The 60,948-nt window shown below is 39.0% G+C and overlaps 1 protein-coding gene across 1 annotated transcript; it reads left to right on the top strand.

Annotated features, from left to right (window-relative positions):
* Positions 1 to 13,892: 13,892 nt before the first annotated feature.
* On the top strand, positions 13,893 to 46,881 carry Glyatl2 (glycine-N-acyltransferase-like 2). Its single transcript, NM_134330.2, has 6 exons — positions 13,893 to 13,923; positions 34,791 to 34,880; positions 36,148 to 36,255; positions 41,484 to 41,610; positions 42,898 to 43,069; positions 45,800 to 46,881. Exons 2-6 carry the CDS (start codon positions 34,803 to 34,805, stop codon positions 46,200 to 46,202), a joined length of 888 nt encoding a protein of 295 aa, NP_599157.2. The 5' UTR covers positions 13,893 to 13,923; positions 34,791 to 34,802; the 3' UTR covers positions 46,203 to 46,881.
* Positions 46,882 to 60,948: the final 14,067 nt, after the last annotated feature.

The following is a 60,948-nucleotide window of genomic DNA, read 5'->3' on the forward strand; positions in this document are numbered from 1 at the left end:
GCATCTGCTGTCACCTGAGTTTTTGATCTTAGCCATTCTCACTGGTGTGAGGTGAAATCTCAGGGTTGTTTTGATTTGCATTTCCCTTATGACTAAAGATGTTGAATATTTCTTTAGGTGTTTCTCAGCCATTCGGCATTCCTCAGCTGTGAATTCTTTGTTTAGCTCTGAACACCATTTTTTAATAGGGTTATTTGTCTCCCTGGTGTCTAACTTCTTGAGTTCTTTGTATATTTTGGATATAAGGCCTCTATCTGTTGTAGGATTGGTAAAGATCTTTTCCCAATCTGTTGGTTGCCATTTTGTCCTAACCACAGTGTCCTTTGCCTTACAGAACCTTTGCAGTTTTATGAGATCCCATTTGTCGATTCTTGATCTTAGAGCATAAGCCATTGGTGTTTTGTTCAGGAAATTTTTTCCAGTGCCCATGTGTTCCAGATGCTTCCCTAGTTTTTCTTCTATTAGTTTGAGTATATCTGGTTTGATGTGGAGGTCCTTGATCCACTTGGACTTAAGCTTTGTACAGGGTGATAAGCATGGATTGATCTGCATTCTTCTACATGCTGACCTCCAGTTGAACCAGCACCATTTGTTGAAAATGCTATCTTTTTCCATTGGATGGTTTTGGCTCCTTTGTCAAAAATCAAGTGCCCATAGGTGTGTGGGTTCATTTCTGGGTCTTCAATTCTGTTCTATTGGTCTATCTGTCTGTCTCTGTACCAATACCATGCAGTTTTTATCACAATTGCTGTGTAATACTGCTTGAGTTCAGGGATAGTGATTCCCCCTGAAGTCCTTTTATTGTTGAGAATAATTTTAGCTATCCTGGGTTTTTTGTTATTCCAGATGAATTTGCAAATTGTTCTGTCTAACTCTTTGAAGAATTGGATTGGTATTTTGATGGGGATTGCATTGAATCTTTAGATCGCTTTTGGTAGAATGGCCATTTTTACTATATTAATCCTGCCAATCCATGAGCATGGGAGATCTTTCCATCTCCTGAGGTCTTCTTCAATATCTTTCTTCAGAGTCTTGAAGTTCTTATTGTACAGATCTTTTACTTGCTTGGTTAAAGTCACACCGAGGTACTTTATATTATTTGGATCTATAATGAAGGGTGTCGTTTCCCTAATTTCCGTCTCGGCTTGTTTCTCTTTTGTGTAGAGGAAGGCTACTGATTTATTTGAGTTAATTTTATACCCACTTTGCTGAAGTTGTTTATCAGCTTTAATAGTTCTCTGGTGGAACTTGTGGGATCACTTAAATATACTATCATATCATCTGCAAAAAGTGATATTTTGACTTCTTCTTTTCCGATCTGTATCCGCTTGACCTCCTTTTGTTGTCTGATTGCTCTGGCTAGAACTTCAAGAACTATATTGAATAAATAGGGAGAGAGTGGGCAGCCTTGTCTAGTCTCTGATTTTAGTGGGATTGCTTCAAGTTTCTCTCCATTTATTTTAATGTTAGCAACTGGTTTGCTGTATATGGCTTTTACTATGTTTAGGTATGGGCCTTGAATTCCTATTCTTTCCAGGACTTTTATCATGAAGGGGTATTGAATTTTGTCAAATGCTTTCTCAGCATCTAATGAAATGATCATGTGGTTTTGTTCTCTCAGTTTGCTTATATAATGGATCACGTTGATGGTTTTCTGTATATAAAACCATCCCTGCATGCCTGGGATGAAGCCTACTTGATCATGGTGGATGATTGTTTTGATGTGCTCTTGAATTCGGTTTGCCAGAATTTTATTGAGTATTTTGGCGTCGATATTCATAAGGGAAATTGGTCTGAAGTTCTCTTTCTTTGTTGGGTCTTTGTGTGGTTTAGGTATAAGAGTAATCGTGGCTTCATAGAAGGAATTCGGTAGTGCTCCATCTGTTTCAATTTTGTGGAATAGTTTGGATAATATTGGTATGAGGTCTTCTATGAAGGTCTGATAGAATTCTGCACTACACCCGTCTGGACCTGGACTCTTTTTGGTTGGGAGACCTTTAATGACTGCTTCTATTTCCTTAGGAGTTATGGGGTTGTTTAACTGGTTTATCTGTTCCTGATTTAACTTCGGTACCTGGTATCTGTCTAGAAAATTGTCAATTTCCTGCAGATTTTCAAGTTTTGTTGAATATAGGCTTTTATAGTAAGATCTGATGATTTTTTGAATTTCCTCTGAATCTGTAGTTACGTCTCCCTTTTCTTTTCTGATTTTGTTAATTTGGACACACTCTCTGTGTCCTCTCATTAGTCTGGCTAAGGGTTTATCTATCTTGTTGATTTTCTCAAGGAACCAACTTTAGGTTCTGTTGATTCTTTCTATGGTCCTTTTTGTTTCTACTTGGTTGAATTCAGCTCTGAGTTTGATTATTTCCTGCCTTCTACTCCTCCTGGGTGTATTTGCTTCTTTATGTTCTAGAGCTTTTAGGTGTGTTGTCAAGCAGGTGACATATGCTCTTTCCTGTTTCTTTCTGCAGGCACTCAGACCTATGAGTTTTCCTCTTAGCACAGCTTTCACTGTGTCCCATAAGTTTGGGTATGTTGTACCTTCATTTTCATTAAATTCTAAAAAGTCTTTAATTTCTTTCTTTATTCCTTCCTTGACCAGGTTATCATTGAGTAGAGCATTGCTCAATTTCCACGTATATGTGGGCATTCTTCCCTTATTGTTATTGAAGACCAGCTTTAGGCTGTGGTGGTCTGATAGCACGCATGGGATTATTTCTATCTTTCTGTACCTGTTGAGGCCTGTTTTTTGACCAATTATATGGTCAATTTTGGAGAAAGTACCATGAGGAGCTGAGAAGAAGGTATATCCTTTTGCTTTAGGATAGAATGTTCAATAAATATCTGTTAAGTCCATTTGGCTCATGACCTCTCTTAGTCTGTCTACGTCTCTGTTTAATTTCTGTTTCCATGATCTGTCCATTGATGAGAGTGGGGTGTTGAAATCTCCTACTATTATTGTGTGAGGTGCAATGTGTGTTTTGAGCTTTAGTAAGCTTTCTTTTACGTATGTAGGTGCCCTTGTATTTGGGGCATAGATATTTAGGATTGAGAGTTCATCTTGGTGGATTTTTCCTTTGATGAATATGAAGTGTCCTTCCTTATCTTTTTTGATGACTTTTAGTTGAAAATTGATTTTATTTGATATTAGAATGGCTACTCCAGCTTGCTTCTTCCAACCATTTGCTTGGAAAGTTGTTTTCCAGCCTTTCACTCTGAGGTAGTGTCTGTCTTTCTCTCTGAGGTGTGTTTCCTGTAGGCAGCAGAATGCAGGGTCCTCTTTGCATATCAGTTTGTTAATCTGTGTCTTTTTATTGCGGAATTGAGGCCATTGATGTTGAGAGATATTAAGGAATAGTGATTATTGCTTCCTGTTATATTCAGATTTGGATATGAGGTTATGTTTGTGTGCTTTTCTTCTCTTTGTTTTGTTGCCAAGACGATTAGTTTCTTGCTTCTTCTAGGGTATAGCTTGCCTCCTTATGTTGGGCTTTACCATTTATTATCCTTTGTAGTGCTGGATTTGTAGAAAGATATTGTGTAAATTTGGTTTTTGTCATGGAATATCTTGGTTTCTCTATCTATGTTAATTGAGTTTTTTGCAGGATACAGTAACCTGGGCTGGCATTTGTGTTCTCTTAGGGTCTGTCTGACATCTGTCCAGGATCTTCTGGCTTTCATAGTTTCCGGCGAAAAGTCTGGTGTGATTCTGATAGAAGACCATACTTTTAAAGAAAACTGCAGTCATTCATAGAGCTGTCCTAGGAGAGAGTCCACATATACTGCTGGTAACAAAACAGGAAATGGGAGGCTACATAAAGATGCTGGAGCCCAGGCAATTCTATCATGAGTCAATCTCAGATGCTTACTATGGATCAGAAGGATGTAGTATCTTCATTATCACTCTCAACTTAAATTTTGAGACAGTTGTGCCCATATTCCTCTAACTAAATAAATATCTATCTACTATAAGATTATTAGTTAATACATTTAAAGGCAGAATGGATGCATCCCAACTCTAGTAGCGTATTTCTCTTCTTGTTTATTTGTTAGAGTTGGTCTGGTGCTGATAAAGATTCAAATGATAATTTCAGTACTCTTAGATCTGGTTGCCCTAAGAGGAAATTCCCATGTACTCCAGCTTTTGTTGTGGAAACCTTGCTCCCCAAAGTAATTGCTCAGTTAAAGACTAAAGCCTGTGATTGGGAAATAGAGAGATAAGTAGGACTTCCTAGGAGGGAGAAAGGAACTCTGGAAGGTATAGTTAGCCATGTGGATGGATGAAGCTAGGTGGTCAGGTTAACTTATATGGGCTAGTTGAGAGTGTACCCAGCTAAGACCTAAGCTTTGAAATATTAAATGTGTCTGTGTGATTATTTGGGGAACTAGCTAGGTAAAGATAGACCGCAGGGAAACAAATAACCTATTAAAAATGGGGTTCACAGCTAAACAAAGAATTCACAGCTGAGGAATGCCGAATGGCTGAGAAACACCTAAAGAAATGTTCAACATCTTTAGTCATAAGGGAAATGCAAATCAAAACAACCCTGAGATTTCACCTCACACCAGTGAGAATGGCTAAGATCAAAAACTCAGGTGACAGCAGATGCTGGCGAGGATGTGGAGAAAGAGGAACACTCCTCCATTGTTGGTGGGATTGAAGACTGGTACAACCATTCTGGAAATCAGTCTGGAGGTTCCTCAGAAAATTGGACATTGAACTGCCTGAGGATCCAGCTATACCTCTCTTGGGCATATACCCAAAAGATGCCTCAACATATAAAAGAGACACGTGCTCCACTATGTTCATCGCAGCCTTATTTATAATAGCCAGAAACTGGAAAGAACCCAGATGCCCTTCAACAGAGGAATGGATACAGAAAATGTGGTACATCTACATAATGGAATATTACTCAGCTATCAAAAACAACGAGTTTATGAAATTCGTAGGCAAATGGTTGGAAGTGGAAAATATCATCCTGAGTGAGCTAACCCAATCACAGAAAGACATACATGGTATGCACTCATTGATAAGTGGCTATTAGCCCAAATGCTTGAATTACCCTAGATCCCTAGAACAAACGAAACTCAAGACGGATGATCAAAATGTGAATGCTTCACTCCTTCTTTAAATGAGGAAAAAGAATACCCTTGGCAGGGAAGGGAGAGGCAAAGATTAAAACAGAGACTGAAGGAACACCCATTCAGAGCCTGCCCCACATGTGGCCCATACATATACAGCCACCCAATTAGACAAGATGGATGAAGCAAAGAAGTGCAGACCGACAGGAGCCGGATGTAGATCGCTCCTAAGAGACACAGCCAGAATACAGCAAATACAGAGGTGAATGCCAGCAGCAAACCACTGAACTGAGAATAGGTCCCCCGTTGAAGGAATCAGAGAAAGAACTGGAAGAACTTGAAGGGGCTCGAGACCCCAAAAGTACAACAATGCCAAGCAACCAGAGCTTCCAGGGACTAAGCCCCTACCCAAATACTATACATGGACTGACCCTGGACTCTGACCTCATAGGTAGCAATGCATATCCTAGTAAGAGCACCAGTGGAAGGGGAAGCCCTGGGTCCTGCTAAGACTGAACCCCCAGTGAACTAGACTATGGGGGGAGGGCGGCAATGGGGGGAGGGTTGGGAGGGGAACACCCATAAGGAAGGGGAGGGGGGAGGGGGATGTTTGCCCGGATACCGGGAAAGGGAATAACACTTGAAATGTAGATAAGAAATACTCAAGTTAATGAAAAAAAAAGAATAACAGCCATCATGTTAATTCCTAGCATTAATTAATATGTAAAGAAGACAATCATTTCTTTTTACACTTATTTCACACAAAACATTAGGAAAGTACATACTCTTTTCTGATTTATCCGTTCGAGGTAGAACAAGTCTGAGAACTGGGGTAGGGGTTCCCCAGATGGCAGGCCCTGCAATGAAATTTTATCTTCCTATCTCATAGTTTATGCAATCAGCATGGAGATATTCATCTCTCAGTGCTAAAATTTCCTTTGCTATCAAGAGTGTGACGGGGGGGGGGGGATTGGGGATTTAGCTCAGTGGTAGAGCACTTGCCTAACAAGCGCAAGGCCCTGGGTTCAGTCCCCAGCCCCGAAAAAAAGAAAAAAGAGAAAAAAAAGAAAAAGAAAAAAGAGAAAAAAAAGAGTGTTGGGGCTACAAGGATGTCTCAGTGGTTAGGAGTACTTTCTGCTTTTCCAGAAGACCCAAATTTCAGTTCCCAGCACCCACAAAATCTTTCACAACCATCTGTAACTTAAGGTGGAGAGATCCAATACCTCCTGCGGCTTTCTCAGGTGCCAGACACTCACATGGTTCACAAAAAAATACATGAGGCACTCATGTATTTCAAATAAATTAATGCAGTCAAAATACACGTGCACATAAAACAAGTAAGTATTGGTCAAAAGAATGTTACTGATGCCTGCTTATTGAGCATCACTATGAGATGACTGAGGACACAGAGGCAGGAGACAGAAATTTGGAGGAAATGTTCAGCTGCTGTATACATGAGGATGCCTGCCCTGTATGTGGATAGATAAGGAACTAATTTTTTTTTTCAATTTGCAGAAGGCAGTCCCTTTAATTGAGGTTGTTTCATCCCGCCCGTGTTAGGTTGACAAAAACATCAGCACCTGGCCAAGAGCTGGCCTTGGATTGTGGGAAGTTCTCATAGTTGGTGCCATTCCAGGAGGTTCTAGGAACCTTGGTGATGCCCGACACTCTCTTTGCCTCTATATTTCTGGGTGTGGGTTGTAGGCATTCACAACATTTGTTACATAGTGGAATTCCAGAAACATCCCTGAGCTGGATCTGGATGATTTGAATGTATGCAGTCTTGGGAAGGCACATCTGAGATGTGGTTGTAACTGAGAAAGTTTCAGTCTAAATCCACTTGGCATGGGGGAAAAACCATGTGGGAGAATTATATCAGCTCTCATCAAAAATCTGATGTCCAGACATGAAGCTAACAGTGCTTCCTGGGCTAGGTCCCAATTTGGGAACCACTGAATTATGTACACAGGCTGGTGTGTGTCTTGAGAGGCTATTCTTTTTTTTTAATATTTTTTTATTAACTTGAGTATTTCTTATCTACATTTCAAGTGTTATTCCCTTTCCCGGTATCCGGGCAAACATCACCCTCCCCCCTCCCCTTCCTTATGGGTGTTCCCCTCCCAACCCTCCCCCCATTGCCGCCCTCCCCCCACCAGTCTAGTTCACTGGGGGTTCAGTCTTAGCAGGACCCAGGGCTTCCCCTTCCACTGGTGCTCTTACTAGGATATGCATTGCTACCTATGAGGTCAGAGTCCAGGGTCAGTCCATGTATAGTCTTTGGGTAGGGGCTTAGTCCCTGGAAGCTCTGGTTGCTTGGCATTGTTGTACATATGGAGTCTCGAGCCCCTTCAAGTTCTTCCAGTTCTTTCTCTGATTCCTTCAACGGGGGTCCTATTCTCAGTTCAGTGGTTTGCTGCAGGCATTCGCCTCTGTATTTGCTGTATTCTGGCTGTGTCTCTCAGGAGCGATCTACATCCGGCTCCTGTCGGTCTGCACTTCTTTGCTTCATCCATCTTGTCTAATTGGGTGGCTATATATGTATGGGCCACATGTGGGGCAGACTCTGAATGGGTGTTCCTTCAGTCTCTGTTTTAATCTTTGCCTCTCTCTTCCCTGCCAAGGATATTCTTGTTCCCCTTTTAAAGAAGGAGTGAAGCATTCACATTTTGATCATCCGTCTTGAGTTTCATTTGCTCTAGGCATCTAGGGTAATTCAAGCATTTGGGCTCATAGCCACTTATCAATGAGTGCATACCATGTATGTCTTTCTGTGATTGGGTTAGCTCACTCAGGATGATGTTTTCCAGTTCCAACAATTTGCCTACGAATTTCATAAACTCGTTGTTTTTGACAGCTAAGTAATATTCCATTGTGTAGATGTACCACATTTTCTGTATCCATTCCTCTGTTGAAGGGCATCTGGGTTCTTTCCAGCTTCTGGCTATTATAAATAAGGCTGCAATGAACATAGTGGAGCACGTGTCTTTTTTATATGTTGGGGCATCTTTTCGGTATATGCCCGAGAGAGGTATAGCTGGATCCTCAGGCAGTTCAATGTCCAATTTTCTGAGGATTCTCCAGACTGATTTCCAGAATGGTTGTACCAGTTTGCAATCCCACCAACAATGGAGGAGTGTTCCTCTTCCTCCACATCCTCGCCAGCATCTGTTGTCCCCTGAGTTTTTGATCTTAGCCATTCTCACTGGTGTGAGGTGAAATCTCAGGGTTGTTTTGATTTGCATTTCCCTTATGACTAAAGATGTTGAACATTTCTTTAGGTGTTTCTCAGCCATTCGGCATTCCTCAGCTGTGAATTCTTTGTTTAGCTCTGAACCCCATTTTTTAATAGGGTTATTTGTTTCCCTGCGGTCTAACTTCTTGAGTTCTTTGTATATTTTGGATATAAGGCCTCTATCTGTTGTAGGATTGGTAAAGATCTTTTCCCAATCTGTTGGTTGCCGTTTTGTCCTAACCACAGTGTCCTTTGCCTTACAGAAGCTTTGCAGTTTTATGAGATCCCATTTGTCGATTCTTGATCTTAGAGCATAAGCCATTGGTGTTTTGTTCAGGAAATTTTTTCCAGTGCCCATGTGTTCCAGATGCTTCCCTAGTTTTTCTTCTATTAGTTTGAGTGTGTCTGGTTTGATGTGGAGGTCCTTGATCCACTTGGACTTAAGCTTTGTACAGGGTGATAGGCATGGATCGATCTGCATTCTTCTACATGTTGCCCTCCAGTTGAACCAGCACCATTTGCTGAAAATGCTATCTTTTTTCCATTGGATGGTTTTGGCTCCTTTGTCAAAAATCAAGTGACCATAGGTGTGTGGGTTCATTTCTGGGTCTTCAATTCTATTCCATTGGTCTATCTGTCTGTCTCTGTACCAATACCATGCAGTTTTTATCACTATTGCTCTGTAATACTGCTTGAGTTCAGGGATAGTGATTCCCCCTGAAGTCCTTTTATTGTTGAGGATAGCTTTAGCTATCCTGGGTTTTTTGTTATTCCAGATGAATTTGCAAATTGTTCTGTCTAACTCTTTGAAGAATTGGATTGGTATTTTGATGGGGATTGCATTGAATCTGTAGATTGCTTTTGGTAAAATGGCCATTTTTACTATATTAATCCTGCCAATCCATGAGCATGGGAGATCTTTCCATTTTCTGAGGTCTTCTTCAATTTCCTTCTTCAGTGTCTTGTAGTTCTTATTGTACGGATCTTTTACTTGCTTGGTTAAAGTCACACCGAGGTATTTTATATTATTTGGGTCTATTATGAAGGGTGTCGTTTCCCTAATTTCTTTCTCGGCTTGTTTCTCTTTTGTGTAAAGGAAGGCTACTGATTTATTTGAGTTAATTTTATACCCAGCCACTTTGCTGAAGTTGTTTATCAGCTTTAGTAGTTCTCTGGTGGAACTTTTGGGATCACTTAAATATACTGTCATGTCATCTGCAAATAGTGATATTTTGACCTCTTCTGTTCCGATCTGTATCCCCTTGATCTCCTTTTGTTTTCTGATTGCTCTGGCTAGAACTTCAAGAACTATATTGAATAAGTAGGGAGAGAGTGGGCAGCCTTGTCTAGTCCCTGATTTTAGTGGGATTGCTTCAAGTTTCTCTCCATTTAGTTTAATGTTAGCAACTGGTTTGCTGTATATGGCTTTTACTATGTTCAGGTATGGGCCTTGAATTCCTATTCTCTCCAGGACTTTTATCATGAAAGGGTGTTGAATTTTGTCAAATGCTTTCTCAGCGTCTAATGAAATGATCATGTGGTTTTGTTCTTTCAGTTTGTTTATATAATGGATCACGTTGATGGTTTTCCGTATATTAAACCATCCCTGCATGCCTGGGATGAAGCCTACTTGGTCATGGTGGATGATTGTTTTGATGTGCTCTTGGATTCGGTTTGCCAGAATTTTGTTGAGTATTTTTGCATCGATATTCATAAGGGAAATTGGTCTGAAGTTCTCTTTCTTTGTTGTGTCTTTGTGTGGTTTAGGTATAAGCGTAATTGTGGCTTCGTAGAAGGTATTTGGTAGTGATCCATCTGTTTCAATTTTGTGGAATAGTTTGGATAATATTGGTATGAGGTCTTCTATGAAGGTTTGGTAGAATTCTGCACTAAACCCGTCTGGACCTGGGCTCTTTTTGGTTGGGAGACCTTTAATGACTGCTTCTATTTCCTTAGGAGTTATGGGGTTGTTTAACTGGTTTATCTGTTCCTGATTTAACTTCGGTACCTGGTATCTGTCTAGGAAATTATCCATTTCCTGAAGATTTTCAAGTTTTGTTGAATATAGGTTTTTATAGTAAGATCTGATGATTTTTTGAATTTCCTCTGAATCTGTTGTTATGTCTCCCTTTTCATTTCTGATTTTGTTAATTTGGACACACTCTCTGTGTCCTCTCGTTAGTCTGGCTAGGGGTTTATCTATCTTGTTGATTTTCTCAAAGAACCAACTTTTGGTTCTGTTGATTCTTTCTATGGTCCTTTTTGTTTCTAGTTGGTTGATTTCCGCTCTGAGTTTGATTATTTCCTGCCTTCTACTCCTCCTGGGTGTATGTGCTTCTTTTTGTTCTAGAGCTTTTAGGTGTGCTGTCAAGCTGCTGACATATGCTCTTGCCTGTTTCTTTCTGCAGGCACTCAGAGCTATGAGTTTTCCTCTTAGCACAGCTTTCATTGTTTCCCATAAGTTTGGGTATGTTGTACCTTCATTTTCATTAAATTCTAAAAAGTTTTTAATTTCTTTCTTTATTTCTTCCTTGACCAGGTTATCATTGAGTAGAGCATTGTTCAATTTCCAAGTATATGTGGGCATTCTTCCTTGATTGTTATTGAAGACCAGTTTTAGGCCGTGGTGGTCCGATAGCACGCATGAGATTATTTCTATCTTTCTGTACCTGTTGAGGCCCGTTTTTTGACCAATTATATGGTCAATTTTGGAGAAAGTACCATGAGGAGCTGAGAAGAAGGTATATCCTTTTGCTTTAGGATAGAATGTTCTATAAATATCCGTTAAGTCCATTTGGCTCATGACCTCTCTTAGTCTGTCTACATCTCTGTTCAATTTCTGTTTCCATGATCTGTCCATTGATGAGAGTGGGGTGTTGAAATCTCCCACTATTATTGTGTGAGGTGCAATGTGTGTTTTGAGCTTTACTAAGGTTTCTTTTATGTATGTAGGTGCCCTTGTATTTGGGGCATAGATATTTAGGATTGAGAGTTCATCTTGGTGGATTTTTCCTTTGATGAATATGAAGTGTCCTTCCTTATCTTTTTTGATGACTTTTAATTGAAAATTGATTTTATTTGATATTAGAATGGCTACTCCAGCTTGCTTCTTCTGACCATTTGCTTGGAAAATTGTTTTCCAGCCTTTCACTCTGAGGTAATGTCTGTCTTTGTCTCTGAGGTGTGTTTCCTGTAGGCAGCAGAATGCAGGGTCCTCGTTGCGTATCCAGTTTGTTAATCTATGTCTTTTTATTGGGGAGTTGAGGCCATTGATGTTGAGAGATATTAAGGAATAGTGATTATTGCTTCCCGTTATATTCATATTTGGATGTGAGGTTATGTTTGTGTGCTTTCATTCTCTTTGTTTTGTTGCCAAGACGATTAGTTTCTTGCTTCTTCTAGGTTATAGCTTGCCTCCTTATGTTGGGCTTTACCATTTATTATCCTTTTTAGTGCTGGATTTGTAGAAAGATATTGTGTAAATTTGGTTTTGTCATGGAATATCTTGGTTTCTCTATCTATGTTAATTGAGTTTTTTGCAGGATACAGTAACCTGGGCTGGCATTTGTGTTCTCTTAGGGTCTGTATGACATCAGTCCAGGATCTTCTGGCCTTCATAGTTTCTGGCGAGAAGTCTGGTGTGATTCTGATAGGTCTGCCTTTATATGTTACTTGACCTTTTTCCCTTACTGCTTTTAATATTCTTTCTTTATTTTGTGCGTTTGGTGTTTTTACTATTATGTGACGGGAGGTGTTTCTTTTCTGGTCCAATCTATTTGGAGTTCTGTAGGCTTCTTGTATGCCTATGGGCATCTCTTTTTTTAGGTTAGGGAAGTTTTCTTCTATGATTTTGTTGAAGATATTTACTGGTCCTTTGAGCTGGGAGTCTTCACTCTCTTCTATACCTATTATCCTTAGGTTTGATCTTCTCATTGAGTCCTGGATTTCCTGTATGTTTTGGACCAGTAGCTTTTTCCGCTTTACATTATCTTTGACAGTTGAGTCAATGATTTCTATGGAATCTTCTGCTCCTGAGATTCTCTCTTCCATCTCTTGTATTCTGTTGGTGAAGCTTGTATCTACAGCTCCTTGTCTCTTCTTTTGGTTTTCTATATCCAGGGTTGTTTCCATGTGTTCTTTCTTGATTGCTTCTATTTCCATTTTTAATTCCTTCAACTGTTTGATTGTGTTTTCCTGGAATTCTTTCAGGGATTTTTGCGATTCCTCTCTGTAGGCTTCTACTTGTTTATTAATGTTTTCCTGTGTTTCCCTAAGGGAGTTCTTCACATCTTTCTTGAAGTCCTCCAGCATCATGATCAAATATGATTTTGAAACTAGATCTTGCTTTTCTGGTGTGTTTGGATATTCCATGTTTGTTTTGGTGGGAGAATTGGGCTCCGATGATGCCAAGTAATCTTGGTTTCTGTTGCTTGGGTTCCTGCGCTTGCCTCTCGCCATCAGATTATCTCTAGTGTTACTTTGTTCTGCTATTTCTGACAGTGGCTAGACTGTCCTATAAGCCTGTGTGTCAGGAGTGCTGTAGACCTGTTTTCCTGTTTTCTTTCAGCCAGTTATGGGAACAGAGTGTTCTGCTTTCGGGCGTGTAGTTTTTCCTCTCTACAGGTCTTCAGCTGTTCCTGTGGGCCTGTGTCTTGAGTTCACCAGGCAGCTTTCTTGCAGCAGAAAAGTTGGTCTTACCTGTGGTCCCGAGGCTCAAGTTCACTCGTGGGGTGCTGCCCAAGGGCTCTCTGCAGCGGCAGCAACCAGGAAGACCTGTGCCGCCTCTTCCGGGAGCTTCAGTGCACCTGGGTTTCAGATGGCCTTTGGTGTTTTCCTCTGGCGTCTGAGATGTATGTACAGAGATCAGTCTCTTCTGGTTTCCCAGGCTTGTCTGCCTCTCTGAAGGTTTAGCTCTCCCTCCCACGGGATTTGGGTGCAGAGAACTGTTTATCCGGTCTGTTTCCTTCAGGGTCCGGCGGTGTCTCTGGCAGGGGTCCTGCCGCTCCTGGGCCCTCCCCCACGGGAGCCCAGAGGCCTTATACGGTTTCCTCTTTGGCCAGGGATGTGGGCAGGGGTGAGCAGTGTTGGTGGTCTCTTCCGCTCTGCAGCCTCAGGAGTGCCCACCTGACCAGGCGGTTGGGTCTCTCTCTCACAGGGTCTGGAACTAATTTTTACAGAGCTAATTGCATCCAATATCTCTGGCTTCTGTCTTGGTAGTGCAGCAGACAATTAGAAAGGGAGGAATGAGCAAATCTACATTTTCTAAACAATCACATATCTTTCTAGACCTTGTCTGTTGTTTTCCTGTGGGCCTAAAAAATAATGTAAGCAGAGCTGAGAGGGCACACACAATCTGACTCTCAAATGTGCACTGTCATCTTTCTGGGCAACACATACATGGGAAGTACCTGGATACTTCTGACTCTCAAGGTAGTCAACATTTTGTTTTCCTATTTTCTAGTAAAAGAGCAAGGTTCAGAGTGCATCCCAAGTCTAGAGATTTCTGTAAAACATTTACCAAAACACTGCACTTACTGCTGTTCAAGGAAGATACACTGCTTATTATTTGTTCTGAGGAAGCTCTCTGTGTGGATACAGATTTATAGGTAAGCATTGATCACAGAAGAATGCTGATTCCCTGTTCTTACCCTCATATGAGGTGGGAAAAATCAAACAGTGTTGGTCTTAGATAGGAAGCAGTGATCTTTTTTTGTGGGTGCCTGTACCACACAAAAGGGAGTTAATTCAACTTGAGAAGCTTGCACGCCTACGAATGTGTACCATGGGGAAATTTTTTTTCATTTGGAGATTATAGTTTATTTACAGTATTTCTCACTTTCCTTTCCTCCCTCTGAAGCTTACGTATACTCCTCCATGCTTTTTCAAATTCATAGCCTCTTCTTAAACTAATTGATAATATATATATATGTATGTATGTATGTATGTATGTATGTATGTATGTATAAAACCTGTTCCATCTGTAAAATGCTACCTATGTTTATGTTTTTAGGGCTGACGATTTGACACAGAGCAACCAACTGGTGTGCTCCTCCCAGGAAAAAGCAAACTCTTTCCTTCCTTCATTGCCTATAATTCTTGATGCAATTTTGAGGCCACGTGGGCTTTTCTTCATCCAGTCTTGTGTGTTGATTGGTGTAAAATTTTTTGAAAGAACTATGGCAAGTTTCCATTTCAAACAAAGACGCACTATGGAGAGATTGTGAAAGATGGCTAGTATGTTTGGTTAGCAATATTTGCAAAGAAACATGCTGTTCTAGCCAACATTTATTTATTTAGCAACTATGGTTCAGGGATGCTGGGCAGATGATAATTTCTTTAGCAGGCAGCTCTTTCATTAGATAAATACTTAACAGGAGAGTGAAAAGTTTAATACATATCTGAGATGGAATATGCCGAAAAATATGAAGATGAATATAAAGTGGTTTCAGTGTTAGCTGAAATGTTCTTTAAGAAAGGTAACTTAGGGATTTGTCTTTAAGAAAGGTAACTTAGGGATTTGATCTAACATATTGATTCCATTTTAATTCATCTTTTTATATTCTTCCATATTCTAATGCATACTTCATATTAGATGTGCATAAAATCATAATTATCAATTTCAATCAAAGTCCTCATACTACTTTTTAATTTCATGCTTTATCATTTTAATTTAGTAATTTTTCACTCCTACATATGCATCATGGTTTTTGTGTAATAGTTCCATAGATCACTGACAGATTGTGAGCTTATACTAACATAATATCATCACAGTTTGGATACAATCATTGCATATTTTTTCTTTTATTCCTTGATATTATTTCTATGACAACTATTTTTTAGATTTGCTTTCTCTCGATTATTTTAACTGGATATATTTTCAATAATGTGAAAAGTCAGTCTGAAAATCCTAAAAGCCATAGCAGATTGATCTAGGACAATGCTAAGACTTAGTCATTTAACCTTTCTGGGTTTCAATCTGCACCACTAACTGGACATCGTGCTTTTATGGCTGCTGCCATTGCATTTGCTCATTTGTTTGTTTGTATTAGTAATTGTTTTTTCCTTTAATTGGATATTTTTATTTACATTTCAAAGATTATTCCCTTTCCCAGGTTCCCTGACATATGTCCCCTAAACCATTCCCCTCCCATTCTTCTATAAGGGTGTTCCCCTCCCTGTCTACCCCCACTTACCACCACCACCCCCCAGACAATTCCCTACACTGGAGATCCAACCTTGGGAGAACCAAGGACTTCTCCTTCCATTGGTGCCCATCAAGGCCATACATATGCAGCTGGAGCCATGTGTCACTCCATGTATACATTTTGGGTAGTGCGTTAATCCCTAAGAGCTCTGGTTGGTTGGTATTGTGGCTCTTATGGGGTTGCAAGCCCCATCAGCTCTTTCAATCCTTTCTCTAATTCCTCCAACTAGGGTCTAATTCAGTTCAGTAGTTTGCTGCTAGCATATGCCTCTGTATTTGACATGGTCTGGCCATGGTATCTAGACACACTGAAGCAGTAGTAGCCATTGACTCTATCCGGGCACACATTGTATTAGGGGCTAGAAACACACTCGTTGTGATCTGTCTCACAGATTGGTTCTCTATTTGTAGGTGAATATTCTGAATCCGTGTTCAGAATAGATTTGAATCCCAGAGCATTTATAGCCCAGAGCAAGTATACTTTTTCCTAAATGTTTTGCTTTTAATTTGTTATTTTGACTCTTCTACATGAATTTTATAATACTCTGGTTTCTCTTGATTTGGGGGTAATGCTATTTTTTTGAAATTTTATTTTTTATTATATTTCTTTATTTACATTTCAAATGTTATTCCCTTTCCCAATTTCCTGTCTATAAGCCCCCGTCCCCTCCCCTTCCCCAATACGGGTGCTTCCCCCCCATCCACCCCACTTACCGTCCCCCTCCAACATTCCCCTGCACTGGGGGTCCAACCATGGCAGGACCAAGGACTTCCCCTTCCACAGGTGCCCAAACAGGGCTATTCTCTGTTATATATGCTTTTGAAGCCCTGGGTCAGTCCATGTATAGTCTTTGGGTAGTGGTTTAGTCCCTGGAAGCTCTGGTTGGTTGGCATTGTTGCTCTTATGGGGTTGCAAGTCCCTTCAGCTCTTTTAGTCCTTCCTCTAATTTCCCCCAAAGGGAGCCCTGTTCTTAGCTCAGTGGTTTGCATTGACCTCTAGATTTGACAAGCTTTGGATGTGTCTCTCAGGAGACATCTATATCAGGTTCCTTTTAGCATGCACTTCTTAGCTTCATCAATCTTAACTAGTTTTGGTGCCTGTATATATATGAGTCACATGTAGGGCAGGGTCTGAATGGCCATTCCTTCAGTCCCTTCTCCAAACTTTGCTTCCATATCTCCTCCTATGTATATTTTCATTCCCCCTTTTAAGAAGGACTGAAGGATCTGCACTTTGGTCATCCTTCTTGAGCTTCAAGTGGTCTGTGGATTGTGTCTTGGGTAATTTGAGCTTTTGGGCTAATATCCACTTATCAGTGAGAGAATAATTTGTGTGTTTTTCTGTGATTGAGTTACCTCACTCTGGATGACATTTTCTAGTTCAAACATTTTGCCTATGAATTTCATGAAGTCATTGTTTTTGATAGCTGAGAAGTACTCCACTGTGTAAATGTACTACATTTCTGTACCCTTTCCTCTGTTGAAGGACATCTGGGTTCTTTCCAGCTTCTGGCTATTATAAATAATGTGGCAATGAACATAGTGGAGCATATGTCTTTGGTGTATGTTGGAGCATCATTTGGGTATATGCTGGGTCCTCAGGTAGTCCAATGTCCAATTTTCTGAGGAACCTTCAGACTGATTTCCAGAGAGGTTGTACCAGTTAGCAATCCCACGAACAATGGAGGAGTGTTCCTCTTTCTCCACATCCACGCCAGCATCTGTTGTTACTTGAGTTTTTGAACTTAGCCATTATGACTGATGTGAGGTAGAATCTCAGAATTGTTTTTATTTGCATTTCCCTGAGGACTAAGGAGGTTGAGCGTTTCTTTAGATACTTCTCGGTCATTCAATATTACTCAGCTGAGAATTCTTTGGTTAGCTCTCTACTCTATTTTTAATAGGGATATTAAGCTATCTGGAGTCTAACTTCTTGAGTTCTTTGTATATTTTGCATATTAGCCTTGTATCAGATATGGGATTTGTAAAGATCTTCCAGTCTGTTGGTTGCTGTTTTGTCCTAATGACAGTGTCCATTGCCTTACAGAAGCTTTGCAGTTTTATGAGGTGGATTTGTCAATTCTTGATCTTAAAGCTTAAGTCAATGGTGTTTTATTCAGGAAAATTTCCCCAGTGCCCATGTGTTCAAGGCTCTTCTCCACTTTTTCTTCTATTAGTTTGAGTGTATATGGTTTTATGTGGAAGTTCTTGATCTGCTTGGACTTAACCTTTGTACAGGGCAATAAGAATGAATGAATTTGCATTCTTCTACATGCTCATCTCCAGTTGAACCAGCACTATTTGTTGAAAATGCTATCTTTTTTCCATTGGATGGTTTTAGCTTTTCTGTCAAAGATCAAGTGACTATAGGTGTGTGGCTTCATTTCTGGATCGTCAATTCTATTCAACTGACCTACCTGCCTGTATCTGTACCAATACCATACAGTTTTTTGCATGATATTGCTCTGTAATACTGTGTGAAGTCAGGGATGGTGGTTCTCCCAGAAGTTCTGTAATTGTTGAGGATAGTTTTCACTATCCTGGGTATTTTGTTATTCCAAATGAATTTGCTAATTACTTTTTCTAACTCTACGAAGAACTGAGTTGGAATTTTGATGGAAATTTCGCTGAACCTGTAGTCTGCTTTTAGCAAGATGGTCATTTTTACTACATTAATCATGCCAATCCATAAGCATGGGAGGCCTTTCCATCTTCTGGCATTTTCTTCAACTTCTTTCTTCAGAGAATTGAAGTTCTTGTCATACAGATCTTTCACTTGCCTGATTAGAGTCACACCAAGGCATATTATATTATATTATTTGGGACTATTGTGAAGGCGTCATTCCCCTAATTTCTTTCTCAGCCTGTTTATCCTTTGAATAGAGGATGTCTATGGATTTGTTTGAGTTAATTTTATACCCAGCCATTTTCCTGAAGTTTTTTTATCGGGCTTAGTAGTTCTCTGGTGCAACTTTTAGATCACTTAAGTATACTGTCATATATCTGCAAATAGTGATGTTTTGACTTTGTTCCTTTACAATTTGTATCCCTTTGACCTCCTTTTGTAGTCTGATTGCTCTGGCTAGGACTTCAAGTACTATATTGAATACGTAGGGAGAGAGTGTGCAGCCTTGTCTAGTCCATGATTTCATTGGAATTGCTTCAAGTTTCTCTCCATTTAGTTTAATGTTAGCTACTGGTTTGCTGTATATTGCTTTTAATATGTTTAGGAATAGGCCTTGAATTCCTGCTCTTTCCAGGACTTTTATCATGAAAGGGTGTTGAATTTTTTTCAAATGCTTCCTCAGAATGTAATGAAATGATCATGTGGTTTTTTTTCTTTGAGTTTGTTTATATAGTGAATTACTTTGATGGATTTCTGTATATTGAACCATCCATGCATTCCTGGGATGAAACCTACTTGATCATGGTGGATGATCATTTTGGTGTGTTCTTGGATTCAGTTTGCAAGAATTTTATTGCATATTTCTGTGTCAGTATTCATAATGGAAATTAGTCTGAAGTTCTCTTTCTTTGTTGGGTCTTTGTGTGGTTTAGGTATAAGCATAATTGTGGCTTTGTAGAAGGAATTAGGTAATTCTCTGTTTTTATTTTGTGGAGTAGTTTGGACAGTATTGGTATGAGGTCTTCTATGAAGGTTTGATAGAATTCTGAACTAAACCCATCTGGTTCTGGGCACTTTTGGGTTGGGAGACTTTCGATAATGGCTTCTGTATCTTTAGGAACTTTGGGTTTATTTAGATGGTTTATCTGCTCCTGATTTAACTTTGTTACCTGGTATCTGTCTAGGAAATTGTCCATTTCCTCCATATTTTCCAGTTTTGTTGAATATAGGCTTTTGTAGTAGGATCTAGTGATCTTTTTTAATTTCCTCAGATTCTTTTGTTATGTCTCCATTTTCATTTCTGATTTTGTTAATTTGGATATACTCTATGTCAGCTCTGGTTAGTCTAGCTAAGGGTTTATCTAGGCTGTTGATTTTTTCAAACAACCAGTTCCTGGTTTTGTTGATTCTTTTATAGCCCTTTTTGTTTCTTGGTTGATTTCAGCCTTGAATTTGATTATTTTCTGCCTTCTACTCCTCATGGGTTTATTTATTTCTTTTTGTTCTAGAGCTTTTAGGTGTGTTGTCAAGCAGGTGACATATGCTCTTTCCTGTTTCTTTCTGCAGGCACTCAGACCTATGAGTTTTCCTCTTAGCACAGCTTTCACTGTGTCCCATAACTTTGGGGATGTTGTACCTTCATTTTCATTAAATTCTAAGAAGTCTTTAATTTCTTTCTTTATTTCTTCCTTGACCAAGTTGTCATTGAGGAGAGTGTTGTTCAACTTCCATGTATATGTGGGCTTTCTATCATTATTGTTATTGAAGACCAGCCTTAGTCTGAAAGTAGGCATGGAATGATTTCAATCTTCTTGCATGTGTTGAGGCCTATTTTGTGACTGATTATATGGTCAATTGTGGAGAAGGTAACATGAGGTCCTGAGAAGAAGGTATATCCTTTTATTTCAGGATAAAATGTTCTATAAATATCTGTTAAGTCCATTTGGTTCATAACTTCTGTTAATTTCTCTGTGTCTCTGTTTAGTTTCTGTGTCCATGATCTGCTCACTCATGAGAGTGGGGTGTTGAAATCTCCCACTATTATTCTGTGAGGTACCATATGTACTTTGAGCTTTAGTAAGGTTTGTTTTATGAATGTAGGTATCCTTGCATTTTGAGCATAGATATTTAGGATTGAGAGTTCATCTTGGTGGATTTTTCCTTTGATGAATATGAAGTGTCCTTCACTATCTTTTTTATGACTTTTGGCTGAAAGTCTATTTTATATGGTATTAGAATGGCTAGTCCAGCTTGTTTCTTTGGACCATTTGCTTGGAAAACTGTTTTCCAGCCTTTTACTCTGAGGTAGTGTCTGTCTTTGTCTCTGAGGTGTGTGTCCTCTATGCAGCAAAAATGCTGAGTCTTTTTTATGTATCCAGTCTCTTATTCTATGTCTTTGTATTAGAGTTCACTGATGTTAAGAGATATTAACTAATAATGACTGTTGCTTCCTGTTATTTTCATTGATAGAGGTGGAATTATGTTTGTGTGTCCCTCTTCTTTTGGTTCCATTGCAAGGAGATTACTTTTCTTGCTTTTTCTAGGGTGTTAGTTTCCTTCTTATGTTGGAGTTTTCCATCTATTATCCTTTCTAGGGCTAGATTTGTAGAACGATATTGTGTAAGTTTAGTTTTGTCATGGAATGTCTTGGTTTCTCCGTTTATGTTAATTGAGTTTTACTGGACATCGTAGCCTGGGCTGGCATTTGTGTTCTCTCAGGGTCTGTATGACATCTGTCCAGGATCTTTTGGCTTTTATAGTCTTTGGTGAGAAGTCTGCTGTAATTCTGATAGGTCTGCCTTTATATGTTACTTGACATTTTTCCCTTACTACTTTTAATATTCTTTCTGTGCTTTTTGCATTTGGTGTTTTTACTATTATGTGACAGGAGGAATTTCTTTTCTTGCCCAATCTATTTGTACTTCTGTAAGCTTCTTTTATGTTTATGGGCATCTCTTTCTTTAGATTAAGGAAGTTTTCTTCTATAATTTTATTGAAGGTATTTCCTGGCCCTTTAAGTTGGGAGTCTCACTCTCTTCTATACATCTTATTTTTCTATACCTCTTTGATCTTATTGTGTCCTTATTTTTCTGGATTTTCTGGGCTGGGAGCTTTTTGCATTTTACATTTTCTTTGATGGTTTTGTCAATGTTTTCTATAGTATCTTCTGCCCCTGAGAGTCCCTCTTCTATCTCTTTTATTCTGTTGGTGATGCTTGCATCTATGACTCCTGATCTCCTCCCTAGATTTTCTATCTCCAGGGTTGTCTCCCTTAGTGCTTTCTTTCTTGTTTATATTTCCATTTTAAAAATCTGGGTGGTTTCAGAGCCTGCCCCACATGTGGCCCATACATATACAGCCACCAAACTAGATAAGATGGATGAAGCAAAGAAGTGCAAGCTGACATGAACCGGATGTAGATCTCTCATGAGAGACATACCCAGAATACAGCAAATACATAGGTGAATGCCAGCAGCAATCCACTGAACTGAGAATGGGACCCCTGTTGAAGGAATCAGAGAAAGGACTGGAAGAGCTTCAAGGGGCTCGAGACCCATATGAACAACAATGCCAACCAACCAGAGCCTCCAGAGACTAAGCCACTACCCAAAGACTATACATGGACTGACCCTGGGCTCCAACCTCATAAGTAACAATGAATAGTCTAGTAAGAGCACCAGTGGAAGGGGAAGCCCTTGGTCCTGCCAAGACTGAACCCCCAGTGAATGTGATTGTTGGGGGGAGGGTGGTAATGGGGGGAGGATGGGGAGGGGAAGCCCATATTGAAGGGGAGGGGGAGGAGTTAAGGGGATGTTGGCCCGGAAACTGGGAAGGGGAATAACAATAAAAATTTAAATAAGAAATACTCAATTTAATAAAGATAAAAAAATCTGGATGGTTTTGTTCAAATCCTTCACCTGTTTCATTATGTTTTCCTGTAATTCTTTCAGAGATTTTTGTGTTTCCTCTTTAAGGGCTTCTACTTGTTTACTTGTATTGTCCTGTATTTCTTTAAGGGAGTTATTTATGTCCTTCTTAAAGTCCTCCATCATAATCATGAAATGTTGTTTTAATTCTAAATCTTGTTTTTCTGGTGTGTTTGGATATCCAGTATTTGCTTTGGTGTGTGAACTGGGCTCTGATGATGCCAAGTAGTCTTTGTTTCTGTTTCTTAGGTTCCTGTGCTTGCCTCTTGCCATTAGTTTGGCTCTGGTTTTAGCTTGTCTTGCTGTCTGTGACAGTGGCTTGACCCTCCTGAAGTCCTGTGTGTCAGCAGTCCTGTTTACCTGTTTTTTCTTTCATCGGTATCTGGGAACAGAGAGCTCTGCTATCAGGTGTGTCTGCACTCCTGGCGACTCAGCTCTAGGTGTAGGCAGAAACCCCAAGGGTCCTGCCCTGAATGCTCCTAGGTCCCTGTACCTAGTGGGCACAGATGGCACTAAGTGATTTATTCTTTGATCAGGAATGTGTAGAGAAATGTTTGTCTCCTCTGAGTTCTTAAGAATGTCTGCACTTTACCCCACAGGATTTGGGTGCAACGAACTGTGTGACTAGTTCAGTTCAGTTCAGGGAGCAGGCAGAAACCAGCAGGTTTGTGTCGTTGATTGTTTTTATATTCCTGTATCCAGAGGCACTACGCAGTTTGCTCTTGAGCCAAGGAGGTGGGCAGAAGTGGCAGTCCATCTTGGGTTCTCAGGATTGTCTGCTCTTCTGGGAATTCAGCTCTCTCCCCCATGGGATTTAGGCACACAGAGCTGTATGACAGGTTCAGTTCAGTTCTGGGTACACACTTTTGCTCATTTATTATGTGTGTGTCTCTGTGTGTGTGTGTGTGTGTGTGTGTTCACATTTGTGAAACACTCATGATATTCAGTTTGCAGGCATTACAACAGTGTGTATGATTTTGTGCAAAAACAAAATGCTTTTTGTGCTTGTGACAAACTAAAAAACACTTTTAAAGAAAAAGTCAGAATGCCTATAGAGATATTAGATTACTACTATTTTTGATATTCTCCAGGATATTAGAGTAAAAAAGTATTGCTACTATCATCTATTAGAGAACACAGATTCTGCTATATGGTCAACAGTATACATGAATGCCTCCAAAAACCAAATAATCATCTTGGACAAAATGTAAAAGAACTCAATTTATGTATCTCTGCTTTAAACTTACCAAGAAGTAAAATGAAAAGGCACACATTAACAATACCAGGAATGAAGTAGGGAATACTACACAGAGAATACAGACAACAAGAGAATGATAAGAAAATAGCTTTAACAATTTGTGCCATAAATTCAAGAACCTGGATAATGCTATGCATTCTTCTTGATACTCAGTAAGTACAATTTATTAAGTAAGAGAACAATCAGTTAACTTCAAAAGTTATGATTTAAAATTACCTCTTCAGTGAACACAAAGAAAACGGAGCAGAGAGATATAACAATGATTGCAAGTCAGCATGTCGTGATACACCCCTTTCTTCAGTTTCACATGCACACAAGAACAGTTTACAAAGGGAGTTTTGAATCCCATAATAAATTCCTCAGTACAGCAGAGAAAACATCACTTAAGTGACTATACCATCTACTTAATGAGGAAAAAATTTCCCACCTACACATCAAGTATGGGTTGATATCAAGTATAAAGTATTGCAAAAACTAAACACCCAAAATTCAAATCATCCAATCAGTAGGGAGCTAATGAGCCACTAGACAGATCTGAAAGGTTGGTGTCTAAGCAAAGGCAAATTAAAACTTCTTTGAGAGTCTATTTTACCCACTCAGAATGGGTCACCATCAAGAAAATAAATGGTAACAAATGTTGCAGAGTCTGTGGGGAAAGCAGGAACCCCTGCACTGCTGTTGGTGATGTAAACTGTAGAAGGTAGGGTGAAGTTACCTCAAAAATCATAAAAAGAAAACTGTTGTATAACACAGTTACACCATTCCTGCTTAGGTAAAAAAGGGAATTTACATCAACACCCCACAGAGATACTTGCACATTCATGTTTACTCATACATTATTTATAATAGAATACAAATACAAGGAATAGAGTCTTTACCTTCCTTAAGACGTCTTCCTCCCTTATTGTAGTTCTCCTTCCTTGGCCGTGTTAACACACATGCACACACACATGCACACTGTGTGTGTGTAGGTCATTACTCTAAAAGAGGACTATAAAAGAGAGACAAAGGCCATAAAGGAAATGATGGAACAGTGATAATGGCATGTCTATGCTGTAAAATCAGACATGGGAACATTGATAGAGGACAGGGATAAATATGAACAAAGTCTAATTATACACACACACACACACACACACACACACACACACACACACGTATGTGCAGATGATTTTATGGTATTCTGCCATTTCTCTGATGTTTCTCTCTATCTGCAATCTGATATTTAGTCTTTAATTTTCCTTGTTATGTACTTAATGAAATCATATATATGTATATATATGAAATATATATATTTTCATATATATGAAAGACTGTGGTAGTAAAACCCATTACTTGAATAGTAACAGTAATGAACATTATATTGAAAAATCGCCATGTGATCCTTTTTTCTTTCCATAATTTTTCATCATTTTACATCTTAATCGAAGCTCCTCTTACCTCTCCTCCCAGGCCCACTCTTACAAATCCCCCCATTACACCCTCCCCTTCTTAGAAAAGTAGAAGCCCTCCTTGGGTACCAACCCATCCTAGGACTTGCAGTCCCAGTAGGACTAAGCACATCCTCTCTCACTGAAGGCCAGCCAGGCAGTCCAGGTAGAGGAAGGGGATCCAATAGCAGGCAACAGAGGCAGAAACAGCCCCTGTTCCACTTGTTAGGGGAACCACATGAAGACCAAGCTGCACATCTACTACAAATATACAGGAGTCTAGGTCCAGCCCCTGCATGCTCTTTGGTTGGTGATTAAGTCTCTGTGAACTACCGTAGACCCAAGTTGGTTTACTCTATAGGTCTTCTTGTTGTATCCTTGACACCTTCAGCTTACTCAATTCTATTCCTTATTCTTCCACAAGACTTCCCAAGCCTGATGCTTGGCTATGGATCTCTGCAGCTATTTCCATCTGCTGCTGGATCAAGCCTCTCAGGAGGCAGTTATGATAGGTTCGTGTCTGCAAGCATAGCATAATGTGATTAATAGTGTCGGGGTTGGCTTTCTCATGCATGGGTCTCAAGCTAGACCAGTCATTGATTAGCTATTCCCTCAGTCTCTCCATCTTAATCCCTGCACAACTTGTGAGTCGGTTGATGTATCCTTTCATTCACTGGAAGCCCTGCCTGACTACAGGAGGTGGCCACTTCAGTCTCTATATCCCCCACTGGTAGGATTCTCAACTAGGATCAGCCCCATAGTGTCATCATAGCCAACCTCATCCCAGGTCTCCAGCTAGTTCCAAAGATGTCCCCCACACCAACTTGCATTCTCACTCCGGGCCCTCGGCCCCTGACACACACCTGATTGCCATCGTCATACCTGTCCTTTATCCCCCTCTGCCACTCAATCCCCCTACTCCATCTACATCCAATGACACTTGCTCATCTATGTTTATAGTAACTTTAATCGTAACAGCCAGAAACTAGAAACAACCTAGGTGTCCCTCACTGAAGAGTGGATAAAGAAAATGTGTTCCATCTATATAGTGGAATACTAGTCAGCTAATAAAAACAAAGACATCATTAAATTTGTCTGCAAATGCATGGAACTTGAAAATATCATCCTGACTGAGGTAACCCAGACCGAAAAGGAAAAGCATGGTGCATACTCCCTTGTAAGTAGACATCAGCCCTGAAGTATAGGAAACCATGCTACAGTCCACAGACACAGAGGAATGGGGAATGAGGGGGTCTCAAGGGAAGATGTGTGAACCTCACTCAGAAAAGGAAACAAAATAGCATGTGCTTTTGAGCTTACTGAGAGATGGCTATGAAATCAGACTTGGTATCCTCTCTTCAGATTCATGCATGTCTGCCTTTAATTGTTTTCCAAGACTCTTTATTCAGGGATGGAATGGGATGGCCTCCCTAACTCTGTGATGGGGAAGGAGCCAAACAATAAAAGAGCCCTGGAGTGAAAACACTGTGTTCTTGAGAACAGATGAACAGACAGAACATTATTTCCAACAGAGGTTATTATTTGTTTTTCCTATAACACAAATTTGCCTACAATGGTAAGGGAAAACCAGAAGTGGGGTTGGACCTTTTCCGTCGGACTCTTATAGCTGGGAACTCCCAGCTGACTGCCCTAGCTTTCCTAGTTGATTTCTGCTGGATGATGTGACCATATGATTTGATGGTATTCTGCCATTTCGCTGATGTTTCTCTCTATCTGCAATCTGATATTTAGTCTTTAATTTTCCTTGTTATGTACTTAATGAAATCATTGATTTCTTTCATTGAGTCTGTATGTTCCTCACTGGTAAGATATATTATGGATGTTATCAGTAATTTAGATTGTACAAAACAATACCTTAAAACTTAATTGAAAAAAGTAAGAGAGAAACACACACAAAGAGAAAGAGAAAACAGAGGGGAAAGAAGGGGACACACACACACACAGAGATAGAGAGAGAGAGAGAGAGAGAGAGAGAGAGAGAGAGAGAGGCTCCAAGCTTGTAAAAGGAAGAAATAGAACAAAATTAATAAAATAAACAGCAGAAAAGAAATTGAAACTGTTCTTAAAACCTTAATAATCTCAAAATTGAAAACCATACACTAAATATATATTAACCTCTGTACAGTCATACATCCTCAGCATTTATTTTAGTTTATGCATGTGAATGTTTTCCCTGGTTTTATATATATATATATATATATATATATATATATATATATATATATATATATATGTGTGTGTGTTTGTGTGTGAAGCACATGTGTACAACAATCACAGAAGCCATTGTGTACCTAAAAGTTCTAGAAAACAGGAGGAAAACACTAAAAAGTATAGACAAGAAGAAATAAACTCAGCTGTAAAATCAATGACATGTAAACAGCAACAAAATACAAAGAATCAATGAAATAAAGACCTGCTTCCTTGAGAACACCAACAATATTGACAAACCCTTAATCAAATTAACTAAAATGTTGAGATATAAGATCAAAATTGATAAAATTGGAAATGAAAGAGAGGATATTACAAGACCCTGAAGAAATTCTGAGAATCAAAGACTTTAAATATCTGTATTCTATTAAACTGGAAAATCAAAAAGAAATGGAGGAATTTCTTGATATATATGGACTAACAAAGTTAAATCTAGATTAAATAAGCAAATTACACAAACCCTTGACCTCTGATGAAATAGAATCATTAATTTAAAATATGTTCCCAGGTAGAAAGCCTAGGGCAAGATAGATTCAACACAGAATTCTACCAGAACTACAAAGAATAAGTAATGCCAATATTCCTTTAATTTATTTGAAAATTAGAAACAAGAAATATTTACTAATTATTTTGTATGAAAACTATGCCCAGATACTAAAACTCCACAAAGTTTCAACACAAAATGAAATTATGGACCAATATCACTTAGGAACTTACATACAAAAATTCTCAATGAAATATTTGCAAACTGAATCCAAGAACACAACAAAAAAAGATTACCCACAATGATGAGGTAGGCTTCATCCAAGAGATATAGGGATGGTTCAACATATATAAACTGATAAATCAATCCTCCATATAAACAAACTGAAAGACATGAATCACATGATCATCTCATTACATGCAGAAAGTCATTTGACAAAATCCAACATATCTTCATGATAAAAGTCCTGGATATATCAGGCTTACAAGGGACATACTACAGCATAAAAAAGAATATTTATGGGCTGAAGAGATGGCTCAGCGGTTAAGAGCACCCGACTACTCTTTCAGAGGTTCTGAGTTCAATTCCCAGCAACCACATGGTGGCTCACAACCATCTGTAAAGAGATCCGATGCCCTCTTCTGGTGTCTGAAGACAGCTACAGTGTACTTATATATAATAAATGAATAAATCTTAAAAAAAGAATATTTACAGTGAACCCAGAGTCAATATCAACCTAAACAGAGAAATACTCAAAGCATTCAACTAAAATCAGGAACAAACAAGGCTGCCTTCTCTCTCCATATCTATTTATTATAGTACTTGAAATTTTAGCTAGAGCAACAAGACAAGTGAAGGAGATGAAGAAGGTACATGCTAGAAAGATGTATAAAAGATCCTTAAAATTCCACCAGAGAATTTTTACAGCTGATAAACACATTCAACAAAATAGTAGGATACAAAGTTATCACATAAAACCCAGCATCCCTCCTATATACAAACTAAAAATGTACTGAGAAAGAAGTCATGGAAGCAATTCAAAAATATCTTGGGTTAACTCTAATCAAGCAAATGAAATATCTATATAATAAAGTCTTTAAGACATTGAAGAAAGAAATTGAAGAAGACACTGAAGAAAAGGTACATAAAAAAAATCTCCCATGCTCATGGATCAATAGAATTAATACTGTAAAAACTGCCATCCTAACAAAAGCAATTTACAGACTCAAAGCAATCCCCATCAAATTCTCAACACAGTTCTTTGCAGAAATAGAGAGACAAGTTTCAGCTTCATATGAAAACAGAAAAGAAACAGCATGACTAAAACAATACTGAAAAATGGAACAACTTCTGGAGGTATCATCATCCCTGATCTCAAATTGTACTATAAAAGTATAGTAAACAAAAACAAGCAAACAAAACCCCAAAGCATTGGCATAAAAGCAGACATAAACAATGGAATTGAATTGAAAACCTGGAAATAAGTACACAGAGATAGATAGATAGATAGATAGATAGATAGATAGATAGATAGATAGATAGATAGATAGATAGAGATATAGAGATATAGAGATATAGAGATATAGAGATATAGAGATATAGAGATATAGAGATATAGAGATATAGAGATATAGAGATATAGAGATATAGAGATAGATAAAGATATATAGATATATATTCTTCTCTCATACAATACATCCCAAACACAGTTTCCTCTCTCTTCACTCCTCCCAACTATACCACCTTCCTTCTCCCCCAGATCCACTCCTTTTCTGTTTCCCTTCAGAAAAGACTTGAACATGGCATAACAAGATACAAAAAGACGAGGTGCAAACCCTCATATCACAACTGCATGAGACAACTTAGGAGGAGGAAAAGGATCCCAAGAGCAGTTAAAAGAACCAGGGACACCAACACATGAACATGCATACTCACTGTTAGGAGTCCCACAAGAGCATAAAGCTAGATAATAATAAGATATATGCAGAGGCCATAGCACAGACCCAGGCTGTTTCTGTGGTTGCCACTTTAGCCTTTGTATGTCCCTATGATCCCTGCTTAATTATTCTGTGGGCATGTTCTTTTTATGGACACCTGATCCTTGACAAAAAAGCCAGAAATGCATACTATAGAAAAGAAAGCATCTTCAGCAAATGGTACTGGTCAGCCTAGATGGCTGCTTGTAAAAATGCAAATAGAACCATATTTATTACCCTGTGAAACACAAATTAAAAGACGTCAATGACTTCAGGATAAAACCAAAGACCCTGAGTCAGATAAAAGAGAAAGTAGGGACTAGTTTTTAATTCATTGGCATGGGAAAAGACTTTCTGAAAAGAATGATGACAGCACAGGCACTAAGAGCAATAATTAACAAATGAGACCTCATGAAACTGAAAATCTTTTGATGGGGAAGGACACCACTATCCATACGAGGTCACATGTTCCAGAATGATAAAAGACATTTACCAACTATAAATCTGATTTAAGTCAGTATCTAAAGTATATAAAGAACTAAGTTAATAGCACTATATAAAGACCTAAATGACAGACAGCACATGCTATTGAGGATATTGAAGAAGGAGAACATACAGTCATTGCTGGCATTCCTACACACTGGCACAGCCAGTATGGTAATCAATGTGGTAGGTAGTTCCTTAGAAACCTGGGAGTAGATCTACCATAAGATCCAGCTATACTTTCTTGATCATATACATAAAGCATTCTACATTCTACTACAGAGCCCTCTCTCATCCATGTTCAATGCTGTACTATTCATAATAGTCAGAAATTGGAACCAATCTAGATGTCCCTCAACAAAAGAATGGATAATGGAAATTTGACTCAGGTACACAATAGGTTATTATTAACCTATTAATTACCTTCAATTACATAATTATGGCTTGAATTATGTAATTTGAAGGTAAATAGATGAAGCTATAAAATATTATTGTGACTGAGGTAATTCAGAACCAAAAATATAAATACTGTGTTTTTGCATATGTGGGTTTTAGGCTTTTGAATGTCTACTACAATTTGAATAACCATAGAAATTAGGTAACTAGTAAGTGACAAGGGGAGAGGAAAGGATCACCCATAGAAGGGGAAATAAAATATAGTATTATGAAGAGCTACAGGGGAAGCTAGAATAGAAAGATTAAAGATGAAGATGATAGGAGAGAAGGGTAAAGGAAGGAGTATGAGAAGGCACTGCTACTACGAAGTGCTACTTGAAACACATGGAAAATTACTACTGTGGAAGCTTCCTAATATATATGTGAAATGATTCTAAATGGGGTGTCCAAATTATATGGGAGACAGGGCCCCAACTAGACATCATTAGATACCCAGTAAAACCTCCAGGTTCAGGAATGGATAACATCTTGAGTTATTGGCCAAAGGGGACCTATGTAACCCCCAAACATCACAGGCTGATGCTAAGGCCCTATTGCTGAGGCCAACACTTATGTCATTGGACAGAAAAATTTAGCTGGTGCCTAACTAGAAATTCCCTCTTTCCTGAATAGTGTCCATGATACCGAAAGATACTTTACACACTCTGGAAGAAAGAGATAATTACCAATAGCATCCAGCTATGAACACTGTGGCCTAAAACAGTGATGCACCTGAAAGATATACTTGTACAGTACTGGCCCAAGTACTATGGGAGTAACCAACCCCCTTTTAAAATTAAACTTAAGGCCCAATCCATGAGATGTAACCCATACCTGACACTCCTGTTGTGGCCATGAACCCAAGACGAGATATATCATGGTCTTAGGGAAAAACACAAAAGTATTATTCTGCTAAAAAAAAAAACAACAATAAAATGACTCCTAATAGCATACTGCTATACCCAGAGATCAGTACTTTCTTCAATCCACCTCAAAGGAAGTTCTTCTTGTAATAGATGGGAATTAACAGAGAAACTCACAGTTAGACAATGTTCTGAGATGAGAGATTTTGGACTTCTTAGTCACAAAAGGAATGTCTTCGCCAAATGCCTCCCTTCAACACTGAGGAAACCATGCAGAAGAGAAAGCAGGAAGATCATTTGAGCCAGAGGAAATGGATGACTCCCAGGAACAGGTATTGTTCAGACACAACAGGACTGAGGCATATGTGGACTTACAGAGATTAAGGCAGTACACCACGACTTGCAAAGATTCAAGCCAGGTGGGGTCTCAACACCAAGACAGAGAAGTGCAGTGAACATGAGGTCCAATCTCTAACCAAGGAACTATCTCTGTCTTAAAATGACACCCTCTGCCAAAGATAAAATCAGTCTTCTCTTAGGGAGCGGGTATATTAATCACACACCAAGTAAGTACCAGCCCAGGAGTAGCTGGCCAACACACCAAACTCAATTTTTTGTTTGTTTGCTTTGTAAACCTTTTGTTTCTTTTTGCTTTCTTTTGGCATTTTTTCCTTACTTGTCTTTTGCTCATTTTTTATTTATTCCTATTTTTGGTCCTTGTTTTATTTCATATTTGTTTCTTGGTTTTATTTTTGAGAGAAAGAGATAATATAAAGTTGTGTGAGGAGGGAATTGGGGAGAATCTTGGAGGATTTGTGGTAGGGGAAAAACAACAAATTACAATGGAAAAAATAATTTTTAATTAAAATAAGGAAGTGGACATTACTGGACCTGGAGTAACAGAAGATCAAGAGTTATCCTGCAGGTGCACTGAATTAACCCCATATTATATGCAGGAGCAACAAGTACTCATAATTGTCGAGAGTCATCTCTCTAACCCTACTAACTTAGCATTTTTTTCCTTTACAGGGGTTTCTCTGGGTAACCCTGTCCTGAAACTCACTCTGTAGACCAGGTTAGCCTTGAACTCAGAGGTCTGCCTGCCTTTGCCTCCCAAATGCTAAGATTAAAGCTATGTGCCATCTGGATGACCTTAGTATTTGAAAGGATACCTCTTCCTGACCTATTACTATTATTAGCAGCTATTATTTAGGTGCATTTCCATAGTGAGAAATCTATCTTTATCTCAAGAAGCACTTACCATTTTTAAAAATATTTTCACTTATTCTTTGAAATTTTGATACATATATACAATGATAGATATATACAATGTCTCCATTCCCTCCTACCTTCCTCAAATTCTCTGGGGACTAATACACCTGTGTCCCTTCTGACTTCATGTCCTCCTTTTAAATTATTATTACTAGACTCTTGAGTCCAATTAGCGCTGACCATGGGGGGCCATCCACTCTGGCATAGGCAGTGTCCACATATCCCAACAGAAATTACCATTTTGTCCCAGCCGCCATCAGCTGCCAATAGCTCCTTAACCAAAAAAGAGACCCAGGAGACTCTCTTATCTGTGCTGAAGTTTTCAAAGATTTAAAACTTCTCGAATTCATAGATGTGCTTCCCAAGGAAAAGATAGTGTGCACTAAGTAAACAAAACAAAATAAAAGCCTATAAGCATAACACCTACTAGAATTTCTATGCAGTTCCAAGGGACAGCAAAAAGAAATAGGCAGAAAAGGATAAAGAGAAATAATTTTCTTCACAAAAAATCCATGGCTGATTATACAGAAGGCAAATTTAAAATAACCTTCAAATGAATAGTAGTAGCAAGAAGCTACTGGGGTTAATATGTTAAGTACTAGTTTATAACATGTAGGGCTAATTATTTAAGAATGAATTGTATTTCAATAGATATAATAGAAAATTTTTAAATCTTGTAACTTATCCACAACATCACCCACAGAATGAAGTAAGTTTATATTAAAAGTTTATGTAACAAAACATTAATTTTAAAGTCCCAACTTAAAATATGTCAGAAAATTTTAATGATGATCTGAGAAACATGCAGAGATACGTCACAATATATCATGTGTTGGAATATCCGATATTTTTCTGATATTACTTCTTACCTAAATGGGCTATTGACTGACTGATAGCTTAATATAAACTTCAGAAGCATTTTAGCAAACATTCACAGACTTATTCCAAAATAAGTTTATATAAATATTCTAAATAACCATAACACCTAAAATTTTGTTAGACTCATCATATCTGTGAAGGTTAGTGTTAATTATCAGAATTGACAGAATCTCAAGACATTTGAGACCTGGGTATCTAAACTTTGGAACTATGTTTATTGATACATAACCCATCTTAATTATGTGCAGGGATAAGAACCAGGGTTTCTCACTGTGGTTAGTGTGAATGAGTCAGGCCAGGCTGAAGGGATCTCAGCAAGACTGAGACTGAGAAAAGTTTATTTTAAGCAATCGAACATTTTATATCCTCCTCATTTTTATATACAACAGGCTATATGGGGGTTTGCAAGCCAGACCAGGGATACAAGATTAATGTCTAATATTAAATGTCCAGCCAAGGTCTACATGCTCTACTGGCTTCTAAGAAACTCAGAGACAAATGTATGGCCTGAATGTTTCACTGCCTTAGGGAGTACCTTGGGTTCTCAGGAACTGAAAAGCACAGAAACCATAGGCTCAAACATCAAAAACTACACAATCATTTGTCTCTCAAGGCAGCTAAAACAGGCCAATTCCAGGGTTCACTGCAGGCAGAACATTCCCTGGGCAAGCTTCTGAATTGTATACAAACTGATATGAGCCCTAGCACACATGTCCCCATTGATAGCTTCTCACAGTAGAGATAATCTGGCCAGTTGCTTCATGTTCCTGATACATTGACTTTTCCACCACGATGGGCTGAAACCTAGAACTCTTAGCCAAAATAAACCCTTTCTCCCTTAAGACACAGCAATCAAAAGGCATTAACATAAGAACAACAAACATGAATGAAACCAAAGAGAAAATTGAGAACTATATTCACACATATGTCCAACTGTTTTTCAATGACTACAGAGAATGTTTAATAAAACAGGAGGAACATTTTCAATAACTGTCGATTGAGCTTAACGTTGCTATAGTCTGAATGTTTGTGTCTCTGTAAGAGTCATGTATTGGGACGCATTGCCAATATGATAATAATAGGTCTGGGCCCTTGCAGGGTTATTGGATCAGTCACCTTTTTGGATGTTGTGAATGCCTTTGTAGATTAAGCTCCAGAAAGCAAGCTTAGTCCTTTCATCCTGAGAAGGCAGAGCAAGAAAGTGTACCCAACAGACAGAAAGCAGAGTGCCACAAAACAAGACACAGACCAATCCCTTGATCATGGACTTCCTCAAGCTGAGAGAAATAAATTCTAGATGTTTATAAGCCTACGGATCATTAGAGGCTTTAGAGGTGGTCTAGACACGCTATGTAAGTCTCTCCCCACTCCTAACATGCTATCATTGTTTTTTGTTTTTTCATCTAAGGTATTAGAAGAGATGTTCTATATACAGAGTTCTGAGGCACTGCAGATTCTGAAGAATTCCCTAAGGAAGCACCTCCCTGAGTCCTTAAAGGTAAAATTAATACATTCTCAGAGCAACTAAGGACTGCACCTTGCTATGGCAGGGGAAGGAAGAGGTCAAGACTCACTGAAAACTTATTGAGATCACAGCGGGTCTCTAACCTGTGCTTATTTTCCCAGAGAAGAAAGAAGTCTCATTTTATAGGAGCAAAGAGCTGCTCGCCACTGTCTAAAACATGTCACTGTTCACTTCCAAAGGATATTTCACGATTTTGTGAGAATTTATCACAAAATAAACACTCAAAAGAAAGTTGGAACTATTATAGTTCGGTGATAGAGTGTTTGCCTAGCAGGTGCAAAGTCTTAGATTTAAATGCCAGTAGGGAAAAGATTTTTTCCTGATTCTTAACACATCATTTAGTTGAAGTCATGTTAGATATCAGGTGATAAGGGTTCTGATCTTACTTCAATTTTGCTTTCCTAGAGCCCTAAAAGGGCTCTAGCAGGGGAAGATTTTAAATTAAAATGAGAATCATCAGATGCTTTTTCATAGCACATATTATTTCAATGAAAGAAAGATTAAATGTACAAGAATTTCCAGGTGTCATATGTACCACACAACTTGTTGTGGAATTTACTGTGAACCAGAATTTGACCTATCACATCTTCCCAGAAGAGATGAGGTAAAATTTTCTGTTATAAAATATGCACATGGTGCTGAAGCCACTTTTTTATAAGTTGGCCTGTGGCTCGCTCTATACCTCAGGTGTCCCTTACATTTTCAATCTAATTGCCCCAGCATCCCTACTAGCTGAGATACTAAGCCTGGCTAAATCTTAGCTTAGATGAGGAACAAAAATTTTAAGTTAGATGATAAACAGATATCAACAGCTACATGATACAAGTATAAAAATTACATGATATGGATATTAAAGCAGCAATCATAAAAATGCTTCAAGGAGTAATGAGAGAAAACACTGGTAATGAATGGAATTCATTTCTGAAAAGGCTCAGCTTCATAAAATTCACTTGACACATGAAAGAAATCTGAAATCCATGTAAAATATCTATTAGATTCTACAACGGGGGTGCCCATTGGTTTATTTATAGATCTTATCATTCCTTATATTTTATCTTACTAATGTTTAAAATATATTTTTGTTAGAACAAGCAGCTAGTCACTAGGAACCATTTGAAAGATTACATCTTTTCAACAATTTTCATAATTTCATGGGAATGATCCTTGTTCAGGTCAAATATGCTACATTTTACCATCATTTTGTAATGTGCTGACATTCCTACAATGTTAAAATATTTAGGTTTATGGGACTGTCTTCCACATGAACCAGGGAAACCCATTCAAGCTCAAGGCTGTGGTGGACAAGTGGCCTGATTTTAATACTGTTGTTATTCGACCACAGGAACAGGTAAGTTGCAATATACAATAAATATGCCTGTACCCCTACATTTGTTGAATTCCTAGAATGTGTGTGTGACAATGTGGTAATATGGTACTATGGTAGATGCCTACTCCCATCCTGAGAAACGAAATAAATTATAATGATGTCAACCAATACTCTGTCTGAAAGAATGCAAAAATGTCTACAGAAAAATTACAGAATAGTATGACATGTAGGGAAATACACAATGGTTATAGTAATGACACATGGAGAAAGTTAACTACAGGTACAGGTTGTACAATTTTATCTCCACTCATGATTTTGTTTGTTTGCTAGAACGGTTCCTCCATCAGCACTGGCTTATTTGAACTGCAGGCAAATTTTATCCCTCTATCCATCCATCCTTCCTTCCTTTCTTTCTTTCTTTCTTTCTTTCTTTCTTTCTTTCTTTCTTTCCTTCCTTCCTTCCTTCCTTCTTTCTTTCTTTTCTTAGTTCTTTTTACTGGATATTTTATGAATTTACACTTCAAATGTTTTTCCCTTTCCTTGTCTCCCCCTCTCCCATGCCTGCTCCCTCTGCTTCTGTGAGGGTGCTCCCCCTACCACTCAACTCCTCCCACCTCACTGCCCTGGCATTCCCCTACACTGGGGAATCGAGCCTTCACAGGACCAAGGGTTCCCCTCCTATTGATGCCAGACAATGCCATTCTCTGCTACATATGCGACTGGAGCCACGGGTCTCCCCATGTGTACTCTTTGGTTGGTGGCTTAGACCCTGGGAGCTCTGGGGAGTCTGATTAGTTGGAATTGTTGTTCTTCCTATGGGGTTGTGAAACCCTTCTGCTTCTTCAGTCCTTTCTGTAACTCCTCTGTTGGGATGCTCAGTCCCAATGGTTAGATGCAACCATCCTCATCTGTATCCTTAAGACTCCGGCAGAGCCTCTCAGGAGACATCCACATCAGGTTTCTGTCAGCAAGCACTTTTTGGCATCAGCAATAGTGGCTGGGTTTGGTGGCTGCATGTGGGATGGATTCCCAAGTGAGGGAGTCTCTGGATGGCCTTTCCTTCAATCTCTGCTCCATTCTTTGTCCCTGTATTTCCTTTAGACAGGAGCAGTTCTGGGTTACAATTTTGAGTTCAACAAAGAGTGGGTGGCCCCATTCCCCAACCAGGTGCCTTGCCTAAACTCTGGATATAGGTTCTGCCTCCCCTTTGTTGAACACTTCAGCTAATCTCACCCCTGTTGGATCCTGGGAGCCTCTTGCTTTTCTGGCATCTGAGACTTGCTGGTGGCTAGGAAATTGATAGGTCATACTAAGTTAAGATCATGTTGAGACTCAAAGAATGGCTTGATCTTTTATTATAAATATTAAAATATTTCCTGAGGGTTAGAGAAATAGCTCAGTGGTTAAGAACACTTGTTGCCTTTGTGGAGGACCAGGGATTGGTTCCTAACCCTATGTGGTGGCTCACAACTGTCAGTAACTCCAGTTATCTGGAATCTGATGCCCTCTTGGCCTCTGAAGGCATTCAACACATGTCGTATGCACACATACATGCAAGAAAGGCTTTCATACCCACAAAATAAAAGTAAGTAAATATTTGGAGATAAGAACATTTACTAAATTAGATTTGTATATTGTAACAAGTGAGTTCTTAGTTCCATTTCAACTATTATCCTAGACTGCAATATGGTTCCTGTCTTTTAAAATCACCGGATATCAAATAATACAACTGATTCTCACTCTATGACAACTTTCCATTGTAGTATTGGTTTCCTACCGAGGTGTTGCACTGCCTTTACATCAATCACCTACAGCAAAATCACTAAAACAAAGTAGAAGAAAAGAGCTACAGGTGGTTAATGTTACAGGGAGTGAATCAGAGTTTATTCTCGATTCCAAATGGAAAACTTTGCCAACATGAATTTTGAAGATGACTTAAATATTTTATAAGGCAGAACAGGAAAATCAATAGTTTGATCTAAAGCATTATTATAAATATACATATTTTATTTAATATTTCATTAAAATTAGAGAAATAAAAGCATTCAGATTATATGTTAATGTAAGTAATATTTCTGTGGTATGCTTCTTCATATTTAAGTAGTGCTATTATGGGTTTATAAACTTGTTCCACATATATATGTATACATGTACATGCATATATGTTGATCTATTTGTTTTATGTGGTTGTCATTTTCTCAATAATAATAAGTTACTCTGAGGAGTATCTATCTTATTAGCTTTATCTTTGGCTCCCTATTTGTTTTTTCATTAATTTATTTGTTCACTTTATATCCTGACGACAGACTCCACCTCTCTTCCCTCACATGGCCACTCTTCTCACTACCACTCCCCTTCATCTCTGAAATGCAGAGGTTCCCTCACCCCAGGGTACCAACCCATCCTGATACTTCATGTCACTGCAAGACTGGGCACATCCTCTCCCACTGAGGCCAGACAGAGCAAGTCAGTTAGGGGAACAAGATCCACAGGCAGGCAACAGAGTCAGGGTAAGTCCCAGCTCCAGTTGTTGGGGGACCTGCATGAAGACCGAGCTGCGCATCTGATACATGTGTGTGAGGAGGGCAGGGCCAGGGCCAGGGCCAGCCCTGATATGCTCCTTGCTTGGTGGTTCAGTCTCTGGGAGCACCTAAGGGTCCAGATTAGTTGACTCTACTGATCTTGTTTGTGGAGTCCCCATGTCTCCCAGTTCCTCCATCCTTCCCCCAACTCTTCAAAGAGACTTTCCAAACTCATTCTAATGTTTGGCTATAGGTCTCTGCATCTGCTATGGTCAGCTGTTCAGTATAGCCTCGCAGAGGACAGTTCTGGTAGACTCCCCTCTAAGAACCCAGGTTGACAAATTCAAATGGAGCCTGAGGCTCCAAGTTGAAAGAAGACAGCAGGCCTGCCATGTGTCCCCATTTGTCCTCTGAGAACAGCTGAGCATGTTCCCCACCAAATTGGCAGGAATTGCTACTGCATTCATTTATGTCTCTCTCACAGAGGGCACTTGAGTATCCAGGGCAACAGTTATAAATATAACTGTCAACAGTGTCTTCACATGATGTGTCATTGTGACAAGGCTTTGACCAACAATGGGGCATCAAAGACTCACAGTGTGTCCCTGTCAATCTAGTATCTGTTTAGTCACAGTAGTAGTTGTCTCCTCTATCCACACGAAGACCTCCATGGAGACATGACTGACTGGCATATTCATCAGTGGCCTCCAAGAAATCAGGTGCATAGTCAGAGAAGTAAGCCCTAAGAATATCGTGTGACACATAGCACAATGTCGCATGGTTGGGATCCACACTCATTAACTTCCAACTCACAGTTCACACCAGAATACTCTTGAGGACAGACATGTGTATCTCTTCCTATCTCATTGATGCATAAAGACTCATTCATGCAGGGATCAGAAACAATCATCTACTTCCAAGTCAGAATGCCTGCCTTGGTATCTAGACACACTGAAGCAGTAGGAGCCATTGACTCTATCCAGGCACACATTGTATTAGGGGCTAGAAACACACTCATTGTGATCTGTCTCACAGATTGGTTCTCTATTTGTAGGTGAATATTCTGAATCTGTGTTCAGAATAAATTTGAATCCCAGAGCATTTATAGCCCAGAGGAAGTATACTTTTTCCTAAATGTTTTGCTTTTAATTTGTTATTTTGACTCTTCTACATGAATTTTATAAGACTCTGGTTTCTCTTGACTTGGGGTAATGCTCTTTTTTGAAATTTTATTTTTTATTAGATATATTTCTTTATTTACATTTCAAATGTTATTCCCTTTCCCAATTTCCTGTCTATAAGCCCCCTTCCCCTCCCCTTCCCCGATACGGGTGGTCCCCCCCATCCACCCCACTTACTGTCCCCCTCCAACATTCCCCTGCACTGGGGTCCAACCATGGCAGGACCAAGGACTTCCCCTTCCATTGGTGCCCAAACATGGCTATTCTCTGTTATATATGCTTTTGGAGCCCTGGGTCAGTCCATGTATAGTCTTTGGGTAGTGGTTTAGTCCCTGGAAGCTCTGGCTGGTTGGCATTGTTGCTCTTATGGGGTTGCAAGCCCCTTCAGCTCTTTTAGTCCTTCCTCTAATTCCCCCAAAGGGGTTCCTGTTCTTAGTTCAGTTTGCATTGACCTCTAGATTTGACAAGCTTTGGATGTGTCTCTCAGGAGACATCTATATCCAGTCCCTTTCAGCATGCACTTTTTAGCTTCATCAATCTTATCTAGTTTGGGTGGCTGTATATATATGAGCCACATGTGGAGCAGGCTCAGACTGGATGTTCCTTCAGTCTCTGCTCTAAACTTTGCCTCCATATCCCTTCCTATGGATATTTTTGTTCTTCTTTTTAAGAAGGGGTGGGAGCATCCGCATTTTGGTCATCCTTTCCCTTGAGCTTCAAGTGGTCTGTGGATTGTATCTTGGGTAATTTGAGCTTTTGGGCTAATATCCACTTATCAGTGAGAGAATGCTTTGTGTGTTTTTCTGTGATTGAGTTACCTCACTCAGGATAATATTTTCTAGTTCAATCCATTTTCCTATGAATTTCATGAAGTCATTGTTTTTTGATAGCTGAGTAGTACTCCATTGTATAAATGTACCATATTTCTGTACCCATTCCTCCATTGAAGGGCATTTGGGTTCTTTCCAGCTTCTGGCTAATATAAATAATGTGGCAATGAACATAGTGGAGCATGTGTCTTCATTGTATGTTGGAGCATCATTTGGGTATATGCTCAGGAGAGGTATAGCTAGGTCCTCAGGTAGTGCAATGTCCAATTTTGTGAGGAACCTCCAGACTGATTTCCAGAGTAGTACCAGTTTGCAATCCTACCAACAATGGAGGAGTGTTCCTCTTTCTCCACATCCTCGCCAGCATCTGCTGTCACCTGGGTTTTTGATCTTAGCCATTCTGACTGGTATGAGGTGGAATCTCAGGGTTGTTTTGATTTGCATTACCCTGATGATTAAGGATGTTGAACATTTCTTTACGTGCTTTTCAGCCATTCGATATTCCTCAGCTGAGGATGTTTTGTTTAGCTCTGTACCCTTACTTTGAATTGAAAGAGGATATTTTGTCTTGACTTTGAATTGTAAATAATTACAACATAAATCTACAGGAACTACTATTTTTATTATTTTTAAATACCACCATGAAACTGAATACTGATATAACAAACACTATACCACCTCTAAACATTTCGATTGATTCTTCTTTTCTAAAACAGGACATGACAGATGACCTTGACCACTACAACAACACTTACCTAATTTATTCCAAGGATCCCAAGCACTGTCAGGAATTCCTTGGCTCATCAGACGTCATTAACTGGAAACAACATTTGCAGATCCAAAGTAAGAAATTGGGTGCATGTGGGATGTTGTGACCTTCTTTGTACACACGATGGAAATAACTTCTTGAACAAGCATCGCAACACCCCACACAAATTTTTTGCAAGCCATGGACACTGAACAGGCTGCTGTCTGTTCCTTGGCTTAGCATCTACCCCCTCCAAAGGAACCCTTGAGTTACAGTGTATAACATTTTCAAAGAAATTTAATGTAATTCCTTACCATCTTAGGACTTATTCTTTAGAATGTCTATATTTTATTAATCAACATAAATGTGGGAGCAATGTATCCTCCATTTAATATTTGTTTTAATATATTGTCACATTGTCACAGGAATTTTTTAGTAAATAAGACTACGGCTTCTGGATTTGTATAATCTAAGATTGAAGCCTGGCTGAACCAGTTTTTAGCTGTGTGGTAAAGGGTAGGTTACTTCTGCTATGGAGATTTAAAAATAATGAGAAAAATGCTTATAATATGATTTCAAACACAGCCCTTAAGTACTAAATGATACCATTAAAGAAAAAACCTTATGAATATCCTACTTAGTTTTATAGAATTTCAAGTGTTCTCAATATCATTTCGAAATGACAATCATTTAACCTTACAATTGTATGGGTAGGAAATGTGGATCAGATTCAGCTATGCATCTCTGCTGGTCTCATCTGAGTTCACACATATGGGTTATCTGTGGGAATAGGCTCATCATGAACCCAAGTCTGGCATTTTGGAATAATAGCACTGTGTCAACTCTTAACTACAGGGACAGGGGGAACTGGATTGGGTGACATGTAAATGTCACAGGATCAGGAACAAAATGTGAAAGTTAAACCCAGTGCATTCTTTCTTTGAAACATGTTTACTAAATCACATTTTCCTATAAGCCTAAGCAAATTTTACAAATGAACAAAAGCCAATTCATGGTGAAGGGAGTCATGTTGGTGCAAAAAAAAAAAAGGAAAAGAAAAAGACATGAAACTAAGAAACTTATAATAACAATGTAATGGGCTAAGGACATAGAAATCATCCATTCATTTTTCAGTTCCTTGCCTCTAACTCATCTTCTTTGGTAGATATAACTGCAGGCTTATGTAGACAGGCTTCATGATACCATCCAAAACTTAAATTAAAAAGACAATGCAGGGAATTCATCTCTATAATATAAAAAGCTATCATGATTTAACACAAGACTTGATTCTGTTAATATTCCCTTTGACTCCACTGAGTAGCTTTCCCCCAAATATTAATATGTATAATTATATATCTTTTTCCCTTATTCTCCCCATAAAGGTTCACAGGCAGACCTGGGCAAAGTGATAGAAAACCTTGGAGCCACTAACTTGGGCAAGGTCAAGCATAAGCAGTGCTTTCTCTATATGGTATCTCATACAGCAAAGAAACTGACTCCTTCCTTGGTGGATGCAAAGCACTTAGTAGTCAGCAGTGAGAAACCCACGCCTTTGTAAGTATGAACAAAGCTGTTCTGAACCATTCACTTTCTTATTAATGACATGCCTCCTCTGTTAGGTTTTCAAAGTAATCATGAAAGTTTCACCCTAAAACATGGGTTAGAATCAGCACGCATGCGATCTGTCCTTATTTTGTAGTCTAGAAGGTAAAAATCAAGATGTGGCAGAGCTGTATGACACATTGGAACTCACAGCGTAGAGTCCCTTCTGATCTGTTCCAACACCTAATGACATCCCAGGAGTACCTTGGCTTTGGGATGCATTGCTTCGCTCCCTAAGAACACTTTTACATGACCTTCTCTCTCATTTGTGTCTTTTCCTCTTTTGTCTATTGTAAGGGCAGTTATGGATTTGTGACCCCCCAAAATAATTGGGATGACCTTATACTAAAATCCTAAACATATCTTTAAATGTCCCTTTTCTAAACCAGATTGTCTATATCAGGAGCTAGTGACATGGTGCAACAGTTAAAGGTGCTTGCTGGCAAGTCTGATTACCTGAATTCAATCTCTGGAACCTACACAATAAAGAACAGAACCAACTCCCAAAAGTTATCTTCTGATCTTCCTGTGAGAGCCTGTAACACCCATACAAATGAACAAATAACTATAATTTAAATTTTTAATTGCTTACACAGGTTGAATGTGGGTTGCTCATTAAGCTGCCATGCCCTCACTACCCCTGCCAACTCTAGTCTAATAACCATCCAACCAGTATCCTGCAGAGCTGCTGTGTAATCACAGTGAGATTTAAATAAGGACCATGTCTCTGTTCACAAGAGTTCAGTGCTTCCTGCCACACTTCCAGATAATTTTGGACTCCTTGACCCTTTAAGAGGAGATTTACATCAACCTCTCAGACCTGGCTTCTTCTATTGTTTCTTCCCTCCAAAATGTCTAGCCTTTGTCAAAAATATGACAAGGTCATTTTAGAGAAACATTACCTGTCTTTTACATATAAGTATAAAATCAGAAAATTAGACATTCTGCCAAAAGAAGTAGTCTAAAGAAGAAGAGGTTGATTCCAAAGACTGAGAAAGGCTAAAATAACGGCACCCAAAAGTGTTGCCATTTCAATATTATTTTCCATGTAAAATAGGAAAAAGAAGATACAACAATAGAATTTGTCATATTGGTTGACGTCAGGTTACTTCAAGTTAATTATTTTGGTAAGGACTAAAGCTGAGGGACTCTTGTTCATATTTTTGATCTCTTGCTTTCACTCACTCTCTTACTCACTCCTTCTCTTTCTCAGAGAAACCAATTAACAATCTAATATTAGTTCGGTGACCTGAGGCCTTTGTGTGAATGATTTCATGATTTCATTTAGTGTTGAAGCTAAATGCAGAAGCTAATGTACAACCATGTTGTACTATAGCTTTATAAGATTTCTACTTAACATTCACAAGCTCAGGCCTCTAAGATTATTAGCTCCACTCTGTCTAAAATATCTCTCTCCTAAGCAGATCAATCTTATCCTAACCATTTACTTTGTTACCCAGATCTGTTCACTAGTTACCTCCTTGCAATAAAAGTCACCTCCACAAGGGCCCAACTTCGTTTTACTCATAGCACTCCTGAGTATTTGGAACTAGTTAATTTATTCTACAGGTTCAATATTTGATTCATTCTCTAAGAAGAAAGCAAATGCTGCAGGAGCTGGGATCCTCAGTTGCTGGCACACAGTAGGTTTTAAACAAATATGTGTTCAGTTAATTCTCTGCATAAGACAACTGAATTCTAATAAACAGATTTTGAACACATTTCACATTGTCCAATTTATGTTTAACATAATGCTTAGAAGAATGGAAAGCTGGCAATGGGTATGTGATTTGAGGATGCTCAGGCACATGACTCTCTGTGTACCTGGAAGAACTCTGTTCTTTTTGTAAACTACATGGTTACCTGGTCAGCATCCCCATCTAGAACATACTAGAAAGTTTGTCCTACTGTGAGATAGGAGTTCAGTATATTCTCTCAACAGAAAGAGTCCAATGACACGATAGCTTGCTCAGCACATGGATGATGGAATGTGTAACTAGAGTTGAAATGCAGTGGTTCATTCCACTTTCAGAGCTCCAGGATGACTCCCTAAGCCCCTTTGCATCATTATAGGTGTCTTCAGACATCAGGACTTAGTGACAAGGGCCATCTTCATTCCACATTGTTGCCTTTTTTGCTCTTGACTTTCTTTTGCTCATCACAATGTCTCAGGAGCACAAGATACCAAGTTCTATGATTCTGAACTTTGACTTTTCTGCTTGCTTCATGTGTTTTAGGAATCTTGCTTATCTGCATTTTTCCTTTTATATAAAACAAAAATGATCATATTTGAACTCTCTTAGAAAATCAATGGTCACAGGCAAATAAGAACTGGAAATATTGCTTGGAAAAGTTTTACTACCTGCTAGGCGCTGAATCTGAGTCCTTACCATGCTGGCTCATTAGTCTACCATGAAAATTGCTTATTATTCTTGATCACTAGATGAGGAAATTCAAAAATTCAAGAGTGATTAATCAGCAAACTCACACACACACACACAGAGAGAGAGAGAGAGAGAGAGAGAGAGAACGGCGCTAATGATGGGAACTCAGGCAATCTGATGGCAGAGTACAATATCTTAGATATTCTATCTTTTGCCTCTTGGAATAATTTAGGGGGAAATGAATAAACTTATTCACCACCTATGTAGCTAACGACTTCTTTCTTCTTGTTTTCAATAGTGACCATCAGTTATTCAAATTTGCCCGCCTGGATGTTAAGCATGCTGCATTGGTGAATAGCATCTGGTATTTTGGTGGCAATGAGAAAAGCCAGAAGTTCATTGAACGCTGTATCTTTACCTTTCCCAGCGTCTGTATTATGGGGCCTGAGGGGACCCCTGTGTCCTGGGCCCTGATGGATCACACTGGAGAACTAAGAATGGCAGGCACCTTGCCTAAGTACCGGCACCAGAACCTCATTTACCATGTTGCTTTTCACCAGGTCCATACACTAGAGAAGCTGGGCTTTCCCATGTATTTACATGTGGATAAGGTTAACCTCACCATTCAGAGAATGTCTGCTGTGCTGGGGCATGTCCCCATGCCCTGTACCTGGAACCAGTGGAACTGGGTACCTCTCTAAAGCCAGAAAAGAGTGAGAGGGGGACTGCACTTGTAGATGGAGAAATGGCTGAGTGAACAGAGAGAAGTGAACTGTCATTAGGGTGGTGTGTGTTTCTAGAGAGCAGGGTTGCATCACACTGAGCTGCACACAGTTTCTTCGCCCTCACATTGCTCATGCTCTTAATTCCATTTCTCAGCATACAGAAGGCCACCATGTCCTGCTCCCACATTCTCAGGATTCCTGTAACACATTTGGCTAAATTGTACTCTCTCCTATTCATTTTGCAGGCTCATTGATCCATGGCTATTAGTCAGTAGGTTTGTTTTGTGACCTGACCCCCCACAACCCTGCACACAGGCATACTTCCTCTGGCTTTCTGTAGCTTTGCTTTTATGGGTTGGAGAAGTTTGTTCTCATGTCACTCACCAGACATTAAATTGTTAATATGTAAAAACTACTATACATGCAAACACAGATACACAGTATGTGTGGTACAACTGTAAGAATTGTTAGAAAAGAGACTAGAGCTCAGCAAGTAAATGTGCCTGCAGTCAAGCCTGGTAACCTGAATTTGATTCCTGGGAACCACATTGTAAAAGGAGAGAATCTATTCCATCGACTTGTCCTCTAACCTCCCCAGGTATGGGGCGCATGTGCACACACAAATAAGTAAATGTAATCTTTAAACAGTTAAAAAGACTAACTGGTGATCTTTGAGACTAGATTTGTATTTTTTTTTCAATGAACATTCACTATTACTTCCCGTGCCAGGAAGGAACACTTAGCATTGTTCTAAAGGCTGAGCTTCATTACTTCAGTCTAACGTTTATATGTCATAAATTCTTTATTTATGGAAGCTTAAGCTCTAGAAAGCAAAGAACTGTGTGGAGAAGAGAAAATAACAACATTAAAAACAGGAAAAACGGATGTCTGTTATGTAGGAGAAAGGAAGAAGTTGGGATGAGGAAGGAGGATGGGAAGCAGAACTGGGGTGCTGAAGGGAGAGGAAAGGAGGGTAGTAGAGAGGAGGAGAGAAGAGGAAAGGGGGTGGAAGGGAAAAGAGGGGAGGGGAGAGTGATATCTTAGGTTATGGAGAGATCAGCTCTTCTGTAGAGAGGATAAATAATGTGGTCGCATTCATAGCTGAGTTGAGCAGAAAGTGGTCAGATTAAAAGAGAATGAAGGGGGCTGGGGATTTAGCTCAGTGGTAGAGCGCTTACCTAGGAAGCGCAAGGCCCTGGGTTCGGTCCCCAGCTCCGAAAAAAAAGAAAAAAAAAAAAAAAAAAAAAAAAAAAAGAGAATGAAGGACAGTCCAAAAAAGATCCTCTGAACTTTGCAGGCTTTGGCAAGCCAGCAGAGGGCAGCAGCAGTCGCCAAGTCCTCTAGGGGCGGATGCTTCTTGGAATAAATCCCAGTTGACGTTAGATTACTGTACAGTACCTAATAGGGTTTGCCTATTTTCTATCATAATTCAAAGTTTGGTAAACAGTGACACCAAGGATTAGGCAGCTCGAACATGTAAAAATGAAAATAAAAACAGTATGGGAGGGGGAGGACTAAAGAAGAGGTCTTCAACGGATTCTGAATGAAATCTTTCCTTTCTTCAAGAGGTCTTCTTGTGTTACAGGGATCACTAGTGAAGACTGAAAGCACACAAGGCATGTTAATGAGATTTTCTATCATGAATCACTTGGTTTTTTAAGAGTAGAAAATAAGCAAAAAATTGAACTAGAAATGCCTAAAATTGTACTTCAGTGTCACTGTTCCCCATTTGTACCCACCAAATTTTCTAAATCACAGGAAGAACTGGATAGAGATAATTGCTGAATACACTAAAAAGTGAATGAGTCAAAATAAAGTGGTATAGGGGCTCTTTTAGCTCTATTAATTTTTTTACTCTTCATGTATATAATTTTGCATAGCTAATATTCAGTCAGTATCTACTAAATGTGAAAATTTCTATGCAATACAAAGTATAAAAAAGATTTGATGTGATTAAAAAATTTAAAAACAGAAAGGTTGGAACAAGAGAATGGGAAGAGAGCTATGAAATGCTAGCTTCTGGACATGGCATGGCTGCTACACACATGAACTCATCTCAGCTGTGATTACCTGCAAAAGACCTGCCCAAGATCAAGCTAATTGAAATCTCAGTATGGACAGGGAAGAAGTGCATGAGGCCCCACCCTACCTAAGGAGTTATTGGCAACCATAGATGCTTAGGAGAGAGAGTCAATTTTTCTTGGAGGGTGGCCACTCGTAGGTTTTCCCTAGAGGATGGCTCTATATCCATGTGCATCTAGGAGCAGCACTAATTAGGCTCAATGGGACACACACACACACACACACACACACACACACACACACACACAGAGAGAGAGAGAGAGAGAGAGAGAGAGAGAGAGAGAGAGAGAGAGAGCGAGCAAGAAGTCTGGAAGAGACATTTTGAGGTGGATCTAGAGGAAGTGGGTGGTGGAGATGATCAAAAAAATTACAGACATGTGTGGAATTATCAAAGAATAATATATAACATATAAATATATACATAATATATAACATAATGTAATATATAAATCAGAAAGAAAATTGAGGGGAGGTGGGAGGATGGTGGGGAGGGGAGGGAGGAGAAACTGCAGTCGAGATGTAATAGAGAAAAATAATAAAAATGTTAAAAAGAAAAAAGAAAAAGAAAGCTATGACAATGCCTTTTCCCACTGTCTTAGTTACTTTTTTGTTGCCATGACAAAACACCATGACTAAGGCAAATTACAGAAGAATTTATCCAAGGCTTATAGTTCTAGAGGGCCAGTTCATGAGCATCATGGTGGGGAGCATGGAAGCAGGCATATAAGGCATAGTGCTGGAACAGTAGCTGAATGGTTATATCCCGTTTGGCAAGTAGAAGGCATAAAGAGAACTAACTGGGAATGACTTGGGCATTGGAAAACTTAACATCTGCTCCAGTGACACACTTCTCAAAAACACCACACTTCCTAGTCATTCCCATCAGTTCTACCCAACTGAGAATCAAGCATTCAAATATATAAGCCTATGGGGGCTATACTCATTCAAATCTCCAGACTCATCATTTTTTTCTTAGATTTGTATCAACCTATTTAATAATATCTCCTATTGGGAAGAGAAGAGACCCTTAGTGCATGGGAATGTCCTCTAATCTTGGAAATCAATCATTGTAGACCTTGTCAATACTTGGAAGGAAGGAAAGGGTGATTCATTAAGGTGCTCTCTCCATTATTTTGAAAGGAATGTACATTTCTGAGGGCTTTAGGGGTGATGTTAGAAGACATCTTTTGACAGGAAGAAGCTCTGCTGTGGCCTTTGGAAGGCTTTTCAGAATGAGGAGTTTTGGTCTTGCTCAATTTGCAGGATCCTAGTTCTTACTAAAGTGTAAGAGCTATTAAGAGGCTTGGCCAGTGAAGGACCCTAAGGGCTTTCGCCAGCTTTACACCCACTGCCTCAGGTCAAGATTAAGCCAAGTACCAGCCTCCCTCCTCCGGTCAAGGCTAGGCTAAATTCCATTCTCCACCCACAGTTCTCAGGAGGAGCTGGGACATTCTTGAAAAATTGCAGAATGTACTGACAGATAGTCACCTGACCCTCTGGTCCCAGATAGAGTTTGAATACATGTCATATGCTTGCTAGCCAATAGATTCAAAGGTCAATATGCTTAGCCAATAAGTTTAAACTGTCACCTTGCTGATGTAACCTATACCCCTAAAAAGTATAAAAACTGCTCATTATAGCCATTTGGGGTTGCCTTCTAGTCACTGGCCACGAGGGGCTGATTGAAGGTCAACCTTGACGCTCTGGAAAATAAACCTCTTGTGTTTGCATCAAACTCTGTTCTTGTGTCTCACTTGGGGCTCCTAGTAGTTAAGACTTGCTTCGAGCCTTACAAGTTGATTTCCCAGAGGTTCCTTTAAACTCAGGGAATCAAGAGAGAGAGAGAGAGAGAGACAGAGAGAGACAGAGAGAGACAGAGAGAGACAGAGAGACAGAGAGAGAGATTTTCATTAATTCCCAGCTACACATTAGCATTTCCTTCTATTATGAATGTATAAATAAAATTACAGTAAATCTGCATCCCCACTGGCTGTGTCCTGAATAGCGATGAGATAATTTCATGTCTGATTTCTTTCTATCTTTCAGAAGAAGCATCATCTACTCTTACTACACTTTCAGCATTCCTAGACACCACTTACTTATGGATATGAGCTCTCAGATATGGCTCCAACACCATGACTGCTCATCATGCTTCCTACCATGATGCTCATGGACTCACACCCTCTGAAATTGTCAGCAAATCCCCAATCAAATGCTGTCTTTTATAAATTGCCTTGGTCATGGTGTCTCTTCACCTCAGTACACTTGTTTCTTTTCTTTCCTTTTCTTTTTTTTCTTCTTTCTTTCTTTCTTTTTTTTTTTTTTGGTTAATCTTTTTCAAAGCATCTGTTTTAGTTTCTGTTCTATTGTTGTGAAGAGACACTATGATCAAGGCAACACTAATACAAGAACATATTTAATTGTGGCTTTCTTATAGTTTTAGTGCCTGGGAGCTCACTTCCTGATCTGCAAACAGTAGACAGTGAGAAACTGGGCCTGCCATAAGCTTTTAAACCCAAAGCTTAGCCCAATGACACATCTTCTACAAGGTCACACCTACTCCAACAAGGCCACCTCTTTTAATCTGTAGGTTTTCTGAGTTATGATTGATCAAACAAAGAAAGAGAGAGACTGCAGGATGAAGTTAGTCTTCTTGGCAGCAAGTGGATCAGCCTCTGAAGAAGTGAACTCTCAATCACTGTGTAGAGCCTTTTTACTATTACACAAAAAGCACCTTTAGCAAGCCAATTTCCACATCCCCAAACCTCTTATCTGATCTAGGCGATGTCTGAAGGAAACATTACTTAAGCAATTCTCAGCCATAGGAGACTTCCTGGTTTGCCAGGTATGTCTTAGGACTAAGTTATGCAAAGGTTCTGTGAATCTTTAAAAAAAAAAGCAAGTCCATAAACCTCAAATAACAACCACTGACTATTTTCAAAGGGCTGCTTCAAAGCCCAGGTGCCATCATTCCAGAACTCATATCAGATACAAATGGCTTTGCTAAAATTCTGCTACATTTCCCATTTTATTTAAGCTATATTTCATTATGTTGAGGATTTATATATATATATATATATATATACATATATATGTTAAAGATTATGCAGTCACACAAAGACAGCCTCAAGTCTAGTCTGTTGTTTCACAATCTTATGCAAAGAAGCCACAATATATTTTAAAGCCAGTAGAATTATTACAGCAAAAACATCATCATGCTTCCTAATGATACTATAATTATAAAAATCTCTAGAATAAGAAATCTATTAAAATTATGCACAGGATTAAATGAAGCTCCAATATCCGCAAGGCTTCCCATAGTATCCATTCCTGCTACATCAGGTAACCTTTTTGAGAAAGTTTCCTTAATTTCTTGTTGTAAATCATAAATCATTTGAGAAGAATGAAGATGACCCAACAAATGCATTTTAACCTTTCCCCAGTTATACTACTATCATTAAATTTTAAAGATGCAATACAATAAGATGTAACATTTTAATGACATTTTAATTTTATTTACTCCCTCAATATTTCTATCCGATGTCCCATTAGAATTACAGCTTGTCTCAAATCAGCTATTTCACTGTCTCACTGTATGTTCTAGTCTGTAGAGTCCAAAGTTCTGTAGAATGCCCATGCCAGTCTCTAATTAAATCGGCAGTTTTAATGTCTTTATGAAGTGCCAGTCCAGCTGTAGCAGCAGTGACAGTTAATGCAATTATTCCCAGAATTACAGCAACAATCAGTCCAACCATCCAATGAGTACTTCTTAATATTCTTTCAAGGAGCTTCTGTACTAGAATCATCACAGGTTGAGTCTTGCCATGACCTTGACACCTTCATCAGTATCCAGACTGCTGGACTTGCTCTAAGGATGTACAAACTTTCAGAAGGTATAGCTAAAGACATACTAGTATTAACACAGGTATGAAGAATACAGAGTTCACAAATGATACTATAATTATTAGGGTGCCACTATACAGACTTTTTCAGTAACAAATAAGGTACACATACTGCAAATGATTGACTTTACTTTAATCTAAAAGACAAAGCATACTTACTGTATACTTTGTACACAAAGTAGGACTTACTGTCATTAATGTTTACTTTTCCTTTCCATGCTTTAAAAGGGCAAAAGGCACTTGCTAATTTCCACAAATTAGTTTGAACTGAATTGTAAAATTTCAAGGGCTTTGACATCCCAACTCCATGTCATTCAAGTTCATAAACAATAAAACTAATTTCCACAGTTTCATTTAAATTATACCACTGCTAACTCAATTCTGGGTGAGAATATTTTTCTGGAACCCATAACAACTCCAACCAAAGACTTCTCAGTGGGAGACATTAGCAAGCATGGAGGGTTCTCACTTTTATATTGTGGACAATATATCCAGCTAGATTCCTTGTTGGTAACCCACATCTCACAAAATCTCTTTCTCTTAAAGCCAGATGCATAAAGCCTACAAAATTTATTATGAAAATCCTGGGTAGTATTAACTATATATAACCACACTTGGAAAGTTGTATTTAGACATTGAGTTCCATTACCCATATGTCTTAATTAGGGTTTTACTGCTGTGAACAGATACCATGACCAAGGCAATTCTTATAAAGGAAAACATTTAATTGGGGCTCACTTACAGGTTGAGAGGTTCAGTCCATTATCATCAAGTAATGAGTATAGCAGCATCCAGGCAGACACGGTGCAGGAAGAGATGAGAGTTTTACATCTTCATCTGAAGGCTGCTAGTGGAAGACTGACTTCCAGGCAGCTAGAGTGAGGGTCTTAAGCCCATGACCATAGTGACACACCTGTTCCAACAAGGCCATACCTCCTAACAGTGCCACTCCCTGCATATACTGACCATCACACCATACAAATAGGAATTCTCTTGCACTCTCAGAGTATAAGTTTTGATGTCCTTATCCTCCTCCATAGGTTTTATCAGGTCCTCAGTGATGATAAGGACTAGGTAGCCAATAAAATCCATTAACTATCACAGGGGTATTCATATTTCCTTAATTTACTCCTATGTTAAGTGGAGGATTAGGAATATAGGTCCAATGTGTATGGTTGGTCCCTGTTATGTGTTACCTTAACAGTCACCACAAACAGCATAGCAGGGAACAAAGTTCTAGCATTACAAGGTTCTCCTGGTCAATCAACTTATTCTTTCCTCTTTATCAGACAATTTCTTAAGCTGTCTGCAAGTAGGAAGATCAACAATATATTTCAAGTGCTTTCAATCTCTCTTCTTACCCAGAGTCATGTTATTCATGTATAAGACCCATTTAGTCTATGGGCAGATTATGACATGCATTCGAATTCAACTCCAGAGAGTCAGGTAACTATCAGTCAGTATATACTTGGATTTTTCAAGAATGTTCCTGCTCCTTTTGAGAACGGTGGGTGGAGAATGAAACTAGGCCTAGCCCTGACTGGAGGAGGGAAGCTGGAACCTAGCCTAGACTTGCCCCAAGGTGGGTTGGGTACAAAGCTGACAAAAGTCCCTAGGGTCCTTCAATATCAGCAGCCAAAGCATCCAAGAAACTTCTCTTATCAATTTCAACCGTATCCACAACCTTTCGTCCCCTGCAGCAACATAAACACAACCTTGCCCCCATCACAAACGCCTTCCCTGGCTTCCACTCAGATGGTAAAACATCCTTGCAGTACACAGGCTGACTCAATTCAGCAGTTTTCCCACCATCCAATGCCTCTCAGCAGCTGTTGTCCCTTCTTCAGCATAATTTAAGAAATTTAAAATTAGTAAAGCATTATGCAAGCTATCCCGGAAGCCCTCATATCTCCTTTTGTTTTAAAAGAAAATCTCTTTTAGAGTACTATTAGATCTTTCAACAATTGCTTATCCTGTAGTATTATATGGTATCTCTGTGGTGTGCTTTATGTTACAACATGCAAAAATAGTTTCCTTTTACTGGAAACATAATCAGGGGCATTAGGAGTTTTTATTTGTATCAATATGCCCATTATAGACATTGCTTCCAATAAATATGTAATTACAGAATTATCCCTTTCAGAACCCAAAGCAGATACTGGTGGAAACCCATGCATCAATATGTATCAGTAGTATGATGCATATTCTTTGATTTTCCAAATTCTGCGAAATGAAGTGCATCTATTTGTCAAATTTCATTTCTTTGTGTACCTTTATTATTACTTCTCACAGGTAAAGGAATTTGATTATACAAGGAACAAGTAAAACAGTTTTAAATATGTTTTTAGCCTGTCAGATAATGGAAAGAAAATTTCAAGCCTTTATTATTAGTGTGGTCTCTTTAATGAAACTTTGAGGTTTTCAACACATTTCTATTCAATAATTAATCAATTTCTTTATTTCCTTTTGTTATGGCCCAGTGTGAGACAGAATATGGATGGTATAAGTGGGTAATTCCTGAGTGGATAATTACTGAGTGGGTAATTCCTGAGTGGATAATTCCTGAGTGGGTAATTCCTGAGTGGATAATTCCTGCGTGGATAATTCCTGAGTGGATAATTCCTGAGTGGGTAATTCCTGACCTGAATCACTTGTTCTATTGCGTGAATAGTAAAGCTAGTCTTGAATTATCAGGAGTAAGTTTATCAATTTACACATGCAATATAACATTGAGAATTAATAACTATATTAACAGATTTATTAAAGTCTGATCAAACCATCAGAATGGCATATAACTTTGATTTTGGGACTGAAGAGTATGGACTTTGAATTACATTCATCTTTTGTGCTTTATAACCAGTCATTTCTCTAAAGGAACTCACTGAGCTTTCAAGGGCTTGAAAGAATGCTTGCTAACATCCTTAAAAAACAAAGATTCAATTAGTATTTGTTTGGACTTTTTTTTTATCAGTAAGAGATTATTTCTATGAGCTGCTACCTTAACATCCCCATAATTTAATAAGCTAATAACCTGTTTTGTTTCGGGTGTTACATTTTATAGAATTTAACCAAGAGTTTTCACAAGGCAACCTAAAGAGCATATCCAAATCTTAACACCCAGTGATACAGTTCAAAACTGTGAATTTTATTCTTTCAGTTTATTTACTTTGAAAATTAAACATTTATTTAAGATCAATTAGACAATCAAGAGAACATCCTTCATCTAATGAACAACTATTACTTTTTGAAAATTAAAACAGTATTAGTTTAGTGCTTTTTCATGCCCTGGTTGTAATTGGTTTTGTATTAGAAGTTTGGCTTGTTTTAATTCTTTTTTTTTTCTCTCTCATGAAGGGGCCATTATTATTGAGTTATTCTTGCTACGAGGGAAAAACAACAAAAACAAAAACATGTAAATGAAAATCAAGCAAAGAAACAAATTCTAAGTTCTGGACCAGCTATGCTGGCTCAAGCTGCAGCATTGGAGCCCAGCCCACAGTTCTTTGGAATTCAAATGTTGCTGCTCTGCTGTGTGGAGTCTTTGGCCAAGAGCTGACAGACAGCTCTCAGCCATTGACCTCTGTGTTCTAGCTGCCATTAGTTCCTCCCAATTGTTTGGAATAGCTATATTTGAGTAGACCAGTTTTTTAAATTCTCTCTTACATAGGATGGATCATTTTATATGGCACCGCTGCTCCTTTAAATGGTTTCAGATTTGTCATTTTCATTGGTTTCCAATTAATAACTGCTTTCCTTTCTCTACCAGGAAGAGCCTTTTTCCTTCCTCCATTTCTACCGAGGAGAGGTCCTTTTTCTGCTTTTATTTTTTTGTTTTTGTAGCCTCTCTATTTGTAGGCCTTGATCAAACATTTCCCCTCCTTGATTTATTCTTTGTCTCAGGAGCCTTCCTGTTTGTATCTGAAGTATTTGTCATAAATGTGCGGTTAATGCTTTTCTTTTTAACAAGCCTTTTACTGCTCATGAAATGGGGGATTCTCCATGTCCCTGCACAATCCTGGGGTCTATTCTGTGAGTGTTACTTTATCTCCAGTCCTGGATTGTCCAGCCCCTATTTTCCCCAAGCCCCACAACGTTGGGTGTCAAATGTCAGTTATGTGGGTTATGCAAGATGGTTGACTGATCAAAGAAAGAGACACCGTAGGATGAATTTAGGCTTCAGGGCAGCGGGTAGTTCAGCTCTGAAGGACACACAACTCCAGACTTGTTTGCAGAGCCTCTTCACTGTTACACAAAAAGTTCTTTTAGCAAGTCAAATTCCACATACTAAAACCTCTTGTCTGATCTAGGTATTTGCCAGGTATGTCTTGGGACTGAGATATGCAAAGACTCTGTGAATTCTTCAGAAAAGCAACTCCATAAACCTCAGATAACAATCACTGACTATTTATAAAAGACAACTGCAAAGTCTAGGGCCTTCACTTCACCACTCATGATGGATACAATAGCTCTGCTAAAATTCTGTTACACTAATCCTTCCCAAATTGTTAAATTAGCTGGAGTCCAAACATTCAAGCATATGAGCCTGTGGAGAACATTCTCATTCAAAAAACCACAACAGATACCATTCTGGTAAAAGTACGTGCTCTCGTTGTGGTCTTCCTTTTATTTGCACCTATTGAATGGACTGCAGTACTGTGAAGCAACTGTGCTCAATTGACAATGTAGGTTCCAACTGTTTCTTTAATCTGTTTCCCTCTAATTGCTAAAGCACTCTTCATGCTTGACCCTCCTGTCGACCCATCTCTTCCAGAGTGACTACAGGTTCTTATCCCATGTATACTCTGGCAGTCTCAATGCATGGAGTGTGAGACTTAACTTACAGTTGCTATTGGATAGTGCTCAGCCCTCTGGGGCTCTAATATTTGGCACTCCCTGAAGACAAAAACACAACCAAAGCAAAAAGTGAGTAAAGCAAGAGAATTCTCATCTCTCAGGCAAGTCCCACTGAATTCTTGGAATATCCTAACTGAGAAGAATTTCTTTATTTACCTAGAAGTTGATCTACACCTGTGAAGAGCTCTTGGTACCAACTTCTAAGAATTTGGCAGGAATTTGACATTGGGTCTTGTAAAGACCTTGAATACAGTAATCATGGGACTTTTGTTTATGCTTTGTTTGTCCCTTGACTACTCTGTTTATTCCTTAGGACTAACCTTATTCTTTGTCTGTACCTAGAATTATTAAAAGTAGACTTAAGAGAAAAAAGACTCTTCAGCCTCAGAAATGGCTTCAGTCAAGTTATAGTGTTATCTAATTGCCTTTTTCTTTTCAATCCTCACTCCCTCCCTGGAGACTCTGTTGACTATCAAAGCTGGATTGATCACACACTGGATAGTTTATGCGAACAATATGATTTATGGTTGAGCCATGATTTCTGTCATCTAAGATCCTGAGCCATGCTAGATTGTTTTGACCTAGTAGGGTGGAACTGAAACTGGTGATTGGAGAACTTACATTAGTCACGTAAGTCTCTGTGAATGACTCCAGTAAAAACTCTAGATGTCTAGTTTCAGGAGAGATTCTCTGCTCAACTACAGGGCCTGTACATTGTCACACACTCCTGGTTTTCCCAGGGAGAACAGAGCTGGCCTCTTACCTGCATACCATTTTTTTCTTTTGTTGATTTTAATAGCCTGTGTCCTTACACTGTAATCACCACGGATAAGATAGCTGTGCTGAGCTCTGTGGATTCTCACAGGGAACTGTCAAACTTGAAATTGTTGCTGGGGATTCCTAACATAATATTCCTTTTTAATTATGTTCAGCTCCGTACCTATTTTTGAATGTGGGCTTTGGAGTTGTGCCCATTCACTAGATGAGCATGCAAAAAGCAGCTTTGGGTGGTGGTATGTATATCCTTAAAGATAATTTTCTTAATTTGTTCTTCAGCATTTTGCATCATTTTCTAGTTTCAATACCAACACCCTACATTTTGTAACTAGTCTCTTGATTTTTTGAATACTTTTAGTACTCTCTGTCTCTACACTAGTTAGCAAAACTCTCCAGGAAGGCTAGACCTGCTGGCCACAGCATCAGGAGCCAGCCTCCACTTCCTGTGTTTTCATCATTATGCCTAGAGGTTATACATGGGTTCTGGGGATGTAACTCAAACCTCATGCTTATGAGACAAGCCCTTTACCAGCAGAGGTCTCTCTAGCCCTCACAAAATCATTTTTTAAACTTCTTGTACTCTCCACAACTTAAGATCTTAGTATGTGTTCTTTTCTCTTGTCAATATTTCTCCACCATGCTTCACTTTTATCCAGTTTAGTTACCCTGGATCTATGATGCATGATACGGTCAAAAATTGCACAAATCTATGTGGAATCCTAATTCCAATGATTTTTAGAGAGTTTATTATTTTCTCTATCTCAATGCTATCAACCCTGAAAGGAGAAAACATTAAAAGTGTTAACTTGTGTTCTACTATAAATATGTGGTAGCATTTCTCATGTAATAGGGACTGGTCAAATAGTAATTCTTATTAGAGTGTTAGCTATAATACTTTCATGGTGAATAGATACTCTTCAACTACCTGGAACCCTGTCAGATGAAAATTAAAAGGGAGATGTTTTTACTATGGCTCTGTATTACTTCTTTCCTATGGTACGAAAATAAATAAATAAATAAAACAGAAAGAAAAAACAAAAACCACCTTGATCAAATCACTTAAGGAAGAAAGGAACTATTTTGATTCCAGAGGGTTAGAGGCCACCATAGGAGGAAAGGCATGGAAGCAAATGGTTGGAGCAGGAAGCTGGCTAATCACATTACATCTGGAAACATGAAGCAAAGTGAGAATAGGAAGTAAAGCCAGGCTATACACCCAAAGCTCACCCCAGTGACATACTTCCTTCAGCAAAGCTCTATCTCCTAAAAGTTACTTAAAGTTTCCCAGAAGCACAAGAAAGGGGGGGGGGGACAACCAAGTGTTCAAATACATCAGCTGATATAGAGATTTCTCATCCAAACCAACACAAACTCCAAAAATTTCCCAGGACAGTAAGTCATCATGGAGACTGATTGCTACTTACTATGAAGATAGAGTTTTCTTTACCGCAAGATGTTCTAGCAGATTCCACCTGGTGATGGACATGCTACACCTATTCTCAAATCCTAGCATCTTAAGAGTCTGCATTTACTTAAAAAATGCTCTGTTACCCTGTTTTTGTGTTCTTATGCTTCTTATCCATTGAGCCGCTACAGTTCTTAGCCTCCCAAGTACTGGGAATACAGTCATGAGGCACCACATACAGTTTACTCTTTGAGTTTTCATGAAAAGATCTCCAAGAGAGGTTTCCTGCAGTCCTGCAGAGGTTAGCCGAGGAGCACCTAACAGCTGTGTACTGACTGCGTTCCTCTCTTGTGAAGAGGTATATACAGTGCACCACACTTAACTTGGTAGTTTCTTCCCTTGAATCAATCTCGATAAATGATTCCACCACAATTAAAGGAAACGTATGAATGGTTAAAGTTCTTTCATGGGCAGCCAAATTGCCCTTTTTGGGGTCTCGACCCAGTTAATGAAGTTTCCCTGCTCCTTTCTCACTTTACTTAGCCCAAGGTATAAAACACCAGGCTGCAAGTTAAATATGCACATGCAACAGGTGCCAGAAAAAACTGAAAGGACACAGGGATGTCATTGTAGAGAGCTGTGACATGCCATGCCTCAAAGATAGCGCTGGTTTCCGCCTTCCACCCTCCCAAAGGTGAGCGCTCCTTGCAGTAAACAAGTCCTTATTTGGCTATGTCTGCCTGGCCTGCTAGCTTCTGCATAGTGACAGCCTATCTACATGACCCACGTGGCTTGCTAGGACTGGCCAGTGCTAGCTATTTAAGTGTGGTGCAGGGCGTTCCCCAGAGAGAGAAAGTCAGAAGGGAGAGAGTCAGGAGAGAGAGAGAGAGTAAGAAGAGAGACAGTCAGAAGAGAGAGTCAGAAGAGAGAGAGAGTCAGAAAAGAGAGAGAATCAGAAGAGAGAGAGTCAGAGGAGAGAGAGTCAGAAGAGATAGAGGTCAGAAGATTGTATCAAGGTTCCTGAGTAAAACTGCTTGAAGAAGATCTCCTGTGGTCGTGTCTTCCTTGCTGGTCGAGGTTGGGCGCGGCATGTCATCACTTACAAATACACAGGTCTGGACAAAAGTTTCTTGGAATAATAAAGTTATGCTTGATAAGATACCAAATGGAAGATGTCCTCACTTGAATTACAAAGACCAGAAAGTGGTGAGAAGAAGTCACCACTCTGATCATCACTCTTTATGCAAAATCAATGATTTGGATTATAAAACCAGCAGATGAAGTGATATCTCGGCTTTTTTAAACTCTTTGGAGACGGGGATGGAAAGATGACATAGTCCTTAAAAACACTTGCTGTTCAATTCCCAACACCTACATCAGGGGATTCATAACTACTTGTAATTCCACCTCCTGGTAATTTAATGCCCTCTTCTGACCTTAGTAGACAACTAACTCACTCTCTCTCTCTCTCTCTCTCTCTCTCTCTCTCTCTCTTTCTCTTTCTACACACACACACACACACACACACACACACACACACACACACACACACACATCTAACTCTCCAACCATCCAAACAAAGAAAAAAAAAAAAAAATCCTTACAGGAAAAAGTAGTGTCTTAGGTGGGTAACTCTTGTGTTGGCACTGCCCTCTGCTGGTAGATGAAGCCAATATCGGGGTGGTACAAGTCTCTAAAATAA

Source organism: Rattus norvegicus, chromosome 1 (genome assembly GCF_036323735.1).
Source record: "Rattus norvegicus strain BN/NHsdMcwi chromosome 1, GRCr8, whole genome shotgun sequence".
Classification (NCBI taxonomy): domain Eukaryota; kingdom Metazoa; phylum Chordata; class Mammalia; order Rodentia; family Muridae; genus Rattus; species Rattus norvegicus.

Bases quoted from the DNA above. Each gene is read 5' to 3' on its own strand.
- Glyatl2 (NM_134330.2), top strand. From the start codon at position 34,803: ATGTTCTATATACAGAGTTCTGAGGCACTGCAGATTCTGAAGAATTCC. The intron at 36,256-41,483 runs GTAAGTTGCAAT...TTTCTAAAACAG, and splicing joins TTATTCGACCACAGGAACAG to GACATGACAGATGACCTTGA. The intron at 41,611-42,897 runs GTAAGAAATTGG...CTCCCCATAAAG, and splicing joins ACAACATTTGCAGATCCAAA to GTTCACAGGCAGACCTGGGC.